At 41.4% G+C, this 72,089-nt stretch overlaps 1 protein-coding gene, 1 long non-coding RNA gene, 1 other non-coding gene and 1 pseudogene across 4 annotated transcripts; 3 read left to right on the top strand and 1 right to left on the bottom strand.

The window, feature by feature from the left end:
- Nucleotides 1-33,047: 33,047 nt before the first annotated feature.
- Nucleotides 33,048-33,154, top strand: LOC148848900 (small nucleolar RNA R71). The gene has a single exon (XR_016101531.1). It is a non-coding gene; the product is annotated as a small nucleolar RNA R71 (small nucleolar RNA).
- A 15,602-nt stretch (nucleotides 33,155-48,756) lies between these two features.
- Nucleotides 48,757-49,944, top strand: LOC148848899 (uncharacterized). The gene has a single exon (XM_088951375.1). The coding sequence runs from the start codon at nucleotides 48,757-48,759 to the stop codon at nucleotides 49,942-49,944; it is 1,188 nt and encodes a 395-aa protein (XP_088807501.1).
- Nucleotides 49,945-51,798: 1,854 nt separating this feature from the next.
- On the top strand, nucleotides 51,799-51,887 carry LOC148848898 (U6 spliceosomal RNA; annotated as a pseudogene).
- A 5,183-nt stretch (nucleotides 51,888-57,070) lies between these two features.
- Nucleotides 57,071-60,840, bottom strand: LOC148848897 (uncharacterized). Of its 2 annotated transcripts, none has more exons than XR_016101229.1 (4): nucleotides 58,643-60,840; nucleotides 58,449-58,550; nucleotides 58,292-58,372; nucleotides 57,071-58,201 (listed from the first exon to the last, which is right to left on the bottom strand). It is a non-coding gene; the product is annotated as an uncharacterized LOC148848897 (long non-coding RNA). The 2 variants fall into 2 exon arrangements; XR_016101230.1 differs by having other exon boundaries at nucleotides 58,292-58,358; nucleotides 58,643-60,096.
- Between the last annotated feature and the right edge of the window lie 11,249 nt (nucleotides 60,841-72,089).

Below are 72,089 nucleotides of genomic sequence, written 5' to 3'. Positions count from 1 at the left end.
CGCATGCATTGCATTAGGTTGTCCAGCTGGTTCTGGCGGGTCGCCAGTGGGACAACAGTTGGTTCAGTGAAGGTTGTTTTGACAGGGAGTGGAAGAGGGGTGTTCAAGGCAGGAAGGTTCAGGGGCACCACTGCTTGTGGCGCATTCAAGTTGGGGATCCCATGCACTGAAAGAGGGATGGTGAACTGCCCGATGCACACCACGGGAACTTGGAGTTGCTCCCCGGTGGTGGTCGTTTCTGTTCCACGTCCGACATTGTTGGAGGAAGCCATGGGTGTTGGAGTTTTTTGGAAGAAGAGTAGGTAAGAGAGATTTAGAGGGAGGCTTTTAGAAGCGTTCCCACAAACGACGCCAATTGATGGTGTGCAATCTGGCCGGTCCTAGCTATCAACGATCTTGTCTCTGACTGGTGCAACGGGGAGCCTGAAACGGAGAAGATGAGGGAACTCCAGGGGGAACTCGGTGAGATAACTCCGAAGCTCAAGTTAGTATTCTCTCAAAGGCAAGATAAAGACCAGATGGCGCAAAGTTCAAATACCTTGTTGTTGGGGGTAGGGGGCCTTTTATAACCACTTAGCGCACTCACTCCAAGGCCTTTGTCAGGTCGGGTATGATTACTTCTATGTTTCTGCCAGTTCGGGTGTCATCCTTTCTGTTGGGACAGAACTGCCACTGCTCTTTGTCAGAGCCATCTCTGTAACTAGAGATGGCGGTGTCAGGTGGCAGTGGTAGGTGGTCGTTTGAAGTGTGGTTGTAAAGCGTCAGATCCCAATTCAGTCAGGTGTGCCACCCCTGGATATGAACTTCCTCGGTGTCAGGCATGGTACGGTTTGTTTAGTTTGGCATCCTGGAGGCGAAGTGCTAGAGTGGTGAGCGAGGTGAAGTCTTGAGTTCGGAGGTATGTCCTGAACTGCCATAGGGCAGGCCAGTTCGGTGAGGCATGTCCCGAACTACTATAAGGCAGGCCAGTTCGGTGAGGTGTGTCCCGAACTACTATAAGTCAGGCCAGTTCGGTGAGGTGTGTTCCGAACTGCTATAAGGCAGGCCAGTTCGGTGAGGTGTGTCCCAAACTGCTATAAGGCAGGCCAGTTCGGTGATGTGTGTCCCGAACTGCTATAAGACAGGCCAGTTCGGAGGTGTGTTCCGAACTGCCAAAGGGCAGGCCATTCGGGTTTGGCTCGGGGCCTAAGGGGAGAGTTCGGGTTCCTAGTAGTGAGTTCGGATTGCTGGTAGGTAGTTCGGACCACTGGTTCCTTCGTGCCTTAGGCACGCTGTTGTGTCGAGTTGTTGCCTTTGCCCCGCGTTGCATAATTACGAGGTCGGGCCAAATCTTCCTTCATCACTTTCCTTGAGTGGGAGATACCTTTTCATAGCCAAAGTTCCGTGTCCTAATCGGATTAGGCTTCCAGAGTTGCTGGGATGAGGTTAATCGTTGAGGTCTTTGGGATGAGTCCTAATCCCCAGTGGAGTTGTCCCCACCCATTCTTGTTCTTGGTCATGCTTATCTGCATGACGTGGAATCAATGTGGCTAGGAGAATAAGGTGGGGACTACGGAAGTAGCACAGCACGGTCATGGCCGTGGAATCAATGTCTGCCGCGTGATGGTAGAGAGGTGCTAACATGGTCAAGGTGACTGGGTGGCCACGTGGCGTCTAGAGCCAGTTCAACCATAACCCGAACAATTATATATATATATATATATATATATAGCTAAAAATGCATAAAATGAAAAAAAAATTGCATATTATCTAACATTCGTTGGCGACTAGCAAGAAGGATGTTGAGCAATGGTGTGAATCACCTAATACAGTTGCCATCAACTAACGAGAAGGATGTTGAGTACTAAGTATTTCCAGTGAATCACCCAAAGCCTGGATTCTTACAACCTAGAACCAAAAATGAAAAAAAAAATACTATCGACGTTAAGCACTGGCATCATTGGTAAATGGAGATGGAAAATCCCAAATAACTTGCTGCCCTTCTGCATCTAATCGGCAAGAAGATGTTAAGTACCAGTATCGCTAGTGAATTGCCAAAACCTAGATTTTCAGAACCTAGTGACCAAAAATGAAAAAAATATTGCCAAAGTTAAGCAGTGGCATACCGACAAATGGAGATGGAAAATCCCAAATAACTTGTTGGCCTTCTACGTCTAGCCAAAATTAATCTTCTCTTCATAAACCCTAGAATAAAGAGAAGAAGAGCCAAAGAGATAAAATGAAAAAGGGGGTTGGGCCAACTCTAGGACATGCTAGTAATTTTAAAATTTTTTAAACTTAAAATAAGGGAAAAATCAAGCGAAGTTAAAAGTGAAAACCATTGCCCGCTAACCGGGTCAAATAGTTTAACGGTTCGACTGTCTGGGTTGACGGTTTGTTGACACTATCAATGGTTTTTGGTGGAAGATTGGGTTTTACTAGAACTGGAACCGGAATATCGAGTAGGTGATAATTTAAACGGTTTGATCGTCTGGGCCAATGGCAAGTTGAAAACCTTGGTTTTATCTTTGTTTTCGTTTGGGGAGAAATTGGATTGATTTGGTTTTGATTTTTACAAGTGCACTTACCTAGGTAAATGTTTCCCTAGGTAACATTTACTTGGGTAAGTTCACTTATCCATGTTCTTTTGATTCCAAGATTCCTAGGTAAGTAATAGAATAACACTTTTACCCATAAAAAGCTAATATAAAAAATGGATAAAGTTATATCATTATTCTTTATAAAATTTTCCCCTAGGTGGGAGATATTTACCCACCTAGAAGATGAGTAAGTTTTACCTGGGTTTGGGTTTGACTTTAGGGTATCTAATACTTGATACCTGGTTTTATTTGACACAAGTACCTGTTCTCCATACCCGATTATAAACCCAACTAACATATATATAAATATATATATATAAGAAATAAAATATGTGATATGGTATAATATATAGTATAAAATCATTTATAATATATAATATATTAAGAGAATTTCCTTTTTTGTAAGTTAAGTTCTAATCCTTCAACCTTCATGTTTTTTGTTTACCCATTTACCCTTAAGGTTTAACAATTAAGAACAAGAGTCCAAGACCTATTGACAGGTAGCTTTTGGCTCTGTTTTGGATTTTTGGTTATTTGAAATTACAAACTTATTTGATTACCCTTTCTTTTATGTTACTTAGTTCAATTTATTTTTTGACTTATTCTATCTTGTTTTGCTCTTTTATATGGAAGGGTTCTATGTAATGTTGGTTCTTGTTTAATATTGTTGGTTGATAATAAACTTTGAAGAACATTTTTTATATACTTAATATTGAACCAAGGACTTAAGTATTGGTATCAAATATTGTGTTGGACAACTTGGGTATGGATGCGGATATAGATACACATGGATAATGACAAAAAATATGGAAATGCTTGGATACATTAGGGAAATGCATACAAATTTCATAAATACATTAATAACACTAAATTAAAGGTCAAGTATCCATAAATAATGCATATATATATTGATGATGTACATGAAAAAATATATTATAATTAATATAGCTGGATGCATAAATATCAAACAAAGCATATGAACCTATTATATTTATCCTAATTATTATATCAATTATTTTCTATTTTATCATTTTTACTTTTTAACATTAACAAAAAGGTTAATCAAGTATTAAATTCTCAAATATAAATTAAATTATCATTTAACAATTTATAAAAAATATATAATTTTTACTCAAAATAGATCAAATCTGTTAAATTTTCTAAGATATATCATGCAACATAATTTTTAATTATTAAAATTTGAACTTCTATAAATTTTTTGAAACTAAAAATCATTTTTCCATATAAATGTAAATTAGTGTCTTTGATAGATCCAATTTAATATTATATTCTTGAATATTTTATTTGTATAAATTTATTGGGATTAAAATCATCTTTTAATGTAAATTTGGATTTTATAGATTATTTATTCTATTTATTTATAAAATGATAATTATAAATATTATTTCTTTTAATTTTTAGTTAGAATTGTTAATCATAAACATGTATTGTTTGTTTAGATGAACACAAATAAAAATTGTTTTATTTCATTTAATCACACAAAAGGCGAGATGGCTTAGTGGCTTATAGTAGTGTTAAGAGTTTCGACGCTATCATTAATTCATTTCCGTTCAAATCACACTTTAAGTGTTAATAAACATGTTTTAGTAGAAAATGCTAATTAACTTTTCAAATCGGGTGGGATGGGTTTAACAGGTTTGGGACGAGATGACTTTGGAAAATTGAGAGGAAAAATTAGACGAATTTGAGATCAAAGGTACATAGGAAACTTTGGAAATGGATAGGGCAATTTGCACGAATACCCTACCCATTGATCAACTTTCCTAAGCTTTTTTTTTAACCCCATTCTTTACACCTAGTGGAGAGGGGCCACTAATAATTTTATACCTTCATAGAAAGCAATGGGGGGACTTAAATACCTTACCTCAATAATTTGTACAATGCAAAAATAATAACTCATAAAGTAACATCTATCCTTTGCAGAACTACTGTAATCTAAAGTGTGGAATAAATAAACTATCATTGAATAAACAAAATCTACAGGAGACTAGGAGTCCTAATTTAAAAGAAAAGATATAGCTGTTTTGTTGATAACAAGTATAATTGGCCAGTGAATCTGCTATTGAGTTACCTTCCCGGAGGGTGTGAACGAATTGTATCTGCATGTAATCCAAATTACTAAGAATTCCATTTAATGTAACCGCCAAGATACCTTGCACTTATGATTCAGTATGTCAATAGCAAGTTAGCAACCTTAGAATCACACTCTATGACCCACATTTTCAATATTCATCTCCCTAGCTAGCTGGAGTGCCTATCTATCTATCTATATATCTATCTATCTATCTACATATATATATATATATATATATATGTATATATATATATGTCAGCATAGCTCTCCTTGCAGGAAATCCCCTTCCTAATTTTCTGTTTTTTTGAATTTTTTATTTTTTTAATTCCACATAATTACCCATTAAACCAATAAGGAAATCAAATATACTTAACCATTTCTAACAACCATAAAGCTTTTCAAATGTTCAGCCAATTGGCACCACTTTCCCCCACTTCCTCCTAAATTGTCTCTAATTCCTATTTATCTCCTAAATTATCTCTAACTCCTATTTATCTCTTAAATTATCTCTAATTTAGTAGAGAGATTCTCTCTTAAACTATTTCTAATTCCTATTTATCCTCTCCCTACTTCTTATCTATATCTATTTAAATGTTATAACGAAATTATATACTAAATTTAAAATATTTATTCAAAACACAAAAAAATAATATATTTAATAAAATTCATATTATTAATAATTCAATATTTTTACAAAATTCATCATGAAATTATGTAGTAACAATATAAATTATAATTTTACAAATTCTTCAGTAATAAAAATTTAACATTAAAAAATAAAACATTATTTAAATATTTCAATAACTAAAAATATTAAATAAAAACATAAAAAATATCTAAATAATATAATGAAATATTCAATATCACGTAATAAAATTAAAATAAATAAAATTCAAATAATGAAAATTTTTAAATATTTTACATATCATTTAAATATACATATATATACATATATATTTACATATCATTTAAATAGCTCTCCTTGCAGGAAATCCCCTTCCTAATTTTCTGTTTTTTTGATTTTTTTATTTTTTTAATTCCACATAATTACCCATTAAACCAATAAGGAAATCAAATATACTTAACCATTTCTAACAACCATAAATCTTTTCAAATGTTCAGCCAATTGGCACCACTTTCCCCCACTTCCTCCTAAATTGTCTCTAATTCCTATTTATCTCCTAAATTATCTCTAACTCCTATTTATCTCTTAAATTATCTCTAATTTAGTAGAGAGATTCTCTCTTAAACTATTTCTAATTCCTATTTATCCTCTCCCCACTTCTTATCTATATCTATTTAAATGTTATAACGAAATTATATACTAAATTTAAAATATTTATTCAAAACACAAAAAAATAATATATTTAATAAAATTCATATTATTAATAATTCAATATTTTTACAAAATTCATCATGAAATTATGTAGTAACAATATAAATTATAATTTTACAAATTCTTCAGTAATAAAAATTTAACATTAAAAAATAAAACATTATTTAAATATTTCAATAACTAAAAATATTAAATAAAAACATAAAAAATATCTAAATAATATAATGAAATATTCAATATCACGTAATAAAATTAAAATAAATAAAATTAAAATAATGAAAATTTTTAAATATTTTACATATCATTTAAATATTTAAATAAAAAATATATTTAACATGACAAAATTTTAAATACTTAAAATAACGAAATTATGTAATAAATTTAAGAAAAATCCTAAAAGTAGAAAAATAATTATAGTATAATTCATAATATTCATATTAATAATAATTTAATATTTTACAAAATTAATAACGAAATATGTAATAATATTATAATTATAATTTTATGGATTATTAAATTAAATAAATTATTAACATTTTAAGAACTTAAATAACAATATTATTTCAATAACTAGATAATATTGTAAATAACTAATTTCACTTATATCAATTAATAATTATAGAAAATAACTATCAAGAACTTATATTTATTAGTAATAATTTTACAATAGTAGTGTATATTCATTATATATTTATATATACTATAATTAATATTTATTTTATTTTCAGTAATTATTTATTGTCTTTTATAAATATGCTTTCAATAGTTATTTATAAATCTATTTTTTATTTTTTATTTAATAGAAAATTATCAATAACTATTGGAGATTAAACAACTATTATTTAACTTTTGAAATTTAATTTATCATATTTATTGTATTTTTGTTATAAATTTATTTTTAGTAATTATATATTTTTGTAATTTATAGATTAATACTTATTGGAGATTAAACTATTATTTGGGATTACACTTTTTATTGACTAATTTAGTATATCTTTAGTATTTTTTATTGTTGAAGGGTGATTTGACCCGATCTATGAAATAGTAACACGTGGACACTGGCCCGATGTAAGCGACAGCTCAGCATCGTGGTCCGGTATAGCTAAGTAACAAGCCCCTAAAGCAGCTCGCCATGACGCAAGCTCCCGGCTCCCCGAGCTACCCCTAAAGGAATATTTCGAGGCAACTTCAGCTCGCAAACTAAGAAAACCAACTTGCCCGAACTCCCAAGCGAACAAGAAGTCCTGAAGAATAGTTTACTAATGGCACTCCTGAAGCATTCCTAACTCGATACAAAGCAGCTCGCGAATGGATCACACGAGCATTCCGCAGGAAGCTTCTATCTGACAGGCCGTACCAGTCAGACAGCGTCATATCACCTACTGACGGCGTAGTCCCTATCTTTTCAGTAGTCTGCACCCACGTCTCTCAGTAGGTGGAGGCGTGCCTGCCACCTTGGAGACGTGTCACTTGCCCAGGTAAGGAGTACGCCCCAACGACCACCTGCGCAGCCCTGACAGATAACGGCTGTGGCAGGAGATCTGGTGGCGGTTATGCCCAATCCCCCAAGGAGCGCCCCTATAAAAGCCCTTAGAGCAGAGGAGAAACTTCTTCTGAAAATATAGACTAAAACATCTCTTGAGTACAGGAACACTGTGCGACCTACACTCTTAGCCCTTGTTTTTCCTTTCATTTCCCCTACATAGTACTAACTTAAGCATCGGAGTATTCCCACCGGTAAAACCCCCGGGAATCCTTCCTTTCATTTTCTCAAGTCTCGCCCGTTGCTAGCAAGGAGCCAGTCAGCGGTAAGCTAGGAGTGCCTGGATCACGCTACATCATTTGGCGTCGTCTGTGGGAAACGCTTCAAAAGGACTTTCTCTCTAAGCTTCTTCAGTCCTTTCTTCTTCCTTGAAATAGTCCAACGCTCATGGCCTCCTCGAGCAACGTAGGATGAAGCACGAAGATGGATAACTCCAGGGAATACTCCCAGCTTCCTATTGTCTGTATCGGACAGTTCACCGTCCCCCTCTCAGCGGATGGAATCCCCAGCTTAAGCGTACCTCTCACAATAGCACCTGTCATCGCCTCACTTCCTGCTATAGTCGGGACAACCTTCACTGAACCTTCGGTCGTGCCCCCAGCGGCCAACCCGAACCAGCTGGAGGACCTGGTGCAGTGCATGAGGGCCATGTAGGCTCAAATGCAATAGTTCCAACAACTTCAACTCTACCAACAGCACGTACTGCATCAGGTCTCCTAGTACCAATACCAGCAGCATTTCCCCCAGCTGCCCCAACCTCAGCTTCAGTAGCCTTAGCTCTTGCCTCAGCACCAAGCTTTGCAGCAAGCCAGATCTCGCCACCAGAACGAGCACTCCGGCCGAGGAGAGGCCCCCCAAAACCTCCCAAAATGCCAGGCCTCCCCCACGGCAGACGGGAGAGACCGGCTACCCTGATCTCGTCGCGGGTGGACAGGTTAGGAGGACCTCGGTCGGGTAGGTCTATGTTGCCCCAGCAGTCGAAGCTTGGAACCCCAATCCTAGAGAACCGGTTCGAAATCCTAGCAACAGACTCTAGGCAGGCTCCTTCTATCCACAGCCAACACTAGCGGACCGAGCTACCCCCGGCACAAATAGTCTTGGATAGCATGGAAGTGAGCAGCACAAATGCCGAGCCCGTCAGGAAGCAGAAGCGCCGACGTCGAGCTCACCAGTCTGTCACCCACAATTTGCCCGAGCCCATGGGCAAAGAAGAGGTATGCTCGGCCGGAGCCAAAGCTCCCCTTCTTTCAGTTCCGTCCCTCACGTCTTCCAAACTTTTGGCAGTCCCGATGCCCAAGGATTTCAAACTCCCTCCTCTTGATAAGTACAACGGGTCATTCGACCCGAATGATCACGTAGATGCCTTTCAATCACAGATGCAGCTAGCGCGAGCCAGCGAGTCGTGCATGTGCGTGGCCTTCTCTACTACTTTTAAGGGAGCAGCCCGCGCGTGGTACCGATACTTGGCACCTAGGTCAATCAGAAGTTGGGCGCAATTCGCACAAGCCTTCACGTCGCACTTCGTCACCAGCAAGCGGTGCCTGCGAACTGAAGAAAGCATCTTCAACGTAACACAAAGGGAGGGAGAGTCCATCAGGAGTTATATCAAGCGGTTTAATGACGCTTGTATGTAGATACCATGTCGGGATCCCGCTGTACACCTGGCAACGGCCAAGAAGGGCGTGAAGCATAAGGAGTTCAAGTGCTACATGGTCGTCAACCAACCCGCGACCACAACCGAGTTTCTAAAGCTGGCGAATAAATTCATAGCCACTGAAGAAGATATCAACCAGAAGGGGGAGGGCACATCAGAAAAAAGGAAAAGGGAAGAGCCATCCCTTCAAGCAGACACCGGAAGAAAGAAGGGATTGCGAAGCCGGGTTAATTGTTTTGAGCTCTTGCACCAGATCGAGCTTATTACACCCCACTGAACGCAAAGAGGGCTAAAATCCTGATGGCAATGAAGGATGCCCTGTATGTGAAGTGGCCACCCCATTTGAAGGGGAACCCCAATGAAAGAAATAAGAGTTTGTATTGTAGTTTTCACAAAGACCATGGTCACAACACCAAAAGCTAGAAAAACCTCTATGACAATAATAATAATAATGACAATAATAGTAGAGCAGGTCGGCACGGGGAGCACAGTAGAGACACTCCGGAATCCAGCAGCAGGCCGGCCGAACAACCGTAGAGGCAGCCTTCGGAGGAGAGGCCAGTTCGAGGAACCGTCCACATGATAGTGGGAGGCTCGATTGTTGCCGGTGTTAGACAGTTTTGTATGCCCATAGCTTCAATCAAAATTGATGATCTTTATGAGTTTATTGTAAATGAATAAAATTGCATATTTGATTCATGTTCCCTTGGTATGTTTCTATGTAATACCCTTAAACTGGACACTTATTGAGACTTGTGTTAGTTTAGAATGTTCACAGCTAGTGGGTCGGTCTGGGGAGACCTATCCTGACAAGAAGAGAGAATTCTGCAGCCTGCGAATACTCTCGTGCCGCCTCCCTGCTCTTGTCGCCCTGTTTGCCAGTTCGATCTCCAGTTGTCGGAGAAGTCAAGATTGGATCTTGACATCAGTTCTTTGAGAAAGGATTGAAAAGGAAGCTGTGCTCACGTACCATTCTACTGATTCTTGCGAAGGACAGAGTTCTTGGGGAAGAACACTGCTGATTCTACTCCATCCTGCACTGTGCCATCTTAAGTGGGAGCAGTCTTTGGATCCTTCCTTGGGCGTGAACATCTTTGTTGGGAGATTTTACTTCTTCGTATCAGGTATTATTCTCTCCCATTCCTTTTGGTTCAGATCTGGTTCAGTTTAAGGTTCAAGATTTATCATTGAAAATATGATTTTCTAAATAGGGAATGTGATTCCCAGTTGAAGGGAGAGGAAAAATTTTTGAAATTCGCCCCTTATTCCGCAATCTGTGGGCGTCCATGTGATGGATCTCTCATCCTTTTAGTGGTATTAGAGCCCAGGTTCAAATCTTGAACCATTCTGTTTCAGATCTGAACCTGCGCAATTAGGGAGAAGGCGTTCTACCCAATTTGCGCATATTTCATTTTTGGGAAATTTGCTCCCAAAACAAATGGGCAAATAATCTAAAATTAATTTTAAATAAATCTGATTGTTATTTAGAACTGTTCTTTATATTTTTCTTGATTTATGGGTTGTTCGTACAAGAGGACATCGAATTCTTGGTTTGCGCAGGGAACCTGCGATTTTGCAGTTCTTGATTTATTTTGGGTCTGTAAATATTTTTTTATTTTCTAGACTCAATGTATAGGTATTCGATCTGATGTAATTATTAATAGAAATAGGATTTCTATTTATTTTTATTTTGGATCGAAGTTGGCGGCGCAGAAAAGGAGATTTCGCAGATGAGAGAAATGATATATGCGATTTGCAGTTTGTGAAACTGCATTCTGTGATCTAACCTCTGTTTTGCAGGAAGGATTGTGCGAACAGCCCTGTTTGACTGATTCTTGTTTTTCCTTTTATCAGTATTTAATTTCAGATTATTTTCTTGAATTAAGGATTTAATTAAAAATCAAACTCTAGACCCATTCGAACCAAGATTGGTTCAAAACTGTTTGGACCAATTCTAGGGTTTAATCAAGGCTGAAAGTCAGCCCTAATTTCCCACTAATGGGCCTAAGGATTGATATTTAATTAAATAGCTAATTCGGCTCAGCCTGTAAAGGCCCAGTTTTAAATAGTTAAAACTGCAAAAGCCCATTTTAAAGGATAAAGCTATATGGGCCGAACTGGGTAACCCTAATTCAGCCCATATACCTAGATAATATTAATGGTTAATATTATGGAATTTTAACGGGCTTCCAATGTGCCTTATAGATAATTAATTGATTGGATCAATTTATCCCTGCATGTGATGTATGGATGTGTGATGTGCTGCGTACATGGGCCATAAGTACTTGGCCCATGCTCATTCGACAGTGGCTCTTGCGCACACCATGGCTGAATGCACATCATTGCCATGGTATCCCTTTTGGTCATTGGATGACTTCCCTCAGTGGTGGGCCCCACACCTCATCAAGACGTTACGTGCGGAACCCTAGCCGATTCAAGGCCCACCGAAATTTGGCTTTATGAAAGTCAGTGGGAGCCACTTTGGTTTGACCTAAATCAAACTAAGGCGTAATTTTGTTCCCTCCAGCTAATATGAGTGCATGTGATAGGGAGATTCATATGATGATCTAAAGGCCTTCCATCATTAGCATGAGGATGGGTCTTTCAGTAATGAGGAAACGCACCAGAAAATGGGCTATCCATTTGCTGTTGGGCTTGTCTGAGTGTTTCATAAGATGATAGGGGCGTCATAGACCGATGTGGGAGGGGCTTCACCAGAAAATGGGAACTCTCTCACGGTACCTTGGCGTTCACGAATATGATGGGTAAGCCCTCACTGGACAGAAAGGTTTACCTGAAAACGGCTCTGAACTTTGTCTGACAGAGGCCAAAGGGAAAACTCATATGATGAGTGGATGTGATCCTTCACAGAAAGGTGGTGGGGTTATGCAGCTAAAATAGTTGGCTCCATGCACCCTATGTGATTTCCCACATTTCCAGGGACAACCCGTAGTCTCCGTCACTAAGAGAGGAGGGAAATCTCAGAGACGAATAAATGGAAATGGATCGTAGATTAAAATCCATATCTATGAAATGAACATAAATCAAATTAGGTTGTGGACTGATGTTTGCTCTTTTATCAGAAAATGGCAAACGGATCTTTTGCAAAACTGTTGATGACAACAAGTTGAAGGGCCCAAACTATGCTGACTGGTACAGGAACCTTATGTTGGTCCTAACTTCTGAAAAGCTGGACAAAGTGGCAAAGAATCCTGTCCCGGAGCGTCCAGGTGATAGGGCTTCTGAGGCCCGAAGGAGAGACTATCAAGAATGGGAGGAGAAAAAACTCCCTAGCCCGGTGTTACATCATTGCCTCCTTAGACAACCCGATACAGAGGCAGTTCGATCATATCGGCAGTTCGATCAGATCAAACTTGCCAAAGACATATTGGACAGTCTCAGGACAATGTATGAAGAGCAGAATCGTTCTACTCGACAAAAGGTCTTGAAACAGTTCATTACCGCACAAATGTCCAAGGGTCAACAAGTTCACGACCATTGTCTTTTGATGATGGGATACATCAACGAACTGGAGGCTCTTGGATCCGGGCTGAACCTTGCAACCCAAATAGATGCTATCCTTAACTCTTTGCCTCCTTCCTTTAATCCGTTCATCATGAACTATAACATGAACAAGCTGAATGTCAGCTTACAAGAGCTCAGCAATATGTTGCAAAGAGCTGAAGAACTGATTAGAAAGGATGAGCCTGTAGCCATGATTGTTGAAGCTGGCAAGACAGGCAAGAGAAAGAGGAAGGCAAAGAAGCCTCAGAAGAAAGCCGCTAAGAGCAAGAAGTAGAAGAAAGACAAAGCATCGGATGCCTCACTTCTGCAAGAAGACCGGCCATTGGAAAAGGAACTGTCATGCCTACCTGGAATCCAAGAAAAGTAACTTCGAAACTTGTGTTATAGAAACCAATTTGTTGGTAGCTTCTGCATCCTGGTCTATTGAATCCGGGGCTTCAACTCATGCTTGTAACTCACTGCAGGGGTTCAAGGTAAGCAAAAGGCTGAGTGAAGGAGAAGTCACACTCTTCTTGGGGACTACTGCAACTGTTGCAGCCGCGGCCATAGGAACCGTGGAATTAATTTTTAGAGAATGAACAATTGTACTGAAAGACTGTCTTTATGTGCAAAATTTAAGGAGAAATTTGATTTCTGTCTCAAAACTATGTGTAGATGGTTATTTTGTCTTCTTTAGTAGTACGATTACTATTAAAAGAAACAACAGATTCATCGCATACGGGGAACTGGAGAACGGTCTCTATGTTCTACATCCTTCTCTAGAAACTAACATAACCGAAACTACGTCGGCTGAAATCCCTAAGAAGAGAGCTCGTGATATAGTTAATCCCACGTGTCTGTGGCATTATCGACTTGGCCACATCGGTGTTGACCGAATCACAAGGTTGGTAAAGGATGGTCCTTTGGATTTTCTGACTGCTGAAGATCTTCCCACTTGTGAGCCTTGCCTACAAGGCAAGATGATGAAACGACCATTTAACGGTAAGCATGAAAGATGTACGGGCACACTTGACCTAATACATACTGATGTATGTGGTCCCCTGAGTGTTAGGACATGAAATCGACACGTGTATTTCATCACCTTCACAGATGATTTTTCACGATACGGTTACGTGTACCTAATGAGACACAAGTCTGAATCCTTTGAAAAGTTCAAAGAGTTTAGACAAGAGGTCGAGAAACAGTTAGGGAGAGAAATTAAGGCCCTTTGATCAGATTGAGGTGGCGAGCATCTCTCTGACGAATTCAGAGACTACTTAAAGTACAATGGGATAGTATCACAATTAGCTCCTCCAGCTACACCACAACTTAATGGTGTTTCGGAGAGGAGGAATAGGACCTTATTGGATATGGTCCAGTCGCTTCTCATACACTCAGAGTTACCCACATCCTTTTGGGGTTACGCATTAGAGACTGCGATTTATGTGCTGAATCGGGTTCCAACCAAATCGGTTCCGAATACTCCATATGAACTTTGGACCGGAAAGAAACCAAGTGTCAGACACTTGAAGATTTGGGGTTGTCTAGCACATGTTAAAAGAACGAGTGCAGACAAGTTGGAATCCAAGACCAGCCGTTGCCTATTTGTAGGCTACCCAAAAGGCTCTGTAGGTTACCTATTCTATGACCCAAGTGAGCAGAAAGTGTTCTGCAGTCGTAATGCGCAATTCTTGAAAACCCACTATATCTTGGACACCCATCGTCAGGAAGTTGTTCTTAATGAGGAGAGCTCAGGAGTAGTGGGAGATGTCCCACAAGTTCCAGGTAGTGACCAACCTAGAAGATCTACTCAGGTATCCAGGCCACCAGTCCGTTATGGTTATGACCAGGATAGTTACCTGGTGGAAACCTTGACTAGTGAGGAGGATCCCGTGACTTACACGGAAGCTATGTTTTGACTCTGGAGGCCATGAGAGCAGAGATGGACTCAATGGAGACCAATGGAGTCTGGACTCTAGTAGATCCGCCCTCTGGGGTAAAAGCAATCGGTTGCAAATGGATTTACAAGAGGAAGAAGGGCCCGATGGTAAGGTTGAGACATTCAAGGTTCGTCTGGTGGCGAAAGGGTACACTCAGAAAGAGGGCATCGATTATGAAGAAACCTTTTTGCCTGTGGCCATGCTTAAATCCATTAGGATCCTGTTAGCTGTAGCAACATACCATGATTATGAGATTTGGCAAATGGATGTCAAAACTGCATTCCTGAATGGAGATCTTACTGAAGATATCTATATGCAGCAGCCGCAAGGCTTCATTGCTGCAGGTCAGGAAAACATGGTATGTAAACTTAATAGATCCATTTATGGACTTAAGCAAGCTTCTAGAAGTTGGAACATCTGTTTTGACTCTGCCGTCAAATCGTTTGACTTCGAGCAGAATCCGGATGAACCCTGTGTCTACAGGAAGTACAGTGGAGATAAGGTTGCCTTCTTGGTTCTGTATGTAGATGACATTCTACTCATTGGGAATGATGTAGGTATGTTAACTACGATGAAAGTATGGTTATCACAACATATCTCCATGAAAGATCTTGGATAAGCCTCCTATATACTGGGTCTTCGACTCTATAGAGATAGATCGAAGCAAATGTTCCTTTCAGGCACGGAGTCACTCTCTCCAAGAAAATGTCTCCCAAGACTTCTGAGGAGATTGATGGCATGAAAGACGTTCCCTGTGCACTCGTCCTGACATAGCTCAGGCAGTGAGTGTAGTAAGCAGATTTCAGGCCAACCCAGGGCAGGAGCATTGGATTGCTGTGAAAAACATACTTAAGTACCTCCGAAGGACAAAAGAGTTTTGTCTAGTATTCGACGGTAGCTCACTACAGATCCAAGGGTATACAGATGTCGATTTCCAGTCAGACCCAGATGATAGAAAATCTACATCTAGATATGTTTTTACGATAGGATCGTGTGCTGTTTGCTAGAAAAGCAGCAAACAGGGGTCCACTACAGACTCCACAACCCAAGCCGAGCGCATCGCCGTAAGTGAGGTTGCCTTATGAATGAAGGTGTTCATTCATGAATTTGGAATTCAGCACATCACCCATTCCATTGTTGTATGACAACAATGGACCTACGGGAGGATGATAATAAGAGGTAGCATCAGCGGAGAATGTGGTAGACCCATTGACTAAGCCACTGACACAGAAAGTGTTTATGAAACACGTGGAAAGTATGGGACTCCGGCTAGTACCTGATTGGACCTAAGTGCAAGTGGGTGCTGTTAAACAGTTTTGTATGCCCTTAGCTTCAATCAAAATTGATGTACTTTATGAGTTTATTGTAAATGAATAAAAGTGCATATTTGATTCATGTTCCCTTGGTATGTTTTTGTGTAATACCCTTAAACTGGACACTTATTGAGACTCGTGTTAGTTTAGAATGTTCACAGCCAATGGGTCGGTCTGGGGAGACCTATCCTGACAAGGCTGACACTGTGGTGCCATCAAGTTGGTTGAGGTGGCTTGTCTCAGCTACTGGGGTGAGACCCTAGGCACATACAGTGTGAGATTAATTGAATCTTTGAACTGGACCAAATTTCCAGTATTGCCCTGGACCTTGGAGATTGATGGGCAAAACTGGAAAGTTACACCCGACCCCTAGACTTGATTATGAAACTATACTAGGTGTCGGATCGGGGTGTCTTTGATGTACCAATCAGTGAGATCCTTAGCGGGGCTCAAAACCTGGGTATGTTGGGACAATCCAAGAATTCATCTGAGTGGGTGATCATAGTGACAGGATCAGCCCCTTTGTCGGACAAAGGTAATGATCGGGGATGCGCTCTCATTGTTGGAAACCAAGACTGCCAGTAGCCGATTTCAACCGTTGATATTTGTTTTGCAAAGTATATTTTATATGAGATATAAAAGTATATATATATTATGGTTTCTAAAATGTTTGCAAAAGGTTTTAATTCCTGGGATCCATATAAGTGGAGAGTGCAACACTGTTCCTTGCAGCCGAGGGAGAGGTCCTCTCTTGTCGGGCAGTGTATGATCATTAAGGGCTGAGAGGTTAAGTGTAAGACCATTGAGGATAATATCTGATGGGCTAATCTTGCATCTGCCCACAGTCCCTGGGTGTTGCAAGGTGGCTTGGCCCACGGACCACTTAGGGTAAGTGTTGGGCCCATAGAGCCAATTTGATGGGTTTCACGGGGTGCACTGTCTTTAACAGTGTATTCGACCAAGCCTTGTAACAAAGGCTGGGCCGAACCCATGTGGCTGATGTGTAGATCAATGCTTGGGTCCCACGCCATACAAGGAAGCCCAACTGGGCATCAGTTAGGAAGGTTGAATGAGCACATAAGCTTAATGGGCCTAAAGCCCATTTCGAACTGGGCTATTTATTTAGTTATTTAAAGGGGCGAATTCTGAGATGGATTAGCAGATAGGATAGGGTCTTAATCCTATCCACTCAGGGAGTCCAGATCTGAATGTGATTCAGATCTAGAAACCTCCTAATGGAATTAGGATATAGTTAATTTAATATGCAGATAAGATAAGGGTTTATCCTTATCACTAGAAGAGAAGGCTGATCCAAATATGATTTGGATAAGCACCTCCTAATGGTATGAGGAGCTGATCTTTTAAGTTAACAAAAAGAAGGAGGAGGCGGCAGCCTTGAGAGAGACCAACAAGAAACACATCAGATGCTCTTTAGTGCTGAAATCAAGAAGAGAGAATTCTGCAGCCTGCGAATACTCTCTTGCCGCCTCCCTGCTCTTGTCGCTCTGTTTGCCAGTTCGATCTCCAGCTGTGGGAGAAGTCAAGATTGGATCTTGACATCAGTCCTTTGAGAAAGGATTGAAAAGGAAGTTGTGCTCACGTACCATTCTACTATTTCTTGCGAAGGACAGAGTTCTTGGGGAAGAACACTACTGATTCTGCTCCATCCTGCACTGCGCCATCTTTAGTGGGAGCAGTCTTTGGATCCTTCCTTGGGCGTGAACACCTTTGTTGGGAGATATTATTCTCCGTATCATGTATTATTCTCTCCCATTCCTTTTGGTTCAGATCTGGTTCAGTTTAAGGTTCAAGATTTATCCTTGAAAATATGATTTTCTAAATAGGGAATGTGATTCCCAGTTGAAGGGAGAGGAAAAATTTTTGAAATTCGCCCCTTATTCCGCAATCTTTGGGCATCCATGTGATGGATCTCTCATCCTTTCAGCGGGTTGCACCTCAGTAGCAGCTCGGACGTTAGTTCGTGAGGCCGCTCGGGAAGAGCAGAACCCCCCAAAGCGGCCGAAGACGGGAAACCCCATTTTCTTCACAGAAGATGATGCGCGAGGGGTCCATTATCCCCATGATGACACACTCGTGATAAAGCTAAGGATTAACGACTTCGAGGTCAGGCGTGTACTCATGGACTCAGGCAGCTCGGTCGACATCCTCTTTAAAGCTGCGTTCGACCAGCTTCAGTTGTAGAGAAGTGATTTGAGGCCTACGAACATCCCTTTAGTGGGCTTCAGCGGAGAGGAAGTCCGCCCCCTTGGGAAGATAACAGTACCTGTAGAGATCGTCACGTGGCCTTGTGTGGTCATACTCGAACACAACTTCCTGGTGGTAGCGACCCCCTCTCCCTACAATGCCATTATAGGTCGACCGATCACCCATGTTCTACGGGTGGTGGTCTCCACTTACCACTTGGCTATGAAATTCCCAACAGATTTCGGCGTGGGAGTAGCACGGAGTGACCAGCTCGAGTCCCGCAAGTGCTACATTGCTGCCCTAAAGGGAAAAACCAAGGTGGCCGATGACATCGAACTGGAACGACCCATGGAGCAAGGCGAAGAGTGAGCTGCGCCCACGGAGGAAACAGTCGCAGTCCCGACCTCAACAACAGACCCAGCTCGGATGCTCCAGATTGGTGCTTCCATCCAGGAGCCCCTACGATCCGAACTGGTAAGTCTTTTACTTTAAAATTTAGATATTTTTGCATGGTCCGCGGCAGAAATGCTCGGTATAGACCCTGGACTCATAACTCACAAGCTGAACACTGATCCTATAGTTAGGCCCATTAGACAGAAGAAACGCAACCTAGCCCCGGAACAATGGAAATTGGTCGACGAGGAAGTCGAGAAGCTCCTCGTGGTGGATTTTAGAACCGTACCTCTCGGCGAGCGACGAAGTGGTCAGTTCGGTACTAATAAAGGAAGTAGATCGGATCCAATGATCAATCTATTATGTTAGTAAGGTATTGCAGGGAGTAGAAACGAGATACCCGAAGATGGAGAAGCTAGCATTCGCATTGATAATTGCAGCTCGGAAGCTTCACCCATACTTCCAAGCTCATACTGTTATCATCCTTACCGACAAACCTCTGAGACAAGTCTTTCTTAAGCCCGAGGTCTCTAGCCGATTAATGAAGTGGGCCATTGAGCTCAGTGAGTACGACCTCCAGTACAAGCCACGAACTGCCATTAAGGCCCAAGCCTTGGCAGATTCAGCTCAAACCTGTATAGCTGATGCATATCAAACACTTGCTAAGACCTGAAAATTGGGTCTGCAATGTTTGGTATTGCAAGCTATTCGGCCCATACAACTTTTGTAGAAATCTGAAATCAGGTCTGCTAACTGTTGCACTATAGCAGCCCTGCTACAGATCTGAATGCTAAAAGAAATACTTAGAAAGTGCTAATTTTTCTTAAATATCTGAGGCATAACAATTATTCAATCCAAACATACACCTCCTTAGCTAATGTAGCTCGGTTACAAGTGGGTAAAGCCAAGAATTCAGTCCACCCAGAATTCATAGTATGCTCTGTATCAGTTCAGTCCACACATCATATCAACTACATTTCAGATTTGAATTTCTCTCATTCCTTGCTATCCATTCACCCTTGAGGCAGGTTGGATGTATCATAGGGTGGATTGGGGTAGTGATGGCACCCAATTCACCTTAAACTTGCATCGGTTCAGATCTGAGTTCAGAGGAATTCAGATATGAACTGAGCAGATCTGTAATAGCAGAATTCAGATCTGAACTCAAGTCTGAGTTTGGATCTGAATTCTCAATTGCCTTACCTTCAGTTATTGCTACCAAATTGTTTTTGGGGAATAGCAGAAGTGCCCTAGGGTGAATTGGGGTGGTGATGACACCCAATTCCCCTCAAAATTTCATCAGTTCAGATCTGAGTTCCTCTGAACTCAGATCTGAACTGTTGCAGATCTGCAATAGCAGAATTCAGATCTGAACTCAGATCTGAGTTTTGATCCGAATTCTCAATTGCTCCTTTGGTTGTTCAAAAGATCTCCCCCTTTTTTCTTTCATTTGTTTTTTTTTTTTGTTTTTGTAACGAAAGAAAAGAATAATAAAATCTGAAACACAAGCAACTCTTTTCGGCTGAGGGCTGCAGATCTGAAATCTACTGATCTGAGTGCCGAATGCAACTCAGATCTGCAACACTCATGTTTATGTGAATTTTTTTTCTTTTTCTTTATTCTTTTTGAAAGGAACAACACCAAGATTGAATAGAAATCAAATATGCCTTTATTAAAATGAAACCGAAACCAGAAAAAGAAAGTAATCTACTTAAGAAAGAAGAAACATAACTACAGTAGTACAGCAGTTGCAGTCCAAGCTGAAATGAAAAAGTTAGCAAATTAACCAAACTATGAATGCAATGCTGAATGAGATCAGATTAAGAATGCTCAATGTTTCCTAATATTGTTTCTCTAAATCCCCGGCAACGGCGCCAAAAACTTGATGTGTGGCTCATTGTGACACTAGCAAGTGCACTAGCCGTTCAAGTAATAAAGTAGTGAGTGAAGTATCGTTCCCACGAGGATTTAGGAAACAATTACCAATACTAAATTGAACATTTCTTATCTGATCAACAAATAAATCAAAACTCTAATGAAAGCTAAGAAATCCTAAATTAAAATCTATCTAAATCATTGGCCCAATTGCCTTCAATTCAGGTTAGAAGAGTAAGCAGTAAATGTCAATCTCAGAATTCAGCAATCTATCAATTTGGATCATTCGAATGAATCATGATTGAGCCTTGGTTTGGTGAAACCCCAAGGTCATGAACAGCCTCTCTCAAGCGCATGTTCATCCTATGCATGAGTGACGGTTCTTCTATCTCTAGCAAGAATCTAATCCCCATGCATGCATTTCTTCAAACACTTCTAAGGCATCAATTCAAATCTGAATTGATCACCAACTGAATTGTGCAAGTTATCTCTAACCTTGCACTCAATTCAGTTCTTGAATAGTAGATCTGAATTCTTAGAGTCTCTCTCAAGCACTCTAGGAATTCCAAGCTGTATATTAATTCGCCCAATCTGAAATTTGCAGATCTGAATTCTCTTTCAAGCAATTCAGATCTTGCAATCTCAGATCTGAGAATTCAGATCTGAGTTTTGAAGGTTAGTTGGCCGAATTGATCTGCAATCACACCCTTATTCAAGAAACTTCAAGTACAATGCATGACCATTTGAATGAATCAAAAAGAATTAGATTGCTGAACTGAAATTTTACAAGCTGAAATACATCAAGGAAGAATGGAAACAAGGAGAAAGAAGAAAGAACATATAACTAAGTAACTGAATTCAAATCAAAAGAGAATGAAACTACAAATGATTTATTACAAAAAATCTTTGAATCACAATCCCTCAATTCGAACTCACCTTCTTCTTCTAGCTTGCTTGTCTTGAACTTCCTTCAGCCCTTCTTCTTCTTCTTCCTTGCGCCTAGCCTTCTTCTCTTCTCTTCTCTCAAGGTGGCCGAACCTCTAAGAGTGGGAGAGCCTTTCTCTCAAGCAATTGAACAACTTTCTCCCCTCCTAGAGGCCTCCTTATATAGTTTTTCAAGGGGGCTCTTGCCCCTTCTTGAAGCCTCTAGAATGGGGTGTATTACACCCCTCATGAACCTTCTAGAGTGCTCCCTCCTTCTCTTCAAGAAACTCCTAGAAGTTGCCGCCCCTAGCTCCCTTTGGGCTGCTATTTGGGCTACAACTTAGCTTGCTTTTGAGCTCATGTGGGCTACACTCTAGGCTGTTATTTGGGCTAAAAATGGGCCTTCCTTGCTGGGCCGAATTCTCCTCATAGCTAGGCTTTATTTTCTTGGGTTTTCTCAAGGAATTCACTTGCTCTTTTTGGGCCGAAGTGCTCTCTCTTGCTTCCATGACCGGGCTGGACTGAAATTGGTCTTTTTGAACCTTCTTTTCTTGCCTTTTTCCTTCCTTTTCTTGGATTGATTATCCCTGAACTTATTCTTAGCATTAAGCTAAATTAAGGCAAAAATTAATAAAACCGGCATAAAAATCCATGCTAAAGTCCTCAAAAATTATAGATAAATTGTAAGTTCATCAATTCCGACAGAGATCGAAGTACCCACGTTGTGCCTGGAAGCATACAACAATCAAACAAACGAAGATGAGCTACGCACCAACATCGACCTACTCGACGAGGTGAGGGACCTTGCGTACATTAGGACCACAACCTACCAGCAGAGAGTAGCTTGGTACTATAACACCAGGGTCAAGAGGCGAAACCTCCGTGTTGGCAACTTGGCCCTTCGTAAAGTTATGGTGCCTAAGCTCGGTGCTGGTAAGCTTGGTCCAACTGGGAAGGTCCTTACAGAGTGAAACGAGTGCTCGGGGAAGGAACATATGAACTCGAGACCCTCGAAGGGAAACAAGTACCTCAGGCATGGAATATTGTCAACTTGAGGCAATATTACTTGTAAAAATCCAGGAGCGGACTACGGTCCCTCTCAAAGCCTAAGGGCCAGAATACGAAGCTAACATGACCTCGGCACAAGAAGACCCCAATTGCCACTTCAGCCTTGGTGAAATTCAGGAGCAGACAACGGTCCCTCCCAAAGCCTAAGGGCCAGAACACTGAGCTGACAAAGACCTCGGCGTGAAACGACAGTGGCAAAGGCATGAAAACATTAAAAGCGTAAGTAGTTCGGGTATAAACCCCGTGAAACATAGTTTATCCCGATACATTGGTCAAACTGAGAAAAATCCAACCAATACTTAGTTCGAGTATACGTTGCAACCACTCCGTGATATAGCACACGGGCCTTAAACGTGACAAATCGAGATAACGCCTACCAAAGAGCCCTACTTCAGGTATGTAACTTCAACAGTTCAAGTGATGAGATTGCTTTAGTAAAAGTAAAGTCCATCATACTCAAAAGGAAGAAACTTTCACATTCATTCAAAAAAAATGAAAAATGAATGACAAGTGCAATAACCGAGCTAAACAAGCTCGGACAAGGTTCCATCACCATAGGTCACAACCGCCCAACTGAAAGACTTGTGAAAGACCGGGTTTATGGCACCCGGAAGCCACAGAAGACCAGAGAAACACCACCTCAAGAATCCGCCTCCTCTTCCTCCGGAGAATTGAGCTCCTCTTCATCTGCCTGGTCCACTATCTCAGGAGACATACCCTTCATAGTAATGCCGTCGAGGTTGAGCCCAGAAAACTTCTTCCGAACTAGCCACCGGCAGAGCTTAAACCCTGAGCGGTATGAACCCGAACCGTACTCCGCCTGGAGGTCATGAAATTCCTGGGAGTCTTTAAAATCCCAAACTGCTTTCTCTTGCTCAACCTCCACCATCTGATCAAAGTTTTGGGTCCGGTTCAGAAGAGTGGACTCCAAGTCCCGCACCTGTTGCCTGAGAAGCTCCCTCTCTCCCGCCATCCTCGATGACTCCTCCCTGTAGCGTGCGCTCTCTTCGATAAGCCGAGCGACTTGATTTTCCTGGTCATGGACAAGTAGCTCCTGAGATTCGCTCCCCTTGCGGGTGTGCTGGAGCTCACCCCGGACCCAGTCGAGCTCGCCTTGGAGACTCTGGTTGGTGGCACATTGGTCGAGAGCATCGATGCGATGGATGTGCGTCTAGAGAGCCATGGCATGAATGGCAGAATTCACCTGTCAGCACGAAAGAAAGATAAGAAGACAGCAGGAAAGGGTAAAACAAGAGAAGAGGAAAGGTCACTGACCACCATACAGTGAGAAGAGGCGAACGCGGATAAATCCCCGGGCTCCATGTTCCCCCACTGAGTGATTTCCTCATTGGTAATCGCTTTTCGGCTCCTCCGACGGGCCACTAGATAGTCATTTACCCCTTCCTAGTTCCCCACTGGGAATCGGGGGTGAGGACGGGGCTGAAGGAGGTTGCAGGATGACTCCCCCGACTGAGGGAGTTCGCTCCCCCCAGGGTTAGCCCCACTAGTCCCCTCAAGGGGGCATCGGAACCTTGGGCGAAGGAGAGGGAAGGACTGATACGGTGGACCTGAACTCAATGCTCTCCGAGGGTAGGGTCGGTCAAGGCCCGTCCTCTTTGCTTGGCGTCTCTGGCTACTCGAGAGAAGGCGGTGCGAATCAGCACTAGACATAATGGCTGCCACAAGACCACAAGGTATTAGTCCGATAATAGGCAATGCATGTGTACACAAGTCGTAAGGCACTACGTGACCTAAAAGACCGACCTACCCGGGCTCAAGCCTGCCTGCACGAGCTTCTCCTCCGCTAAGTAGTCTGAGCAATGGAAGCCTACCAACGCCCAGGACAGCATCATTTTTCGAATCTCAGGGTCCAGCTCAGCCCCGGGGTCTTGGACAGCGCCCCTCCAAGCAGTAGGAAAGGGCCACCCCTCGGGTTTACGGACAACAAAATAGTCCCGCTTCCAGGCAGGAATCTTATTCGGCAGCTCGTATAAGAGCTTATAGCCACGATGGGGGGAGAGGTAATAAAAATGCCTCTCTGGAGGAACCCTAGGAGCAGCATTCTTTATACAGAGGATAGATGCAAAAATATCAAGATCTAAAGGGAGACAGTACTCATAACACAAAGATATAGTCCCAACCATGTTTCGAATGGTGTTGGGATGAAGTTGGTCAATAGTGACGTTAAAGTGATTTAGCACCTCCACTATCAAGGGGTGTAGGGGGAGACACAAATCGGCCTCGAGCTGTTCCTGAAAAATTACTATGTCATTGGGACCATGCTCCCAAGGGAAGTTGCCAATAGGGAGGCTATAAACCAGGTCCCTAGGGAGACGAAAATAGCGGATCAGAGACCTGAGTCTCTCCACTGTCATTAAAGAAGGGCCAAAGGTATCAGGCTTCCTTCCCCTAAAAGTAGATGCAGTATCGCCAGAGGCTTCCTGAGCCTCCAGATTACGCTCCCAGGCTCCCCCCGAGCTCGAGGGAGCATCGTCATCCTGGCTATCACCCCTGCGATAAGCATGATGTGGGTACCCGGACATGGCCGACGGCGATTGGGACTCACTAGAGTAAGATGGAACGGAGCTGACTGAAGAACTAGAGAAAGCTAGGTGAAGTATGGGACCTCAGAATCCAAAGGATGGCGTGGAAGAAGGTAGGGCCTGAGGTGGGCCCCTATTTATATCCCCCGCCCTTTCAAACTAATGGCCCAGATCGAAGCAGATCCAACGGTCCGCATATTTCCTGACTGCATGCCTCCTGAAAACCGAAGGTGATTGGCAGCACGTCTTCCACGATCGAGGTAGTCGCAGCTGCACGAAGTTCGGAATTAAAGGCCACCTCAGCACGTTTTCGAAATTTGAAAAGTCAGGGAAGATAGAAGATCTCTTGATTCCCGTGAACGGATTTAATTGGGTAGTCAATCAAGTTTGAATTTCGGTCAAATTAGCCCATCGTGCTTCATAAACTCCCCGCGCTAAGGCGATACTCTTAGCCTGAGGAGTGCGGGGCAATTGATGAAGGGTGACTTGACCTGATCTATGAAACAGCGACACATGGACACTGGCCCGACATAAGAGACAGCTCAGCATCGTGGTCCGGTATAGCTAAGTAACAGGCCCCTAAAGCAGCTCGCCACGATGCGAGCTCCCAGCTCCCCGAGCTATCCCAAAGGAATAATCCGAGGAAACTTTGATATGTGGCTCATTGTGACACTAGCAAGTGCACTAGCCGTTCAAGTAATAAAGTAGTGAGTGAAGTATCGTTCCCACGAGGATTTAGGAAACAATTACCAATACTAAATTGAGCACTTCTTATCTGATCAACAAATAAATCAAAACTCTAATGAAAGCTAAGAAATCCTAAATTAAAATCTATCTAAATCATTGGCCCAATTGCCTTCAAATCAGGTTAGAAGAGTAAGCAGTAAATATCAATCTCAGAATTCAGCAATCTATCAATTTGGATCATTCGAATAAATCATGATTGAGCCTTGGTTTGGTGAAACCCCAAGGTCATGAACAGCCTCTCTCAAGCGCATGTTCATCCTATGCATGAGTGACGGTTCTTCTATCTCTAACAAGAATCTAATCCCCATGCATGCATTTCTTCAAACACTTCTAAGGCATCAATTCAAATCTGAATTGATCACCAACTGAATTGTGCAAGTTATCTCTAACCTTGCACTCAATTCAGTTCTTGAATAGTAGATCTGAATTCCTAGAGTCTCTCTCAAGCACTCTAGGAATTCCAAGCTGTAGATTAATTCGGCCAATCTGAAAATTTCAGATCTGAATTCTTTTTCAAGCAATTCAGATCTTGCAATCTCAGATCTGAGAATTCAGATATGAGTTTTGAAGGTTAGTTGGCCGGATTACTCTACAATAACACCCTTATTCAAGAAACTTCAAGTATAATTCATGACCATTTGAATGAATAAAAAAGAATTAGATTGCTGAACTGAAATTTTACAAGCTGAAATGCATCAAGGAAGAATGGAAACAAGGAGAAAGAAGAAAGAACATATAACTAAGAAACTGAATTCAAATCAAAAGAGAATGAAACTACAAATGATTTATTACAAAAGATCTTTGAATCACAAACCCTCAATTCGAACTCACCTTCTCCTTCTAGCTTTCTTGTCTTGAACTTCCTTCAGCCCTTCTTCTTTTTCTTCCTTGCGCCTAGCCTTCTTCTCTTCTCTTCTCTCAAGGTGGCCGAACCTCTAAGAGTGGGAGAGCCTTCCTCTCAAGCAATTGAACAACTCTCCCCTCCTAGAGGCCTCCTTATATAGTTTTTCAAGGGGGCTCTTGCCCCTTCTTGAAGTCTCTAGAATTGGGTGTATTACACCCCTCATGAACCTTCTAGAGTGCTCCCTCCTTCTTTTCAAGAAACATCTAGGAGTTGCCGCCCCTAGCTCCCTTTGGGCTGCTATTTGGGCTACAACTTAGCTTGCTTTTGAGCTCATGTGGGCTACACTCTAGGCTGTTATTTGGGCTGAAAATGGGCTGGGCCGAAATTTCCTTCTTGCTAGGCTTCTTCCCTTGGGTTTTCCAAAGAGTTAGTTTCCACTACTTGGGCCGAATGAAACTCCCTTGCTCTCATGGCTAGGCCGGACTGAACTTGATAAATTTTGGGCTTTCTTTTCTTGCTTTTGCCTTCTTTTTGTTGAATTGGCTCCCCCTGAAATCTTTCTTGCAATCAAGCTAAAATAGGGCAAAATCTAATTAAACCAGCATAAAATTTCATGCAAAAACCTCATAAAATATAGATAAATTGTAGGTTCATCAAATACCCCCACACTTAAGCTTTTGCTTGTCCTCAAGCAAAGACATCAGCCATAAACTTAACATTCCCCCTTTCTGTTCTCACCATTTACTTGGTGAACTTTTTAAGATAGAAATGCATTGAGTAGTCGGGGAACTTTTGTAAGTGCTCAACTCTTATTCTTGTAAATTACCATTTAAGATATGTATCACATCCAAGGAAAGGAGAATATGAATTTCATCACAGTCTAGCCTTCACTCCTAATTCATATATAAATCAGCTCCTTAATTGTCAAGGTTAATAATCAAATTTCACTAAGTTTCACATATGTAACTAAATCTCAAGGAGAGTTCAACTTTAGAGTGCCCCTTTGAACCTCGGTTGTCACCACAATTACTTATTTCTAAGGGTGAGTGCATCTTATGCTCCATCTCACCCTTTTCTTTTTCTTTTTTTTTCCGGTGTGAGTGCATTTTATGCTCCATCTCACACACTTTTCTCTCTCTCTTTTTTTTTTTTTTGGTGTGAGTGCATCTTATGCTCCATCTCACACTGGTCACTTACTTGAGGTAGGACTCATGTTCTGAACTGCTAGTTTTACTATTCATCTCAAAATAGCGGAGTCAATTTGGGCTTTTGAACCTCAAGAATCAGCACTTCAGATGTGCACTAGCTCTCTTGACCATTAACCATAAAATCAAGGGCTTCCATACACATGAAGATAGTTAGGGCTAGTCATGCTGAAAAGCATATTCAGCTCCCCTTTTCTCATGCATATATCAAATTGGGTCATTCACAAGAATAAAAACTTAACAAGTACATCAGTCTCCCTCAACTCATTGAATTCCTTCTTAAAAAAAAAAATCATCAAATAAATAGTAATGAACTTGAGGGGTTCCAGTCTTTTTTGGTTATGTCATTGCTTGCATATGTGTGTTGGGGTGAATGAGGTGCATGGTTTCAGCCCCCATACCCTAGCCTCGGGCTCACTCCCCCACACTTAAGATGAACATTGTCCTCAATGTTCGTAGTGTTAGGGGATCACACTTGCTAGAGCAAACTGAAGAAAAGAAAATGATGAACTGAGTCCTTAAAGAATTGGAATTTTGAGAAAAAAGATCTTTATTTTACTAACTAATATTCTAAAAAGATAAATGACAAAAAGATTCCTTAACTTATTCATGAGCAAGCATAAGAGATTATTGGTTATCAAGATAAACAGTGGATGGAGGGGGTACAGTACCGCCCATTAAATATGGTTTCAGGCGCTGACCATTTACTTTAAACGTGCCCTAAACCGGGTGGGTGAGTTCTATAGCCCCATGGGGAAAAACCTTTGAAATGGTAAAGGGTCCAGACCACCTGGATCTCAGCTTACCTGGAAACAAGCGGAGACGGGAATTATATAACAATACCTGTTGGCCTACATAAAAATCCCATCTCAGCAAGTTCTTATCATGCCAGTTTTTTATTCTTTCTTTATAAACTTTGGCATTCTCATAGGTGGTAAGTCTGAATTCATCCAATTCATTCAATTGCAATCACCTTTTAGCCCCTGTGGCCTGAATGTCAAAATTTAAGAATTTAAGAGCCCAATAGGCCTTGTGTTCCAATTCAACTGGTAAATGGCATGCTTTACCAAAGACCAATCTGTAGGGGGACATGCCAATGGGTGTCTTAAATGCAGTTCTGTATGCCCATAATGCATCATCTAATTTGATGGACCAATCTTTTCTGGCGGATGCTACGGTCTTTTCCAGAATTCTTTTGAGTTTCCTGTTAGCCAACTCCACTTGGCCACTGGTTTGAGGGTGATAAGGGGTAGCTAATTTATGTGTAATTCCATATTTCTGCATTAACCTCTCAAATTGGCTATTGCAGAAGTGAGTTCCCCTATCACTAATTATAGCTCGCGGAGTGCCAAATCGGGAGAATAGCTTCTTTAGGAAGTGTACCACCCTTCTTGAGTCATTTGTGGGTAAAGCCATGGCTTTTACCCATTTGGATACATAGTCAACTGCAACGAGGATGTACTTATTCCCAAAAGAATTCGGGAAAGGTCCCATGAAATCTATACCCCAAACATCAAAGATTTCACAGATTAAAATATTGGAAAGGGGCATTTCATTCCGTCGGGAAATGTTTCCCGATCTTTGGCATTTGTCACATGTGGACACATACCGATGGGCATCTTTGAAAAGTGTGGGCCAATAAAAACCTGATTGCAAAACCTTGGCTGCAGTGCGACTAGCTCCAAAATGACCTCCTGCTTCTTTATCATGGCAAAATTGGAGTACCGACTCCATCTCCTCCTCGGGGACACATCTCCTTATGATCTGATCTGCACACAATTTATACAAAAAGGGTTCCTCCCACAGATAGTATTTTACATCAGAAAGGAATTTCTTTTTCTGTTGATATGAAAGGTTAGGAGGAAGGACTTGTGCAGCTAGATAATTAGCAAAATCAGCATACCAAGGATATGAGTATTTCTGTATTGAGTACAACTACTCATCCGGAAATTCTTCTCGAATGTTGCTGGTTATCTCCTCTTTTGAGCTTACCGTGTCCAACCGGGAGAGATGGTCAGCAGACAGGTTTGTAGCACCCTTCAAGTCTCTAATCTCAATGTCAAACTCTTGCAATAAAATGATCCACCTGATCAGTCTTGGTTTTGAGTTTTGCTTGGTAAGCAAGTGTCTTAATGTCGAGTGATCTGTGTGGACAACAACCTTGGATAATATCAGATATGAATGAAACTTATCAAGTGCAAATATTACTGCTATCAGCTCATTTTCTGTGGTGGTGTAATTGAGTTGGGGTCCAGTCAAGGTTCTGCTAGCATAGTAAATTGGCTGAAAATGTTTGTTCATTCTTTGTCCTAAAACAACTCCTATAGCAAAATCACTCGCATCACACATTAATTCAAATGGGAGGGTCCAATCTGGTGCTACCATGATAGGTGCATGGATCAATTTGTCTTTCAAGATGTTGAAAGCATGAAGGCATTCAGTTGAAAATTCAAAAGGCACTTCTTTCTGAAGCAAGGTAGATAATGGCTTGGAAATTTTTGAGAAATCTTTAATAAACCTTCTATAGAATCCGACATGTCCTAAGAAACTTCTCAAAGAATGAACAGATGTTGGGGTTGGCAATTTTTCAATTGCCTCCACCTTGGCCTTGTCGACTTATATACCTCTTTGAGAGATCTTGTGTCCAAGCACTATGCCTTCTTGCACCATAAAATGACATTTCTCCCAATTCAACACAAGATGTGTTTCTTTACATCTAGTAAGCACCTGTTCCAGATTATTCAAACATGCATCAAACGAAGAGCCAAAAACTGAAAAATCATCCATGAAGATCTCAATAAATTTTTCAACCATATCAGAAAATATAGACATCACACATCGCTGAAAGGTTGCTGGGGCATTGCATAACCCAAAGGGCATCCTTCGGTATGCAAAGGTTCCATATGGGCAAGTAAAAGTGGTCTTTTCTTGATCTTCTGGTGCAATTGGGTATCTGGTTATACCCTGAATATCCATCCAAGAAACAATAATACTCATGCCCGGCTAGCCTCTCCAACATTTGATCCATAAATGGGAGAGGGAAATGGTCCTTCCGGGTGGCTTCATTTAATTTTCTATAGTCAATACACACACGCCATCCGGTAACGGTTCTAGTAGGGATGAGTTCATTTTTCTCATTTGGAACAACAGTCGTACCCCCTTTTTTGGGCACAACTTGCACAGGGCTTACCCAAGAACTATCAGAAATAGGATAAATGATCCCAGCATCTAACAACTTAATTATTTTAGCCTTTACTACTTCTTTCATGTTGGGGTTCAGGCACCTTTGGGGTTGAACGGAAGGCTTGCTGTCCTCTTCCATCAAAATTCTGTGAGTGCAGATTGATGGATTAATGCTTTTGATATCTTCTACCTTCCAAGCTATAGCATTTTTGTGTTCCCGCAGCACTCTTAATAATTTTTCTCTTTGTAAGGGATTCAGCGCTGCGGAAATTATCACGGGGAGATCTGATGGTTCCTCAAGGAAAGCATACTCTAAATGGGATGGTAATTGCTTCAGTTCAAGGGTGGGGGGTTCTTGGGGTGATGGCTTACCTGATGGTCCAGGCAATTTGCCTAAGTTCTCTAATTTAAGAAACCCCTTTCCCTTGAATTGAGGCTTATCGTTCAGGTATGCTATCATGAGGTTTATTTTTTCATTTTCTCCCTCTTCAAGTTCTTCCTGCTGGAGGCAGAGTTCAAGAGGATCAGTTATTCTACTTACCTGGAAGCATTCATCAATTGTCAATTCAATGGCATCAATCATAAAACAAGAATCATCACTAGAGGGTGCATGTTTCATAGCATCAGACATTTTAAAAATTATCTCCTCATCTTGTATCCTAAGGCTGAGTTGTCCTTGTTGGACATCAATCATTGCTTTCCCGGTAGCCAGGAAAGGTCTCCCTAGGATAAGCGGGACCTCCACATCTTCTTGCATGTCTAACACAATGAAATCAACTGGAAAAATGAATTTGTCAACTTTAACTAACACATATTCTATGATCCCCCTAGGATGTCTAATGGATCTATCAGCCAATTGTAATGCCACTCTAGTGGGTTGGGGTTCATTCATCCCCAATTTCTTGAAGATAGAATATGGCATTAAATTGATGCTAGCTCCCAGGTCACATAAAGCCTTTTCAATTTTTAAACTACCAATGGTACAAGGAATAGTGAAACTCCCTGGATCTTTGAGTTTCTGAGGCAGCTTGTTCAGAAGGATAGCAGAACATTCCTCATTTAATGCAACTATAGCCACATCTCCCAGTTTCCTTTTGTTTGCCAATAATTCCTTCAAAAACCTTGCATAGTGTGGCATCTGGGCTAAAGCATCAGCAAAAGGAATATTAATATGTAAACTTTTAAATATTTCAAGAAACTTACCAAATTCCTTCTCCAATTTTTGTTGCTTCAGCCTGTTAGGGAATGGAACTTGTGGTTATTGGTGCATCCCTTGTTGTGCTTCTGGTTGTTCCGTCTTCTGTTGTCAGGTCCCAGAGCTTGTTTCTGCCTTGGGTTCAGCCCAATCCTTCTTTTCTACCTCAGGCAACTATTTTCCACTTCTTAAGGTAATAGCTTGCACCTGCTCTCGTGGATTCACTTCCGTGTTGCTTGGAAGTGTTCCCGACAGTCTGGAAGAGATTAATTGTGCCAATTGCCCCACTTGGTTTTCTAGGTTTTTGATTGAGGCTTCCCGGTTCTGGAACCTAGTTTCTGCACCTGCTATAAATTTTGTCATCAGTTCCTCCAAATTGGATTTTGGTTCAGGCTGATGATAAGTCTGGTGGAACGGCTTGGAAATATGCTGATTTAGCCAGGACTGGTTTGAATGTCCCCTCCATCCTGGATGAAAAGTATGGTGACTCTGGTAACCCTGCTGTCTTGACGAATTGCTGACATAGTCAACTTGTTCAGTAGATGGTCTGACCTGATTGCCAACTTGGCAGTCTGTACTGATGTGGCCTCCCCCACACAATTCACAATTAAGAGGCTGCACATGCATGGCAGCTATCTGCATTTCATCTATTTTCTTACTGAGTGCTCCTATTTGTGCAGATAGTGCTGTATAAGTGTCAACATTATGCAAGCCTTGCTGCTTCCTATTTTGAGTTCTTTCCGAATGCCATTGATAGTTGTTGGCTGCCATTTCCTCAATAAGTGCATGGGCAACCTCAGGAGTTTTATTATTTATGGATCCTCCGGCTGCAGCACCTAATATGGTCTTATTTGAGTCAGTAAGACCATTATAGAAAGTCTGCACTTGCAGCCAAATGGGGAGGCCATGGTGAGGAACTCTCCTTAACAGCTCCTTGTATCGTTCCCATGACTCATATAAAGATTCCCCCTCTTGCTGGAAAAAAGTAGTGATGTCATTCCTCATTTTAGCAGTTTTAGAAGGGGGAAAATATTTAGAGAGAAAACGGCTAGCCATTTCGTCCCATGTGGCTATAGATCCTGCCGGTAATGAGTTCAACCAAGCTTTGGCTTTATCCTTCAAAGAAAATGGGAATAACCTCAGCCGGATGGCATCATCACTTACCCCATTGTGTTTGAAGGTGTCACAGATTTCCAAGAAGTTAGCAATATGGGCATTCGGATCCTCATGGGCCATACCACAAAACTGAACCATATTTTGTATCATTTGGATTATGGCCGGTTTAATTTCAAAGTTATTGGCAGCAATAGTTGGCCTGATAATGCTAGAGACAGTCCCGGTGAGGGTGGGCTTGGCATAATCCTTCATAGTTCTTTGTTCAGCCATTTCTTGTGCTTCTTGTCTGACTTGCCTAGCAGCTCTCAAACGGACACGGAGAGTCCGTTCAATCTCCGGGTCGTAAAGGATCTCTTCCAGTTCAGGTCTGCTTGTCATAAACTGTTAAAGTCAAAGCAATAAAAATGCCAATATTCACAAAAGAAAATAAATAACTAATCCTATCACATTGAAAATGTAAAGTGAATTATTGGAATACAAAAACCTACATCCTATCATGAATAAATGAAGCCGATTATACTAAAAGCAGATTTAAACCAATCATCTTATTCAAGGTTCCTTTATCTACATCCATCGATTGCAACATCTGAATTCAGACCCAATTTAGTTGAGTTCAGATCTACAAGTCTTTGGTATTGTTAGTCCAGAGAAATTAACAAATAATAATTCAGATTTGAGCTGGATATCTCATACACACTCATTTGTATACACTACAATATACATCCATTGAGGTTGGAATCAAGTCTGTGATGCTTTAGGGCTGAAATCAGATCTGATCTGAAAAATAATTTAAAAGGATCTGAAATAAACTAAAACCAGTCCTGAGTTAGGCTTGGGTTAAGGATTTTAAACTCTACAATTGAAGCTCAAACCTGTATAGCTGATGCATATCAAACACTTGCTAAGACCTGAAAATTGGGTCTGCAACGTTTGGTATTGCAAGCTATTCGGTCCATACAACTTTTGTAGAAATCTGAAATCAGGTCTACTAACTGTTGCACTATAGCAGCCCTGCTGCTATAGATCTGAATGCTAATAGAAAAATGGTGTGGAAGTGCCACTTTTGCATGAAATCTCTTGAGGCATAAAAAAAAATTCTCAGATTAAATATACTTTTCTTCAACCAAATCAGCTCAGATAGATCGGAGTACAAGTTATTTAATACAGCAAAGTATGCCCTGTATCCTGCTCTGTTCACAACCCCAGTTCAGATCTAGGTGATTGCAGATCCAAATTTCTTCAACCATGACTATCCAATTGTTTTTGGGAGATAGCAGATTTTTTTTTTGTAGGGTGTATTGGGGTGACGATAACCCCCAATTATCCTTTAAATTTACATCAGTTCAGGTCTGAGTTCAAGAGAACTCAGATCTGAACTGTTGCAGATCTGCTACAGCAGAACTCAGATCTGAACTCAGATCTGAGTTCTGATCTGAATCCTTGGTTTCCATTCTTTCGGTTATATGGTTCTTTCTCTCTCTTTTTTTTTCACTATCTAAATATATATATATTTTTTCTTTTTGTAATGAAAGAAAAGAATAATAAAGGGCTGAGAACAGATTTTTTTTTCTGAGTATTGCAGTTCTGCTATAGCAGAGTTCAGGTCTGAACTCAAGTCTGAGTTCGGATCTGAAATCTCAATTGCCTTACCTTCAGTTATTTCTACCAAATTGCCTTTGAGGAGTAGCAGAAGTGTCCTAGGGTAAATTGGGGTGGTTATGACACCCAATTCCCCTCAAAATTGCATCAGTTCAGGTCTGAGTTCAGAGGAACTCAGATCTGAACTGTTGCAAATCTGCTGTAGCAGAATTCAGATCTGAACTCAAATCTGAATTCTGATCCGAATTCTCAATTGCTCCTCTGGTTGTTCAAAAGATCTCCCTTTTTTTTTCATTTTATATATATATATATATATATATATATATATATATATTTTATGGAAAAAGAAATAAAATTCTGAAACACAAGCAATTCTTTTCGACTGAGTGTTGCAGATCTGAAATCTGCTGATCTCAGTGTCGAATGCAACTCAGATCTGCAACACTCATGTTTATGTGAATTTTTTTCTTTTTTTTTTCTTTTTCTTTTTTTTTGAAGGGAACAACACCAAGATTGAATATAAATCAAATATGTCTTTATTAAAATGAAACTGAGACCAGAAAAAGAAAGTAATCTACTTAAGAAAGAAGAAACATAACTACAGTAGTACAGCAGTTGCAGTCCAAGCTGAAATGAAAAAGTTAGCAAATTAACCCAACTATGAATGCAATGCTGAATGAGATCAGATTAAGAATGCTCAATGTTTCCTAATATTGCTTCTATAAATCCCCGGCAGCGGCGCCAAAATCTTGATATGTAGCTCATTGTAACACTAGCAAGTGCACTAGCCGTTCAAGTAATAAAGTAGTGAGTGAAGTATCGTTCCCACGAGGATTTAGGAAACAATTACCAATACTAAATTGAGCACTTCTTATCTGATCAACAAATAAATCAAAACTCTAATGAAAGCTAAGAAATCCTAAATTAAAATCTATCTAAATCATTGGCCCAATTGCCTTCAAATCAGGTTAGAAGAGTAAGCAGTAAATATCAATCTCAGAATTCAGCAATCTATCAATTTGGATCATTCGAATAAATCATGATTGAGCCTTGTTTTGGTGAAACCCCAAGGTCATGAACAGCCTCTCTCAAGCGCATGTTCATCCTATGCATGAGTGACGGTTCTTCTATCTCTAGCAAGAATCTAATCCCCATGCATGCATTTCTTCAAACACTTCTAAGGCATCAATTCAAATCTGAATTGATCACCAACTGAATTGTGCAAGTTATCTCTAACCTTGCACTCAATTCAGTTCTTGAATAGTAGATCTGAATTCCTAGAGTCTCTCTCAAGCACTCTAGGAATTCCAAGCTGTAGATTAATTCGGCCAATCTGAAAATTGCAGATCTGAATTCTCTTTCAAGCAATTCAGATCTTGCAATCTCAGATCTGAGAATTCAGATCTGAGTTTTGAAGGTTAGTTGGCCGGATTACTCTACAATAACACCCTTATTCAAGAAACTTCAAGTACAATTCATGACCATTTGAATGAATAAAAAAGAATTAGATTGTTGAACTGAAATTTTACAAGCTGAAATACATCAAGGAAGAATGGAAACAAGGAGAAAGAAGAAAGAAAATATAACAAAGAAACTGAATTCAAATCAAAAGAGAATGAAACTACAAATGATTTATTACAAAAGATCTTTGAATCACAAACCCTCAATTCGAACTCACCTTCTTCTTCTAGCTTGCTTGTCTTGAACTTCCTTCAGTCCTTCTTCTTCTTCTTCCTTGCGCCTAGCCTTCTTCTCTTCTCTTCTCTCAAGGTGGCCGAACCTATAAGAGTGGGAGAGCCTTCCTCTCAAGCAATTGAACAACTCTCCCCTCCTAGAGGCCTCCTTATATAGTTTTTCAAGGGGGCTCTTGCCCCTTCTTGAAGTCTCTAGAATTGGGTGTATTACACCCCTCATGAACCTTCTAGAGTGCTCCCTCCTTCTCTTTAAGAAACATCTAGGAGTTGCCGCCCCTAGCTCCCTTTGGGCTGCTATTTGGGCTACAACTTAGCTTGCTTTTGAGCTCATGTGGGCTACACTCTAGGCTGTTATTTGGGCTGAAAATGGGCTGGGCCGAAATTTCCTTCTTGCTAGGCTTCTTCCCTTGGGTTTTCCAAAGAGTTAGTTTCCACTACTTGGGCCGAATGAAACTCCCTTGCTCTCATGGCTGGGCCGGACTGAACTTGATAAATTTTGGGCTTTCTTTTCTTGCTTTTGCCTTCTTTTTGTTGAATTGGCTCCCCCTGAAATCTTTCTTGCAATCAAGCTAAAATAGGGCAAAATCTAATTAAACCAGCATAAAATTTCATGCAAAAACCTCATAAAATATAGATAAATTGTAGGTTCATCAAACTTCAGTTTGCAAACTAAGAAAACCAACTCGCCCAAACTCCCAAGCAGACAAGAAGTCCCAAAGAATAGTTTACTAATGACACTCCTGAAGCATTCGTAACTCGCTACAAAGTAGCTCGTGAATGGATCGCACGATCATTCCCCAGGAAGCTTCTATCTGACAGGTCGTACCAGTCTGATTGTGCCATATCACCTGACGGCGTAGTCTCTGTCCTTTCAGCAGTCTGCACCCATGTCTCTCAGTAGGTGGAGGCATGCCTGCCACCTTGGAGACGTGTCACTCGCCCAGGTAAGGAGTACGCCCCAACGGCCACCTGCGTAGCCCTGGCAGATAACGACTGTGGCAGGAGATTCGGTGGCGGTTACGTCCAATCCCCTAAGGAGCCCCTCAATAAAAGCCCTCAGAGCAGAGGAGAAACTTCTTCTGAAAATATAGACTAAAACATCTCTTGAGTACAGGAACACTACGCGACCTACACTCGTAGCCCTCGTTTTTCCTTTCATTTCCCCTACAAAGTACTAACTTAAGCATTGGAGTATTCCCACCGGGAAAACCCCCGGGAATCCTTCCTTTCATCTTCTCAGGTCTTGCCCGTTGCCAGCAAGGAGCCAGTCAGTGGTCAGCTATGAGTGCCCAGATCGCGCTACATCAATTATTTTTTTTAATTTTTGTATTTTATTATATATCTATTATATTTTCATTATAAACTTATTTTCAATGATTGTATACATTTTCTATAAATTTTCGATAATTATTGGAGATTAAACTATTGTTGTTTATTAGAGATTACACTATAAATTTAGTTGAAATTAGGAGTGTTCAATGATTGGTTCCGTTCAGTTGTAGGTTGTTTCGCCAACCAAATCGATCTGGTCAAGTTCGTAGTTTGTCACTTGAAATTGATTGACCATTATTGAAAACCCACCAACTCGGGTTGTATCAGTTTGGGTCTATTTTTGGTTTAGTTTGTTTGTTCAAAATATATAAACTTAAAAATTAACTTTAAATTTCATAAATTACAATGATATTATTAAAAAAATTACAAAAATTAATTCTATGATATAAAATATTTTAGACTAAGAAATATGGGAATTTTCCTAATTTCCAGTATTAAGAAATTAAATTTAAAATATAAAATATTAATATATATTTATTAAACCATAGCCGATTTGAAATACTATAACGCATTCTGCCCATTTGCACAATTTTAGATCTGGCCAATTTCGATTCAAGATTTGAACTTGGCTCTGATACCACTGAAGGTATGAGAGATCCATCATATGGTTGGTCGAACCCTGCAGAAAAGTTGGGCAAATTTTCAAAAATTTCTCTCTCTCCCACGTGGGAATCACATTCCCTATTTTAGAAAACTGCATTTTCAAGGATCAATCTTGAACCTAAACCGGACTAGATCTGAAACCATAAGATAGGAGAGGGAAATACCTGATACGGAGTAACAGTAACTCCCAATGAAGGTGTTCATGCCGAAGGAGATTACCAAAGACTGCTCCCACTAAAAATGACACAACGTAGGGTGGAGCAAAATCAGCAGGATGGCTCTTCAGCAAGAACCTGATTATTCCCCAAGAATCTGATGGAGGGCGAATGAGCACGACTTTAGACTACCTTTTTTGCCAAAAGGTGATATCAAGAACCCTTCTTGATTGCTCCTACATGTGGAGATCAAATTGGTAATGGCGACAATAGCAGGAGAAGGCAAGATCAGAAGATGGCGTCAGTTTAACTATATGTCGTCTTCTCTTTTGTATCAGTAAGACTGAAGGATAATTTGGGGTTCGCCCTCCTCCTCTATTTATAGCCTTAAAGAGGTTTTCCTAATCCCATTAGGAGTTTCCTAATCCCAATCTTGTATTTGGATCTGGACTCTCTTTAAGAGATAAGGATAATCCCTTATCTTATCTACAAATAAATAGCAGCCCTCCTAATCTAATTAAGAGTTTCCTGATCCAAATCTTTATTTGTATTTGGACTCTCTGAGTGGATAGGGACAATCCCTTATCCTATCTGCTGACCTAAATCCCAGAACCACCTCTCTTTAATTAATCTAATTATGCCAGTTCGAAATGGGCTTTAGGCCCATTAAGTCCATGTGCTCACCTATTCTCCAAACTGCTGCCTAGTTGGATATCTTTGTCTGGCATGGGACCCAAACATTGATCTACACATCAGCCACATGGGTTCAGCCCAACCTCTGTTACATGGCCTGGCTGAATTCACTATAAGAGACAGTGAACCCTGAAGGGATAGGAAATCCATCACATGGACGCCCAAAGATTGCAGAATAAGGGGGTGAATTCCATGAATTTTTCCCTCCCTTCATCTGGGAATCGAATTCCCCATTTAGAAAATCATATTTTCAATGATCATTCTTGAACCATAAACTGAACCATAAAGTACATCATTTTGATTAAAGCGAAGGGCATACAAAACTGTCTAACAAACCCCTGAGTCCATCACCATGGGCTCTTAATGGGCCCAACATTTACACTAAATGATCCTTGGGTCAAACCACCTTATAAAAACACAAGGACTATGGGCAGATGCAAGATTAGCCTATTAGACATTACCCTCAATGGTTTTACACTTAACCTCTCAGCCCATAATGATCAAACACTACCCGACAAGAGAGGACCCCTCCCTCGGCTGCAAGGTACAGTGTTGCACTCTCTACTCACATGGATCCCGGGAATTAAAACCTTTTGCAAACATTTTGAAACCATAATATATATATATATATATATATATATGTATGTATATATTTCTATATAAATATATTTTGCAAAACAAATTTCAATGGTTGAAATTGGTTGCCGGTAGCTTTGGTTTCCATCAGAAAGAGTGCATCCCTGATCATTCACTTTGTTTGACAAAGGGGCTGATCCTATCACTATGATCTTCCAATCAGATGAATTCTCAAACTGTCCCAACATACCCAGGTTTTGACCCCCTCTAAGGATCTCACTGATTGGCACATCAAAGACAGTCCAATCCGACACCTAGTGCAATATCATAATGGAGTCTAGGGGTCAGGTGTAACATTCCAGTTTTTCCCATCTATCTCCAAGGTCCAGGGCAATACTGGAATACTGGTCCATTTCAAGGTTTCAAGAAAACCCACAGTGCATGTACCTCAAGTCTCACCTTGGCATCTGAGACAAGCCACCCCAACCAACTTGGCGGCACATCAGTGTCAGCCTTGGTAGGATAAATCTCCCCAGATCTATCCAATGGTTGTGAAGATTCTTAATTAACATGAGTCTCATATGTGTCAAGTTTAAGGGTATTACACAGAAATACACCATAATAACATGAATCAAATATGTACTTTATTCATTTACATTAAATGTCATAAGGTACATCATTCTGATTGGAGCTAAGGGCATGCACTGTCTAATAGAATGTGGATCATTAGTATTTTAAGTTTCCTTTTATGTCGTTAGTTTAATAGTTACATGGCTCTTCCTTATCTTCGCAAGTAAGGTTTGTTTTTTTCTTCACCGTTAAAGAAAAGAAACCTTGTAATAGTCTTGCATCATGTAGTCAAGCACCCAAATAGAACCCACTTCCATTTAACAACCACCATTATGCTTCTTTTTCTTTCCTATTCATTTAGGTTTTAGTCCATTTTATTTATTTACTTTTTAATCTTTGCATTTGCATCAAATTAGAATTAAATCAGTCCTGCCATATTTGTTTTAGTTAGAATGTTAAACTATTTAGGACATCTTAATTATCTATTAGTATTTTTTTTTTGTCTTAATCCTCATTAACAACCCATTTAAGAATCGGTCCCACTATATTCATCTATGATCTTGTCTCTTTATTAGTTTTATTCTAAACCATTTGCTTTCATTAGGGATTTAAATAAAAAAAGTTTTATCTTCATTTTTCTTGCATTAGAAACTAGGGTGTTACTCTAATCCTCCTTTAACAGTTCTATCCTTAATACTTTAGATATACCAATCCAACCTATATTTTCAATTAATTTAGTCTTCTTTTATAAATAGCTGCATCAATTTTTGTTTTAATGTTTTTTTAGTTCTTAGTGAATTAATAGAGTGGTTCATTTCACTCATATAGTTCTTTTAAAAAAAATGTCACTTGTTCACTAGTTTGCATAGATCGATTTTTGTCCCTTCTTGTCCTAGTTCAGCTCATCATCACTTAGCTAGTCCATCATTTCTATAGTTTTTTTAGTTGTTTTTCTGGATGCAGGAAAAGGGGAGAACTCGGGGTGTACTCGAGGGGTATTGAGTGACAAATTGATTAGGATCCGATGACTTCTGATACGAGGAGGATTTCTATTTATGGTGGGGATCCTGAGATCCTAAAAGGTAGGAGATGAGGATATTCGCTCTGCATCCGGGAAGGGAATATTTGATTTGCTGTCAATTATTGGGTGCGCTACTAGGGTATCGCCACGTGTCTCATGAGGATCTTCTTAGGGATTGGCTTTCCTTTTCCTTGAGATCTCTCATTACTCACGTGTAGTACTACCTTTTTGCACGTTATAGCTAATCCTATGTGGCGACGATGACATCACTGTTTGGCGGTTAGTGCTTTTGATGATTCCATGTGGTGGCTTGTAAGGTCCTTTGCTGTCGTGGGTCTGTGTGCGTCTGGGAAAATGCAGGCCTCATTGTGGGCTCGGCCTACTGTCCCTTCTAATATGTCGTCAAGAGCGGGCTCATGGGCCATGAATTCATCGCATGTCATAGCTGGTGTAGCTTCATCACACACTTAGGTGGGCTTGGGTCCCTTGAACGGGTCCCTCTAGGGTTTCTTTAGCTTCAGGCACTGACTATACTCGGTAGACCATGGGTTTATCACGGTTTTGCTTCATGTATTGCGAGTTCAGCGTAGAGGTGACAGTGTTCCACAAGTTCATCGTAGCATAGGGGTTGATTGCGAGTATATATATATATATATGATTCCAAAGCCCTAGCAACCCCGAGCACTCTATACCGCATGCTCCATGTGAAGGCCCTAGCAACCCCAGGCGCAGCTCAAAGCCCTGGCAACCCTGAGCACTTTATGCCACATGTTCCATGCGAAGGCCCCAGAAACCCCAAGCACAACTCAAAGCTCTGGCAACGTCGGACACTCTATACCGCATGCTCTATGGGAAGGCCTTGGCAACCCCAAGCGCAACTCAAAGCCCTAGCAACCCTGGACACTCTATACCGCATGCTCCATGCGAAGGCCCTGACAACCCAAAGCCCAACTCAAAGCCCCAACAACCCCAGGCACTCTATACCACATGCTCCATGTGAAGGCCCTAGCAACCCCAAGGGCAGCTCAAAGCCCCGGAAACCCCCGACACTCTATAACGCATGCTCCATTAGAAGGCCCTGGCAACCCCAGGCACAACTCAAAGCTCTGAAAACCTCGGGCACTCTATGTCACATGCTCCATGTGAAAGTCATGGCAACCGTAGGCACAAACAAAGCCCTGGAGACCCTAGGCACAAGCAAAGCCCTAGCAACCCCAGGCATAGATAAAGCGCTAGCAACCCCAGGCATAGACAAAGCCCTAATAACCCCAGGCACAAACAAAGCCTTATCAACCCTAGACACAATCAAAGCCCAGGCAACCCCAGGCACAGATAAAGCCCTGGAAACTCCAGGCACCACCAAAGCCCTGGTAATTCTAGGTACAACCATACCTCCATGTAACCATTGGGAGGCTACGTTGATAACATGTATGCCTCCTATCCAATTTATAAATACAGATACTCTGTCTAATTGTGATGAACTAAGGGAAGACAAACTTCACATGCCCCTACATTGACGATAAAACTCCACTAAAGAACATCACTCCACTTCCCCAAACATGGTTGCGATGAAACTCTAACCTATGCTACTTATTTGAACTATGACTAAACCCAAACTGTATTGCCCATAAAGGGCATCACCTTCTTAAGGCACAACAACCATTGATCCTTGTGTGTGTAGAAAAACTGCATTCCCCTACAAAGAAAATCAAACTTCCCTTTCTATGAAAACATTAATTTATTATTTACATAATGTTATTTGGGATAACTCCTTCGCATCCGATAGTATCTCAGAGTGACAAAATAACACTGTTTGATTTATCTAACGGTTTGTGATAAAGTTTACTGTTCCTGTGTTAATACTTGATTGCGATAAAGTCCAACGGGCACTCGACTCTAGAAATACTCAAATTTTATTATTGATGTTACCTAAACACCTGCAAAGTCACTTCCAATGTCAGTGTACACTTGCAACTTTCTTTTCAATGACATTTAACACTTGCGCTGAGCCTCCAAACCAAGGGGCACACACGATTTCCTTTTCTATAGTTGTTCGTAGTTAAAAGCTAATTACACTCGCAATGGTGCTCGATTGCGATTAACTCTAGAATTCTTATGAAAAATACTTATTTGTGACGGGGTGCACAAAATGACCATCTTTAAATGATTTGATTACGATTCAACATTTACGCTGATACAAGTTGCGATAAAAATTCACATGTGACATCCAAGCCGCATTACCTACAACTTTGATTCAAGAACTTTCTTACAAGTTAATATGTGATAAAGTTTTATTGCAAGATCAAAAATTTTGGGTGAGTGACAAAGTTCTCTAGGAAGTCATTATGAAGGTTCTCTCTTCTAGAAGCTCTAATACAATGAGAAAGATTTCCTCTACGTTTAAACTTGCTATGTATTAGAAACCGAACATAATACGCTAAGGCCAATAGTCCACTGACACTGTGATAAAAGCATTAGCGCAAAAGCACTTAGAAACTGGCACGTTTATTAAAATTGTTTACATCTATAGGATGTACAGGTCACCCAGACCCTCAAAGAACACTCAAACAATAAAAGTAACACCACAAAAGCACTTACGAGTAGCTTGCAATCAACCCCCACGCTACGATGAACTTATGGTACACCTCCACCTTTGTGATGAACCCGCAACACATTAAGAAAAACCGCGATAAACCCACAGTCCACCAAGTCCAATCAATGCTCGGACCTAAATAAACCTTAGAAATACCCGTCCAAGAGAACCAAGCACACATGAGCGTGGGATGAAGCCACATCTGCTATGACGTGCGATGAACTCACAACTTGCGAGCCCAATCTGTATGACAAGTTAGAAAGGACAGTAGGCCGAGCCCACTATGAGGCCCGTGTGTGCTCGGACATACGCGAACCCACGACAAGAAGGGACTTTGCGAACCACCACGTGGAATTGACAAGGTACCAACCCCCAAACAGTGACATCACTGTTGCTGCATAGGATTATTTATGATGCACACAAATATAGTAGCACACATGAGTAATGTGGGATCTCAAGGATAAGGATGAGCAATCCTTGAGAAGATCCTCATGAGACACGTAGCGATACCCTAGTAGTGCATCCAATAATTGACAACGAATTCCCTTTCCCAATACAGAGTGAATATCCTCATCTCCTACCTTTTAGGATCTTGTGACCTCTTCCATAAATAGAGATCCTCCTCACATTACAACTCATCTAATCCTAAGATTTTACCATCTAGTACTCTTGAGTATGCTCTAACTCTTCTATCGTGTAACCCATACCTAAAAGCCCCGTTCTTCCTTTCTTATGGGCCTTCATTTGTCTTTTAAAGAGACCGCTCCCCAACTAAGCCTTGCCCCACCTATAGTAGAATCTTTGGTTCATCTTTGATCACAGAGAATGGCCTCAAGGAGAATCAACCTCACCACCATCCCTAAGGAGCAGAACACCAACCTCGGAGCTGAAAACCAGCCCAAAATGCAAATGCCCATCTAAGCGGATATTGAGATCTTGTCAAACAAGGTCTATGGATTTTAGGCGTTCTTTGAAGAATGGTTCAGAAAACTCGAAGAGAGCCAGGAGGAGACAAGGATCGCTCTCCAGATCCTACTCAACTATTCGGACCTAGCTGAATAGACCCCTGCCGCTACTATTCCCAGTGTCCTGAATTCCATCCCCAACCCCAGTCGCCATGCCTCTAACCCTACACCCACCATTCCAAAACAGCCCAACAGAGCCAACCTGACTCCAACTCAAATAGGTCACCAGACTGCCCACCAATTTCACACCTTCCCCCATACCGACCTGATAATAGAAGCCCCTCTAAGCCAGGATGAGCTGAGGGAATATGTCTAGGGGCTGATAGTCAAAAGCCACAACCGGGTCTAGGATCGACCATCTTAGAAGCCCTACTCCGATTGCATCCTATACAATTCCTACCCTATCAGTACACCCCTCCCCAACAATGACCTCAGTACAATGGACAGATAGGTAGAACATAGGAGCACATCAGCAAGTTTGAGGACATCCTCATATCCTTCATTCTTGATGGAGACCTCAAAGTGCAAGAGTTTTCGAAGTCGCTAACCGGCCCAGCGTTCACAAGGTTCGTAAGTCTCACTCTTGGAGCATCGATTCATGGGGTGAATTATCCAAGAATTTCAAGTCAAAATGGTTCACCTTAGAAAGGAAACTGACAATGGCTGATTTACGGAATATAGAGCAAGGACCAGGAGAAGATCTCCTGGCCTACATCATAAGATTCTATAAACTTAGCCATTCTATCTTTAATGAGCATGCCACTAAAAGAAGTTTTGTGGAATAGTGCGTTCAGAGTATGCGCCCTACCTATAGAATCGACATTGAAAACATCGAAGTCAAAACCTTTAGCCAACTCTGGAAGTGTGCGGAGAGAACAACGTGAACTGTCAAAGACACCTCCCCCGTACAACAGAAACGAGGCGTATGTAGTCAACAGGAGACCCAAGAACAACGAAGGAGCCAGACAGGGGTCGTATCAGCGAGACAGTGCCCAAGGGAAGAGAAACCCACTGCCACCCCCTCTCTTCTCCTGCACAAGGGAGGAGGTGGTCATGATCATGAACAAGCTAGTAGAAGATAGGGTCATCAGCCTATCACTGCCACTACCAAGAGTAGACCCAGAGAAAGACAAGCGTGGAGGAAGGTGGTGTAACTACCGTCAGACACCACACCATGACTTAATGGATTGTTTCACCCTAAGGAGGATATTCACGCAGAATGTAAAGTTAGACCAATTCGTAAAGAAAGACCCAGCCTGCGTGAAAACAAATCCCCTCCCAGCCCATACCCAGGGAGGTAGCATCAACATGGTCGGGGCATTCTGGCACCCTCTATAACCCTACAGTCACGACCACAGCAGCGTAGAGTTCACAATGGAGGACATGTTGGCCGTTGGCCCTCATCACAACAGACCCCTATACATCATGGTGAAGATAGGGGGTTTCTACATGAGAAGATCAATGGTCAACCCAGGAAGTTCTGTTAACCTCATTTTTATCCATACACTAGAATTAATGAATGTTCAAAAGGAGGACATCAAAGGATTGCCTTTAGAAGTAATAGACTTCAACGGGAATTCATCTATCACCGAAGGCCCATTGAGCTGCAAGTTGTGATCATGCCATTTACCATAATGCAAGTGTTCCAGGTAATCCCGGGAAGGACTTGCTATCACGCCCTCTTGGGGTGAGGGAGATCAATGCATCAAAGCCAGATACTGAGGGAGATCAATAAGGATCCTAACCACTAGGGCCATGTTCAATAAGTCCGAGACACACCTCCAAGATGCCATCTACTTTACGGATTTAGTAGAAGACGACAAAACAAGGATAGCCAAAGTCAAGGGAATAAAGTTGCCACACCCACCTGAGGGAAAACCTGTAGGAACATTGGAACGATGAAAGAGAAATAGATGCATCCGGATGACAGGAGACGACAGGAAGGAATACTACACCATCGTCAAGGACCACAAGGATGACGAACCACCCATAGCCAAGGAAGCAATTTCCAATATGATCTTATAACTTATTCAACATAGCCTTATCGTAGCATGTACTAAAAAATGTTGAAGGGGGGTTCAGCCCCAATCTATTATCGATGTTTTTCAAATCAAATACATATTTTAATTGCCACAAAAATTCATTGCATTTCTCTAACGGAAGACTCTAAGTAATGTCTCAACCAGTACCATTTCACCACATCGCAAATCGATGTTGCCATAGTCATACCATCAAGCAATAATCCAACCATTGAACATGGCATAAAGGTATAACATTTGAAACACATGCCCATATAGACATGAAATTCCCAAAATTTGAGACAAATAATAACTTGAACAACCTTAGGAGTCGAAAGAAGATATATTGGAATACTGCGATGAGGTCAAAGTACCTCCAAGGTGCATGATGGATTCCATCAATATGGTCGAGGAACTGTTGGAGGAGATCAACCTAGCAACTGACAGAACAAATAAAATACCTTTATACATATCCGCTAAGCTAGCAGCCGAGGGCAGAGGAAAACTCATTGCACTTTTAAAAGGTAAAGATGTACCTTATCGCAGAAACTTTAAAGTCCAAAACCAGCCTAACCCACGTCTCTCTCTCGCAGAATTTCAGGATGTATTCTCCTAGTCATACAACTAGATGTCGGGACTAGATTTAGAACTTGTTCACCAGTCCTTATGCATAGATCCCAAATTCTGGCCAGTGAAGCAGCCACAAAGGATCTTTAAGCTAGAAATGACTCTAAAGATCAAAGAGGGAGTCGAACAGCTTTTGAAAGTAGGCTTCATCAAACCTATAGCACATCCTCAGTGGCTCGCCAAGAGCTCTTCTCCTTCTTAGATGCCTACAGTGGATACAACCAAATCTTCATGGATCCCGTAGAAGTACCCCACACATCCTTCATGACACCCATAGGAAACTTATATTACAAGATGATGCCCTTCGGCTTGAAGAATACCAAAGCCATATAGAAGAGAGCAATGACTAGTGTCTTCCATGACATGATCCACAAGGAAATGGAGTATTATGTGGATGACATAGTTGTCAAAGCAAGGAGAAGAGAAGAGCACTCAGAGGTTTTGAGAAAGGTGTTCACAAGATGCAAAGAATTCAAGTTAATATTGAACCCACTAAAGTTAGCATTTGGGGTACAGTCCAAAAAGTTCCTAGGCTACCAGGTAGATCAGACCGGGATACACCCAGACGAAAGCAAGCTCAAAGCCATCTTAGATCTTCCGCCACCAACGAACGAGTCCTAGTTAAAAACATTCCTAGGAAAGGTCTCATATTTAAGAAGGTTCATCCCCCTTGCGCACGTAGCTCTGCCATTGATGAAATTAGCCAAGAAATTTAGTGAATTCAGATGGACTCAGGAGCATCAAAATACTTTTGAGCAACTAAAGGCAACACTGGATAGGGTACCAACAATGTTACTTCCCAAAGACGGGCATAATTCAAAATATGCATTGCAACAGGGATAGAGGCCATTGGATGCCTACTAGCATAGGAGGATGAGGGCAAAGTGGAAGTCACCATATATTACACTAGTAGGACCCTCAAACTAACAGAAAAGAACTATTCCCACATTAAGCAATAGTGCCTGGCCCTGGTTTTTGCTACACAGAAATTTAGGCACTACATCCTAGGGCAAAAGGTGAGTATGCGACAGACCCAATCAAGTTCTTCATGGATAGACCTCCTCTTTTTGGCAAACTCGTCAAATGGATGATGCAACTCAATGAGCATGCGATAGAGTACACACATCCTAGAGCCGTTAAGTGTCAGGCTACAACGGATCTACTAGCCACCTTCCCATTGAGCCTTGGCTTTCCCATATTAGAAGAGGTCCCTGTAGTCACACCCATGATTTCCCTAGTTGAAAGTAGAGAGTGGATCTTAACCTTTGACGGGAGTAGCATGAGCACATTGGCCAACGTTGGAGTAACCTTAACGTCCCCTGACGGACAAATCTCTGCTTACTCATTTAAACTTCAATTCCCCTATTCCTACAATATAACAAAACATGAAGAATTGGTCATCGTCCTGATAAAAGCAATTGAGGCCGGCACAAAGAAGGTAAAGGTAATTGGTGATGCCAAGTTGGTGATTGGACAGCTCGACGGAAGCACAACGGTGAAGGAGCTAACCATCCTACCATATAGGACCCTAATCCATATGCTAGTCCACAACCTAGACGTAGACTTCAAACATCAAAATAGAGACAAAAACATGTTTGCTGATGCATTAGCTACCTTAGGGTCCAAGATGCAAGCTAGTCTAGAACCAATATGGATTACCATCCAATTAGTTGACAAGAAATCAACTTACACCCTGAGGGACCGAGTGGAAGATGAGGAACAAATAGTAGTTGGCGATTGGAGGTACGAAGTAATACAGAAGCTAAAAAGTCAGGCCATAGGGACACAAGACATCAGGTTAATCCCAAAGTTTCGACTGGGGAATGGGGTGTTGTATCCCAGAGAATTAGACAATGTAAGGACAAGGTGCCTAGGCAAGTCAGAGGCGGAATCAATGCTGAATGAAGTTCATAAGGCTAGTTGTGGGGATGTCACAAGTACCCTATTCTGTAAACTGCAAAGTTTAGGGTATTATTGGCCCACAATGAAGTGGGGCTCTGCTAAGGTACAAAGTGAATGCGACAAATGCATCCCACAGATAGATGACAAAGAATGTTTAGTAGTCCACGATGAGGATTGGAGGAGGATGTACATGGAATACCTGCACGAACACACACTCCCATCGATATCCAGTTGTGGAGGAAGCTACTATTTAAAGTCAAGAGGTTCTACCTCCAAGACGGAGTGTTGTCAGGAAATCGCATGCAAGAAAACCTTTGTGATGCTTAGCCGGTGAAGAGATCAATGATGTACTAGAAGCAGTTCATAGTTTTGAACCTACAACCCAACAGGGCCAGGTTGCTCTACATAACCACATCCTACACCTCGGTTTCTATTGGCCGAATATAATGGAAGACATGCAATGGCATGTGCGCCGATGTCCTAAGTGCCAAATCCACAACGAAAAATCCACAAGTCTTCCAATAGCCTACATCTAGTCATTACACCCTAGCCCTTTTACACTTGGGAGGTAGACCTCATAGGAAAGATACACCCACCCTCTAGGGGGAACTGTTTCATCATCATAGCCATAGTCTACTTCACTAAGTGGGCAAAAGCCATTCCCCTACGACAAATCTGTGCTGATATTGACCGATAACAACCTGCCCCTAAAAAATCAAGTAGTAACCTCCTAGGGCAGTACGGAGCAAGATTGGGAACATCTATGACATATTACCCCCAGGGAAACGGTCAGTCAGAGGCCACAAATAAGACACTACTAAGAATGTTGAGCAAAACAGTGGTCGATAATCAATGGGATTGGGCAGACAAGCTATCAGAAACACTTTGGGCTTATCACACATTTATCAAAAGTACATAGGCAACACCCTACTCCTTAGTTTATGGTCAAGAAATAGTACTCCCAACAGTGATAAAAGTTATATCTACCATGGTAGCCTTCGCAATGGGTAAGAAGATTAGGCCAGAAGACTTAGATGCACTACTTATAGATAGACTCAAGGTAGTAGATGAAATTAGAGATACAGCCTCGTAGAAGCAAAGCAAATACAAATAGGCCCTAGCTAACAACTTTAATAGACGCTTAAGGCCCAAAAGCTTCAAAGAGGGAGATAAAGTATTGAAGATAACTCTCAATGTCAGACAAGGCAAGTCTGCGAGAAAGTTTGCACCAACATGGGAAGGGCCCTGCTTGATAAAAAAAGCCCACCGTTTGGGCTATTATGTACTAAAAACTGTAAGTACAAGCGAAGATGATTAAACCATAAATGGTTACTGGTTGAAACCTCACTTTGATTAGCTATGTACTTCTATAACCACACAAGCCAATGTACATGTTTTATGAATAAATCTACAATGTTTTACATGACCTTTCTTCAATCACTCTTTGCTTAAGGCGAAGTCTAGCATTATCATTATGATAAAGTTGCCCTACCCTTCAATTAAGAATACATGCATTTGTGACAAAGTGAATTACTCTTTTACTTGCTTATGTACATGTCTTGTTCATAACCCTAATCTGTCAAAATGAATGATCACTCTTTTATTTGCTTACATACATATCTTATAACCATACAAGATGTTTTGTTTTACTCTTAAAGCCCTGGCAATCCCAGTTACTACATGCTACATGCTTCATGCAAAAGCCTTGGACACCTCAAGCACCTCAGTAAGCCCTGGCACCCCAGGCACACTACAAAGCCCTGGACACCCCGGGCACCTCAGTAAGCCTTGACACCCCAGGCACACTCCGAAGCCTTGGAACACCCCAAGCACATTAGTAAGACCCAGCACCCCAGGCACAGACAAGCCCTGGCAACCCCAGGCACAGACAAAGCCCTAGCAACCCCAAGCATGAGACAAAGCTCTGGCAACCCTTGGCACACCTAAAGTCTTGGCAAACCCAAGCACAGCCCCACCCCCATGTAACCACTAGGGGGCTTTCTCGATGGCAGAAGTGATTCTTGCTCAATTCATACAAACACTCTATCTAATTGCAATGAACTAATGGAAGATAAACTTCATCTATCTCTTCTTTACATTGACAATAAAACTTCGCAAACAAATAGCACTTCGTTCCTCCATACATTGTTGTGATGAAAACCCAACCTATGCTACCTACTTATACCATGATTCAACCCAGCTAACAATAAAATTGGAATGATACAGGGAGATTGGCATGACCCCTGCACAAGGATGGCACACGTCCATTAAATCATTAGGGGGATCCATTGACAGAACGCATGACCCCCCACTGAAATTCATAAACACAGATACCCACTCCCATAGCAAAATCTGGGAGACCAAATTTCACCCATGCAACATTGACAATAATATGTCACTTGCACTAACGATCGCAATAGACTTAGCGTCCATTGCACAACTCATCAATAGTTTGCGATAAGGTGACAGCCCACACCACTTGGCTTTTCTAAATAACCCGCGATAAAGCGACATTATGTTTGCCTTCAATTACGATAAAGCCGACTTGGGAATTCGTTAACTTACGCCCACCGCTACATCTCTAATGATTGATGATAACTCTGTAGTTTGATGTCTTAAGGGCATCATTTTAAGGGTATTTTGGGCCTTAGAATAGTCAAAATGTCCCATTTTCCTAGTTAAATTCAATATTGTGACCTTAGAAGGTTTCTGTGCAAATCTTGTGAAAAAATGGGAAGTTTCATGGCTGAAATGCAGTTTTTGGGAAGCTGGTGTGAAGTCCAGCTAAGAGAGGGGGTGTTTTTGTGAAAAACTCAGCATAGGAGGGCGCCTCCTATCTGCTAAATCTAGAATGGTGCCCCTCCTACTGTATTAGAATGCTCCCCTCTCCTTAGAAAATCGTAGGACGCCTTTCCACTCCTTTTCATCCTTATCAAACCCTAGCTGCCCCTATCTTCTTAATCTTCACCTTCCATCCCTTCTAATCTCCACCATTCATTCTAGGGCACTTTCATTTTAGATTTTTTGTGTATTTACTATAGTAGCAAGTGCACTAGCCGCTCAAGTAATAGAGTGATGAATAGAGTATCGTTTCCCACGATGACTTATGCATCAACTACTAGTAATATATCAGCATTCTATTATCTGATAAACCGAATTGTATATCTAACCTAAAACTGAATTCCTAACTAGCAAACTATCTCTAACACATTGGATAAAACACCTTGCATGGAAGTTGAGAAAATAAGCTAAGTATGCACAGAATTGGTTCAGCAATTAGCTCTCTAGGTCATTCGATTGGATTGGGATTCAGCCTTGGTTTGGTGAAACCCCAAGGCAATGAACAGCCTCTCTCAAGCACATGTTCATTCTATGCAAGAGTGATGATTCTTATATCTCTATCAAGAATCTAATCCCCATGCATGCATTAAGATCTAGATATTCTAGGGCATCATTTCAGATTGAATGAACACCAACCGAATTGTGTAAGTTATCTCTAACCTTGCACTCAATTCGGTTCTTGATCAGCAGATTTGGATTTTTAGAGTTTTTCTCAAGCACTCTAGAACTTCCAAGAATCAAGAACAGTTCAGCCAAACAGAATTAAGGTTGCCTAAATTCTTTCTCAAGCAATTCAGACATTACCAAAAATCAAGATCAATTCGGCTAGCAGTTCTAACAATTAAATTTCTAATGAAGAAATATCAAGCTTGCATCTAATCCATTTGAATGAACCTAAAAAGCTAACTACAAATCTAAATTTACAGAAACCATGCTTCAATTACAGCAAGAAAAAAATTAATGGAGAATTGAACATGAAACCCTAGTTGATTTCAATTACCAATGGCGCAGAATTCAAGGAAGAAGACAACCTAAATTGATATCCTCCAATGAATTCTTCTCCCAAATTCGAATTCAGTTTCTTCTCCTCTTGAAGTTGGTTGAATCTCCTTTCTCCTTTCTTGCACCTATCTCTCTCTTCTCCCTCCAAGAATTTGAACAAAGGAGTTTTGTCCCCCAAGTGTTTGAACCAGCCAAGGAGAGCTAGAATTAAGGTCTTTGAACCCCAAGGTTTATGAATCACAAGGTGTTGAACCCCCTCTCCAAGATTTCTCCTTATATAGTTTTCCCCTCAGCCCTCTCTTGAATCTTCTAGAAGTTGCCACCCTTAGCCTCTCTTGAATCCCCTAGAAGCTGTCGCCCCTAGCCTCCTTGGGCTGCACTTTGGGCAGCTCTTGAGCTGCAAATGAGCCTCCTCCTTGCTGGGCCGAATAAGCTCCCTTGGAAGGATGTGGCTGGGCTCTCTCTTTGGGTTCTCCCATAGAGTGCAGCATGGGCTTCATGGGCCGAATGGCCCTCCTTTGATCTCTCAGTCGGGCGACTGTTCCAGCTAGGCTGAATTACCTCCAATTTGGCTCCTTTTTCTTGGTTTTGTGCTTTATTTTCACTAAGCTGGTCTCCTTGGATAAATTCTTGAAATTAAGTTGAATTAGGGTAAAACTTTACACAAATCAGCACAAAAACCATGCATAAACACCAGAATTTTATGAGTAATTTGCACACACATCAATTTTTAACCCTAGGACGCCACCTAACCTATAATCCTCACCATTCAGCCCCTAGCCACTAGATCTTAGCCCTCTACTCCATTCTCTATTTCAGCCATCCACTCTAGGGTGCCACCCACTCTTTTTAATCTCCACCTTTCAACCCTAGGCACCTAAATCTCCACCATTCAATTCTGGGCACCCAAATCTCAGCCCTACATAATATTGGGCACCCTCTCCTTCTCTTCTCAGCGTTAGGATCACCTTAGAACCATCCTAACCCTTTATTCTAAATCTTAGGGCACCCATATTTTTGCTAAATCCCAGGTGTCGCACCCCTCTTTCTCTCTAATCCCAGTTTTATCCACCATTCTCTATAAAAAGGACCCAAGGGATCCTAAGAAATGGTTGGATTCTGCCCTAGGTAAGATGGAAGGCTGATCTTGAAAAGTTCAAGGGTAGAGGAAGAGGAGAATGCCCAGGCAAAAGGAGGGTTTCCTACTTGCATTTCACCAAAGCAACTACTGCCACCTTTGGAATCAGATCCCAACCATTTTAATTCAGTTTTAGATTTAACTTTTGTTCTTTAATTTCTAGTCTGATTTTTCCTTCCTGCAAATTTACTTTTATTTAGTTTAATTTTTGCTTTGTTTCTTTATTGCAAATCTGGAATTCGACCAAGTAAGATGAAAGGCCTAGCTCGAGAAGTTCGAGGGTCAAAGGAGATATCCAGAGACTACTACCTCTGATCGGATTACAAACATTTTTATTTAATTTCTTTTATTTATTTATTTCTATTAGTTATTTATTTTTATGCACTTTTCACTTTCAGTAGTGTTCAAATTTTATTTTTAATGAATTCCAATTTAATTAATTAAAGTTTTGTGATTCTACAACTCCCCTTTGTGTTATTTTATTTGGATTAAAGTTTGTAATGATTTTTCCCTCGCTTCCCTATGGATACGACTTGTTCTCACCATTTACTGCGTTTGTAATTGTTATGAGAAATTGTGAAACTTACAAATATTAAAACCGGTGTTCCAAAGTGGTTAACAACATGCGTCTGGACACACCACATGACAAGTACAAACACGAGAGTAGAATACCACGATTGTTATGTGATTTATGCACAGTTAATTCAGGCAAGTGTACCTTAGTAAAATGTGTGTATAATGATGAGAAAAGTGTCAATCCCATAGAGACTAGATCATAGTACCAAATCAATTTTAAACTAACCTAAGTTGAACTTGTGAATCAATTGAATGAATAAAAACTAAAAGAATTAATGCAAATCCAAGAACTTAATAAAAATTGAATTGATGGATGAATGCAGGTAGGGTTTAGATTTCATTCAATCAAGGTTATATAATTACCTATTTAATCCAACTCAAGACCGAAATTACCCTAAGGTATATTAAAGTTACTTGCATGTGATGGTGGATTTTCCTAAATTAATTAATAAGTTTTCTCAAGTCATATTAATCCTTTATTAATCCAATTCTACTATCAAATTTTTAAGTGGTTTTCAAAAGGAAAAATAAGCATTAATTTCTTTGGAAACCTCTAAGCATTGAAGGGGATTTGACTCACTAAGCTTCCCTGATTCCCACACATGAGCTAATCATCTTTCGATATCATAGTCTATCATGCGATTTTTATTGCCTAGGAATTTAATTCATAACAATCCCTTGGTCAATCGTGCATGAATCATCAAATCATTAAAAGATTGGCCAATTCTTTTAAAGCATTAAGCATCGCAATAAAAACTTCTCATGCAAATAATAAAGGTTTTGAATTGAATTAAACAAATAACTATATAATCTTAAGATCAAAATCCATCTAAACCTTAGCTAAGAGAATTTAGCTAGACATCATTAAATTCAACATACTCAAGAAAATTAAAGGGGAAACACAGCAAGAACACATCAAAGAATGAATAGAATAACAAGAAAATTTTAGCCTTTAGAGGTCAAAGACAAGTGCAGCAACTAAGCCTTCCTCTCTCTTGAATTCGGATTCTTCCTGTCCTTCTCTGGCGTGCTGAAATTGCTTCATCTTCTCTTCTAATGTGTTGAGACAGCTTCCTCTTCCTTTCTCTACTGAATTCTCTCTAAGGATGTGCCCCTTTGCCTTGAGTCTATGGTCCTTTTTATAGTGCAGTTTCCCTCAATTGCTTCTCAATGCAGACTCATAATTCAACACAAATTAGGTCTTTTAGTCTTTCATTTGAATTCCTATCTCTTCTGCACTGCCAACTGCCAGATTCGAAACTTATAACTCGAATTGCATTTGCTTGTTAGCAGAATTAGGTTGAGGGATAAATACAAGAGTTGTAGCCCTATCTCTTAGCTTTAATTAGCCGTTTGAATCACCTAATCCAAGTTGTAGGCAGAAAGTTATGCCCAAAATACGAGAACTATATCAACAGAGGAAATTTCCTGATTTTTGTGCATACATATCAGATCCGATTTCAATGGATTCTCTCCTTCATGGCTACATCATGGAGCATCATTGTTGCTTGGTCCTTCCTCTATGATTATCTTGATCAATTAAATCAAATTCATCCTTAAAATTGTACAATTAAGCTCCACATCATCTTGCAAGACAATTTCATCATAATTAGTACAAAATCATGTTAATTCTAAAAACATTATTACCAAAATCATCAAGTTAGAGGTATGAAAATATGTAGAAATATAGGCTTATCAGCGATCAAGTTTTGTACATATCCAAACTACGGATTATCGCTCACGAAGTCCAGCTAGAAGACTCAGTCATAACAAATGACACACTTAATAATCCTATAAGCCCACTAGTAACCTCGTTCAATTACCTTAAAACACTGTGATAAGTGTTACCACGTAAGACAAGAAACACACAATGTGATTGACAAGGTTAAACACAATCCAGTTCTTTACTGAACACAATCGAATTCTGCACTATTCAACAAAATTATCATCATACAATAACGGGACAACCCCAAAACAGTCCATTATAGCACAACACGACCAGTGGTCATTTGGCCCACTCCTTCCGAATGGCAGATATAGCATCCAATACCCCACTAGTGTCTTCAAATTTCTTTAAGTTCTCTAACTCTGCCTGGTAGTCTTCAAGGATCTACTTTTGCTGTGCACATTCTTCCCTTAAATCCTCAAGCTTCTTCGTGACTCTGACGACTACAGCCTCAACTACCCTCCGGCGCCCATGAACATCCTTCATGGAATGAAACAAATCCATTTGCGGTATGTCCCGACCAGCCTTCCAAAAAGCATGCACTTTCACCATGACACGATCCTTTATCTAGTCCATGAAGAAGCCCATCGACGAAAAAAGCTCGACACGCTTGCAGCCAGCAAGCGAAATCAGCCCATGACAAATCCTCTGATGAATGGCCATTACACGATTCATTAGCGTGGCAACAGTGTTTAGAGCAGGACCTACGACCTCGAGGTGTAGTCTTCCTTCTAGTAACCACCCCGTACGAATCGTAGTTGACGCGAACTCGGCAACTGCACTAGAAATGTTGTACTGCACGCTTTTGCCTTGAACCAGAACCGGATCCACCACCGGAAAATGCAGAAATGGGAGGTTATGGTTATCACAGTACTCTAGTAATTCCCGCCGTATCTAGGCCAGCCTCTCCTCATATGACAATTCCTCGAGGGGGAAAAGTAAACTCAGGCTCTATGTTTCCATCTCCCGAGTGGTGTTCCAGAAGCCTCAGGTGCTACAACGTTGTCGACCTTAGGCTGTGGAGGGGCATTCCCGGAAGCACCGCTAATCGCAACGGGGGACCTAGAGGCATCAGCATCATCAACAGCAATAGCAAATTCTACACGATTTGTTGCTGCCTCTAACCCCACAGCTGACTGACTGGCCTGGTGTACCTCCTGGACAAAAGAGCCACAGACATTATGGCCACCTTCAACATCTTCAACAACCACGGGTTCAATCCTGGGGGGCTGCGTTGCCCTCAATTCCTTGGCTAGACGCCTAAAGAAAGCATGTCTGGTGCCCCAGAAGGATATTCAGAGAAGAGAGCTGTGATAAAGTCAGATACAAGCAGTCAGCCTAACGAGACTGGTCACAGGCCAAGTAACGAACAGACAACGAAATACAACCATGACTTACCTCTTGACCTGCCTCATCAACTCCTGAAACACCTTCATTTGGTTGAGCTTTATTTCGGTCAACCCGCCTTAGAACAAAAGACTGTTTCACAGTTAGTCCTTGCAACATATAATAAAAAAGAACAAACTAAAAGTATGTCACGGGCATAAGTACTCACCAAACCTGCCCTAACAGAGGAGGCTACTGAGGCCTCCGCTGTATGCTCCGGAGGGACCACTGGAGCATCTGTGACAGCCTGATCGCCATCACTCCGAATATGCTGCAAAAAACACAAAAATAAACAAGCTTAGCACAGCTTCGTTTCAACACAAACCAAAAAGAAAAATACAGCACAAGTTATAAGAAGCTTACCGAATCATCATTTTGGGTGAAGGGGAGCCTTCCTCTTCATTCGCCCACTCGATAATCGAATGATAGCTCCCCCGGGAGAGGATACCACAACTGCTAGCTCCGCCGGCTTCAAAACTGGAGAAGCCCGTTCTGTAGGAGTTGTTGTTGGAGCCCCCTGGCCATCTACAGGTGCATGCAATGAGGCGATAGTTGGAGGTTTTGTCACAACATTGGACTGTGGAGGGCGGGGCACCCACGTAGACCTTACCCTCTTTGCAACAGGGGGACGATTGCTCCCCCCCCCCTCTAAGACCAAAGGCCCCTTCTTGCGCTTGGCCCCAACCCTCTTCGATGACTGTAGCACGACAGGGGTAAGGATTGCACCACGGTTGGCGACGTGACCCTCCGGAGGGACTAAGGAATGACGAAGCCTAGAGGTCTTTCTGACTACCTCCTGGAAACCTACGAATAGTGCACAAAGATATGATAACTGTAGAGCCCTATACCTCGGCACCCTGAATAAACCCACAATCGGAAAATGTGAGCATCCCGAAAAAGCACGATTGTGCCGCCGAGTCCAAAAAACGTCCTCTGTCGAGGACTACAGAAACTGGCCACCTAGATCATCATACCCAAACTGATGCATCACCCGATCTGGATGGTAGATTGCCAGTTGCACCTCACCATTGCGGTCAAGGTAGGCCACCACCTTGAGTCGTGCGACTAACTTCACTATACCCGTGGCAAGACTGTCGACATCTATAGCACATTGTTGATTTGTGACTCTAGAACAGGCATGCCAACACAAAACGGGATGGCATTGTGAATTGGGTGAACATAAGGCCTCCATTCAAACCCGTCCAATGAAGCCTACTTCACACCGATTTCATCCATCTTGAAGTTCTTATAACGAGCGGCCTGCAACTACCTCTTCCCTCTGCAAACTTCAAAAATTTTATTTTTGAATTCTTCCCTGTGCAAGGTTGCTATAGGGACCCAGAAATGGTGGAGCGAGCGCGGGATGACGGCAAGACCGAACCGCTCGCACAAATACATCCATAGAAATGGCACAGATATGTAACTAACACGACTCTTGCAGCTTAGATCCACTAATTGCTGCACAGTGTCATCCAACTGCTCATAGAGATACCCCATGAACATCGAAGCCAGGGGAAGTTGATGCTCAGATGCAGCGATAGCAAGTAACACCAGTGAAGTACGCAAACCATAGTCCGGAGGACCGGGGAAGAGGAACTGAGAGACGATGTACAAAATGAAAGCCGCGAGATGGCACAGACTATCCACGCTTCTCACCATTAAGTCTCGTCCGCCACGGGATTCAAACCAGAACTCCAACCAATGGTTTAACAACATCTTTCCACGAGAGGTAGTCTGATCTTCTTGTGCCTTAAACACCGCGATCTCACGGTGAAGCTCGTTGCACAACTCCCTGTAATCTACCGGAACAGATTCAACATGCTGGAGATGGTGGGTAGATAGAGCACCGCCAGCAAGGCAGCCGCGTCTTCAACTGTCACCGTGAACTCCCCAAAGGCCTCGACGAACATGTGGGTGCGGCAGCACCGGTGCTCCCACAAAGGCTCCACATACTTCACACCTTCCCTACCAAATAGACCCGTGTAACAGTCTACAAGCCTAAGTAGGCTGGAATCCTGCAACATCTGACAATACATCGGGTTTTCGAAAATAAACTCCGCCCACACAATGTAGCTATTGGGAGATTTCGAACTATCAATCCTAGGTTCCTAACACTTGTAAAACATAGATTGGTTGGACTGACCACACAAGCACAACAGTTCATCTCCCCAAATGGGATTGAATATGCCCTTTACGCCTCTAGTTACTGGAACCGGAGGCCAAAAACCCTGCTCCCCCATGATGGCTAGAACGGCCTCCTTCTCCGACAGCAACTCCACCATATCAACCTCCCTAATGAAGTCAATAAAGGGTCATTCAACCTTTTTCTCAACCTTCTTCCCCACCTGCTCCTCGAACACCCTAACAACTTGGCGACGACGTGGAGCCATAGACGGAGAGCGGAACAAGAGAGGAAAACAAATAGTCTAAAATAACGAAAAGGCATTGGGAGATGAAAACACAAACTGAATGTGAAAGGAAAACTATCGAGGACCCTTTCTCTAGTTTTATAGAGATTGTCCGATACTCGCACGCGTAGCAAACTAAATGGCGCCGCGCCGGCGAAGATGAACGGATGCCTGTCCAATACCCAAAATGATCCTTAGTGGAAAAGTAACTACATGAAATTACTCAAACACCCCTAGAGAGGCGGGATCAGAGACTCGCATTAATTCAAACGAAATGCCACATCCGTAACTGCCACCGAATCATATTGGATATCGAATTCACCCCACACGTGGGACTGAACTGCAATGATTTCGAAGCGACAATTGAAAGGCCACTACCAACGAGCATCACGTGGCTGCCCCAAATACACCCCTCAGCCCTAATCAATTACAGAACGCCGATAGGAAACTAAATCGAATGTCTTCGACAAGAGGTAGACACGAAATCGATTCAGCTGTCACACAGAGAACGTCCCTCGTACAAGTCATTCCTTCCTTGAATGGTTAACAGTCCGAGAAGGACCGACAACATAATCGCTATATCCAGATCAACCAGCGAGGCCCAAGCACATAGAAGGGGGGAGCAAGATTACCAACACCCAAGGGGAGGGTAACAATGTAGCTGAACTGTGGAACCGAAATGAGCATTGCTTAAATTAGGATAAACATCACCACACGATGGGTGTAATCCGGTTGCAAACGATTAAACCAGACTAAAGCTACTCACAATTCGTTCTCAGAAATACAATATAATGTGAAAGATAGTAAATTAAGTGCACTACAATGCGGAGAAACACATTGAATTCATTCAAAATTAATTCACATAATTACAAACATATGAAATAATACAGATTTCATAGAGTGGCCCACTCATCCCTCATTGCTTCTATGCTCTTGAGCAGAGGCCTTTGAGCTTCAAACGCCTCAAGGTCTGCGAGCTTCTTAGAAGCTTCAACCAGCCTTGCCTCAGCTGCCTCAACGCGATGACGCACGTCCCTCAGCGACTACCCATAAACCAACGACGACTCTCCAAGACCGGCTTTCCAGAATACATGCACCAGTCGAATGACGCATTCTTCAAAATACTCGACGTAAAAGCCGATGGAAGAAAAACTCCCACAAGTCCTCAACCACTACGTGGGGACAGACCAAGATATCTGGTCAAAAGGGAGATTCATATTTCGGACATTATCGTCGCAAGGGTGTTTAACGTCGGACCGACGACAACGAAAGTAAGTTTGAAGGGTGGTAACCAACCACCTCAAATGATCTCTTCTGCGAATTTCACCACTGCCCCTGTCACCCAAACGAACACCTTGGACAGGAACTCCTTCCACGGCTTCGTACCCCAAAGGGGCTATGAAATTTTCCTCATAATATTGCACAAGCAGCTGACGGACCAATGCCAGTTCCGAATTGTCACCTACCCTACTAGGTGTCGACCCCGCCAGAAACGATGAATTAGAACCCACAAACTTGCTGATAGCCATCTACGCACTGTTGTGATCACTAAACACAAATCGCAAGGGAGTATAGGAGACACTGCACCCTTTTAATAAAAAACCCATGGCCCGGCGACGGGGAACCGAACAGACACACCTAGATGAATCATCATGAAAGGCAATATAAAACAACTCACAAATCTACCCCTAACAAAATGGGACACACCAGAAACCGAACAGACACACCAGAAACCAATCGACGCACGTGACACCTCTTATACTGGAATAAGCGAAATGATGACTACGGCCGTAACTTAGTCATCAACCACCTCTTACACCGATTGTGAAAAGGCTGCACTCATTATTAGAGTTCACATTGTCATTATTAGAGTCAACCGTCGAGGGGTTATAGCACACAATTAACGTGCAACACTGACTGTTTCGAGAAAATAAATCACCAAAAGACTGGGGATTAAGCCAAAGAGTGCATGCGATCGATACAAAACTACAAATCAAGCAAAAACACCAAACCCACCACACACAGGCGAAACTACTGCGAAACCCGAAGATGAAAAGGCAATATATTTATCGATAATCTTCCATTTACCAATAAGCAGGGGGTTAATGTAGGTATGTACAGCTCACCCAGACACTCAAAGAACACTCAAACACCTAGAGTAACACCATAAAAGCACTTACGAGCAGCTTGCAATCAACCCCCATGCTGCAATGAAATTGTGGTACATCGCCACCTTTTCGATGAACCACAACACATTAAGCAAAACCACGATAAACATGTGGTCCACCAAGTCCAGTCAACGCCTAAACCTAAATAAACTTTAAAAAGACCCGTCCAAGAGAACCAAGCACACCTGAGCGTGCGATGAACTCATAACTCACAACTTGCGTGATGAACTCGCCATGGGCTCGGCTTACATGTGCCTGGACACATGCGAATCCACGACAGCAAGGGACTCTGTGAACCACCACGTGGAATTAATGAAGTACCAACCACCGAACGGTGACGTCACTGTTGTCGAATAGGATTAGTTATGATGTGCAAAAAGGTAGTAGCACACGTGAGTAATGAGGGATCTCAAGGATAAGGATAACCAATTCTTGAAAATATCCTCATGAGACATGTGGTGATACTCCAGTAGCGCATCCAATAATTGATAGCAAATCAAATATTCCCTTCCCCGATATGGAGCGAATGTCCTCATCTCCTACATTTTAAGATCTCAGGACCTCCATAAATAGAGATCCTCCTCACATTAGAACTCATTTGATCCTATGCATTTACCATCTAGTACTCCCGAGTACGCCCTAACTCTCCTGTCGTGCAACCCTGACCCAAAAGCCTCGTTCTTCCTTTCTTACAAGCCTTCCTCTGTCTTTCAAATAGGCCGCTCCCCAACCAAGCCTTTCCCTGCGTACAACAACCTTATGGCACCTAGCAAAATTTTGAGAAATGTAACAATAGCCGATTTCTCTCTCCTCTTTAACAAATTGTGATTAGAGGCTAGTTATGACGGTCGATCACCATGAAACATACAGACGTGTTCACTCATGATAAATATGAGGCAGTTTGCAATAAAACTTGAGACTCCGAATACCCATACCATGTTGCTCAACAAATCGCGTCGGCCCTTTAAACTTGAAAGCGCGCCTAGTACGTTTTGATAAGTACCTATGGTGTGATGATGTTAATCCTTGATTTTAGAATGGTATGGCTCAACGGTATATCTTGGGAATCAGTATGACACTCGATTTCTCCCTCTAGCAGTCTACGATTAAAGTTTGAGTTGTACATATGCCAACACCCTCACAGTCCAATCGTAGCAACACTCGAGTTATAAAAGTTCGCAAAACACCCAATTTTAAATCTTATTTCAATAGTTGCACTAAATTTCCAAACTAAGGAATATGCACGATCTGCTTTACCAAAACAAGAGTTGCGATAATGTTTTCCTTCAGAGCTTCACATCACTTCTAAATATCGAGTGAACATAGGATCACTATTAACATGAATGCATGAACCTGGACATTGCCAAAAAAAGGCAACACAAATTGCAACGGCCATGGGGGTTTGAAATACAGAAACTCAGCACTAGCTTGCCCATTGCTAGGAAGGAGTATCACACACAATAATTTCCAATGTCTTTTGCTAATGTCCTTCTCGTCAATAGTCAAGGTGGCTAAAACACACAAACAAGGCGTAGCATTGACCATTGACAAGAAGGAAATCACCAAAAGAGAAGGGGATAAACCGTGGAACATAGGGAGTCCCCATCGTAGACACAAGATGCATCCCACCTACACAAAATCACAAAAATAAGGTAAATTCCCAGACGTAACGCATGCAAACCAAATCACCCCAAAATCTAAAAACAAATACGAAGGCAAGTTCTTATCGATAAGCTCCCACTTATCGATAAGCATTGGAGCTAATGTACGTACATGGTGGTCACTAAGACCATCAGAGTACAGAGGGTGCCAAACCAATGCTACGTGGATTCCTGTGATGAATCCGTAACCCATCGCGCATTTGCGATAAGCTCATCGTAGATCTGCGATTGTGATGAATTCATACCCAGTACAAGTTGCGATGAACTTCAACTATTGAAAATCTACGATAAAGCTAAAACATGTGCGTGTTTACAATGAACCCAAACACACACAGATTTGCGATGAATCCCAAACACACACGGAGTTGCGATGAACTCAACACCATTATGAGAACTGTGGAATCACGGTAGATCGGGAATAAAAGCCGGATACACGTGTGTCTTTTAATATCATACGCAAAGATGGAACTTCAACCTCTGTTGGTAGGATGGCCTCCATGCCATACACCAAAGAATATGGCGTAGCCCCAGTCGATGTCCTGACTGATGTGCAATAAGCCAAGAGAGCACATGGTAACATATCTTGCCAAGACTTGTAGGTAAGAGACATCTTCTTCAGAATTTTTGTTTGCAGCCTCTACTGCTCCATTCATTTGAGGTCAATAAGGGGATGAACGCAACTGTATAAAAAAATGAATATAAATGAAACATCTATTTTATTAATAGAATAGAAATAAATAATAGAATAGAGATAGATTTAGATAATTTTTAGATAATTTAGATAATATAATATTAATATATATTAATTTATATAAATTTAATTAATATAAATATAAATATATATATATAATTTAATTAATATAAATAGAAAGTATAAACAAATTAAATCCTATTTCGGTTGGATCCAAAATGAATTAGAATTAAGAAATAGAAATGATTGCAAAGGGTAGTGATTTCCTTTCCAATGAAATTCTTTCCATTATTTGAGATGATCTCACAAGGTGCTCCATATCTGGCAATGATGTTGCTCTTGATGAATTGAACTATCTTGGTCATTGTCGGATGGGTTATGGGCATTGCTTCTACCCACTTAGTGAAATAATCAATAGTGACTAATATAAACTTATGTCCATTAGTTGCAAGTTGCAGTAGACCGACCATGTCAATTCCCACACTGAGAAAGGCCAAGGTGTAGTGAAACAATATAGCTCTGAAGAAGGTGTATTTATCTTTCAATCAAAGACTTGACAACCATGACATCTCTACACATGTCGACAACAATCCTCATCCATTGTCATCCAATAAAATCCCATTCAGAGCAACTTTTTGGCCAACATATGCCCATTCATGTGAGGGACACATATGCCACCATGTACCTCTTCCATCTTTCTTTGCACTTCTTCTTCATCTAAACATCTCAACCAAGGAAATCACGAGGACTTTTGATACAATATCCCTCTTGCTATGATGAAATGCCTTGCCAGCCTGGTTATAGTTCTTCTCACCTTGGGATTTGCCCCCTCTGAAAATGCTTGATGCTCCAAGAAATTCTTGACGTCATAAAATCACAGTTTACCATCTATCTCATCATCTTCTATTGTGATTGCTAATATGCTACTCATGTAGGCAGGCTCACTATCCCAACTTAAATCAATTGGTTCTACTACCATGTTGGGAGGTAAGCGTATGGCTGATCCGAGGGAGGCTAAAGCATCCGCAAAGTGGTTGTCTTCTCTAAGCAGGTAATTGAAGGAAATGCACTCAAACTTTTTTATCAACTCCTTGAGACAATTATAATACAATGTTGGTCGCTCATCCTGCAATTCCTAGTCACCCTTGGCATGGCTAATGACCAAGAAAAAGTCCCCAAAAATCTCCAATTCACTGATGCCCCAGTCCAGTGCCATTTGGACCACTCTTAGGCATGCTTCCCATTCACATGTGTTATTGGTGTTGGGAAAGTCTAACAGATAGATAAAGGAAAGTGAGTGCCTCGGGGGTCCACAGGGACCATTCCCGCTCCCCATCCATTTTGATTTGATGCTCTATCAAAGTATGCCTTCCACCTTGTCCCCACTTGTATTTCCAAAATGGTTTCGTCTAGGAAACTTGTTGGGATTGGCTCATACTCTGAGGTGGGGTTATCAAATAAATGGTCTGCAATGGCTTGCCCTTTGCTTGCCTTTTGTGTCACATACTTGATGTCATATTTAGAAAAGAGCATGATCCAACAGGAAACTTGACTGGTGACTACTTGTCTCTCAAACAAATACTTGATGGGGTCCATTCTAGAAATGAGCAACACCGGATGAGCTAATAGGTAATGGTGAAGCTTCTAACAGTCCCAAATGAGAGCTAGACATGTTTTTTCTAGCATAGTGCACCTTGTTTCATAGTCATAGAACTTCCGACTTAGGTAGTAAATGGCTATTTCCTTTTTACCTATCTCATCATGCTGTCCCAGTATGCATCCAACAACATCTTCCTGTACTAACAAATACATATTTAAGGGTTCCCCAATCCTAAGGGGAGCTAATATTGGTGGATTGGTTATGCACTCCTTAATTTTGTTAAACGCTTTTTGGCAGTCTTCATTCCATTTCACTGGGGTATTCTTCCTTAACAACTTGAAAATTGGTTTGCATATTGGCATAAGTTGCACTATGAATCTATAGATATATTGCAACCTTCCCAAAAAACTTATGACTTCCTTTTCTATTTGGAGATGAGGCATACCAACAATGGCCTTGACCTTAGTAGGGTTGATCTCAATCCCCTTTTGGCTAATGATAAAGCCCAATAGCTTTCTTGATGATGCCCCATATATGCATTTCTGGGGATTTAACCTGAGGCGGAATTTCCTAAGTCTTCAAAGAACTTTCTAAGGTCCTTTAAATGATTCTCTGCCTTTTTGGACTTGGCAATCATGTCATCCACGTATACCTTCAATTCTCTGTGTATCATGTCATGAAAAAGCACTATCATTACTCCCTAATAAGTTGCCCTAGCATTCTAAAGCCCAAACGGCATGACCTTGTAGCAAAAGGTTCCCCATGGTGTTATGAAGGCCATCTTTTCTTTTTCCTCCTCTACCATTTTGATCTAGTTAAATCCTGAAAATCCATCCATGAAAGAACATTTCATGTCCGACTCTATCGTCAACAAGAATATCAATGTTTGGTAGGGAAAAATCATCATTCGGACTAGCTTTATTTAAATCCCAAAAATCCACACACATCCTAACCTTCCCATCCTTTTTAGGCATTAGTACAATGTTGGCTAACCATTCAGGGTAGGATGCCACTTCTAGAAATCCTGCTTTGAAATGTTTCATAACCTCATCACTTGAATTTTTAGAGACCACTTTGCATTGGGATATATGGGAATCTTATGTACCACCAAGTCTATATCCAATCCTGGCATGTCTTTGTAGGAACATGCCAACACATCCTTAAATTCTTTCAACAACTTTATTATGTCAAGCTTCTGCTTTGGGATTAAAGGGCTCCTAGTTTTTACCAACTTTGGGTCATCATTAGTTTCAATATTAACTTCTAAGTCATTTTTTAATCTTCTTTCCTCTTGTCGCTCAATCTAATCAAGGAAACGTTGAAGGATCTCCTCCTCAGGAGGTTCCTCCTCTATCCCCATGAGAGCAAAGTATAACTCAAGGTCGAAGTCATAGGCTTGTAAGATGGGTTTGGGTTCCTATACGATCAAGAGGAGGAATAAACATGGGAACTAGAATTGGACAAAAAGGAGATTTTTCCAAAAAAGCGATTGGGCCCAGGCTGTAAACCAAGGCTGCCTATTTACCCTTTTGAGGGGGATTAGGCATTCGTAGTTCAACAAAAGAATTTTCATTTCATTTAGATCAATGGAGTACAAAAACTACTTTCGGGGTTGAGACACAGGGTAGAAAGCATTGATCCCCTGGTCTGAGATTTACAGCTTAATGAACCTCAAGAGAATGAGTCTTTAGGCCCAAGGTAGTTAGAAAAGACATCCAGATACGAATCGGCTCCCGCAAAGGAACAATTGATTGGGCAGGGTCTTCCATGAATTTGCCTCCTATCACACATGCATCTGCATCCAAGGATTCCCAAATGGCATGATCCTAGAGATTGCCAATTACCTCTAGTCCGATTGGGATTTCCACCTTTCCCCAATTGATGGGACAATAGGGCATGCAGATTACCTCAGTATCCTTTTCCTCCAAGACCTTTGATGATGAGCCGATGTCCTTTCGATCATCTTGGCCTTCAAGAAAAAGCAATGAAATATTTGGAATGTCAAGAGGGTTTCAGGGATGACTTGAGGGGTTGGTGTTGGCTTAGGCATGGTTGCTGGGTTATTGGGGTTGACAAAATGGAGTGGTGTTGAAAGAGGTATACCTTTCTTCTCCCCACCTCGTGGGCCAAATAGATCATGTTCATCAGGTTTATAGCCCACTCCAAAATGAGGGAGAGATCCCTTAGCCTTAACAGGGTTCAATCTCCCTTGTTGCTTAATACCTAATCCTTTGCTAGGGTCGAACTTCATATGAGCCATCAATCGGAGGGGTGGTGCTATTCTCCTTTGAACTTTCCTTGCCTCTCGAACCTTCTCAATGGAATTCACTTCTTCAAACTGATAAAAGAAGAAACCTAGACCTTCCTCTAGGTGTTGAACTGAGGATTCAGTAGCTGGTGCAATCTGACTGTCCCCAAAGATTGTGATGATTTCATTATCATGGACCAAGTTTAATCTTTGGTGGAGGGAAGATGGTATGGCTCCAGCTGAATGAAGCCAATGTCTCCCTAGTAGCAGGGTAAAAGATGCTTGCATGTCTAGAACTTGGAACTAAATCTCATAAGTAACCTTTCCAAAAGTCACATTAAGTGTTACATCTCCCAAATTTGGCCTAACTAAATTATCAAAGGCCCTTATCGCAATGGGTCTCTTCTTCATATCGTGTATACCCATTCCAAGCGCTTGTAATGTTCTGAGAGTGCAAACATTGAGACCAGACCCATTATCCACCAAGAAAATAGGGACCCTCATTCCCCTTCAAGTCACTGTGATATACAACGGAAGATTGTGAGTAACACCATCTATTGGGATCTCATCATCTGAAAAAGGTTATTGACTTGGGGAGCCAAAATCATGCTAACCATCTGTGCTAGCATTTTTGGTTCTATACTTGGGAGGACAAGAGCCCTCTTGAAAACTTCCATAACTTGATTATGTGATGTTCTGAAGATAATAACAACCCAAGTATTAAAATCTGCTAGCTGATCCACTACGTTGTATCGAGACTTTTCGGCGGGCTTTAGGAAATCATCCTTCTCCTTCTTCTTGCTCTCTTCATCTGGCACCTCCCCTATCTTTGCCTTCCCTTTATCCACTGCCCTAGTCACCTATCTTGGGGGCAAAAATCTTCCAAATCTTAATAAGGCTCCACGTTCTGGATCAATTTGATCTACTTTTGCCACCACTAGCTCAATGTAATACTTCCAAGGAATCTTAGATGAATTTTCTCCGTAGAGTTCTGGGTAGAGAATGACAAAGGGTTTTCGAGGGAGGTCATTATTTGATATAGTGGAAGGGGTGAAAGGGGTATTGGCAGACTGTGTAGAAGGGACTAGGATGCAGAAAGGAGGTCTAATAGTGCAAATGGTGTCAAAAGGTGAGTGAATGTATGGCACTAGTACTGTAGGTAGGGTCCCTATCAGAACAATCAACATTGTGGGGTCCATGAACTACCTCTCTTCATTGATGCAATGAATGCTATTGCTTGGTCCTGCTCCGTGTGGTGGCATGGGATTTCTAGTGATCCCCATTGGTTGCTTCTTTGGTCGCTCCACTTGAAAGGTGATGTGTCCATCATCTATCAACCTCTGAATTGCATACTTAAGTTGCCAACACCTATCGGTCACATGCCCTGAGCCGTGGTGGTAGGCGCAGTGGGCATTCTCATCGTACCCTCTTGGCTTGGGTTCCAATGGCAGCTTCCATGTCAACAAACTCAAGTACCCTTCTTTGATCAATGCAGGCAATAACTGAGAGTGAGGGTATGGTAGGGAGTAAACTCTATCCTCTTCTCTTTCTAGATACAGGGGATTTGGTCAGCTACCAATGGTGGCTGCTAGAGAGTGGGTGGCTGGTATGGTCATGGAGCTAGCACTGGATGAAATGGTTGGGGTGTGACAAGTGCTAGTGTTGATGGTGTAGGTAAGTAAAACGGTGGTCAGGGACTACTAGAATAAGTGGCTGCAAAAAAAAATTAGGCTGAACTTATTGGTGAGGGGATGGGGAAATAGCATGCACTTCATTTTTCGACTTCTTCTTGATGGGGGGTTTTCTGACAAAGGTTTGGGATAAGCCAACTCCCCCAATTGAGGGATTAATTCTTCCTTGCCTTACGGCTTCCTCGATCCTACTGCCCCCACTGACAACCTCATTAAAATCCTTAAGAGGCTAGGCAATCAATATTGAATAGTATGGCTCGTCTAATGTTTTTATGAACATCCTTACCATTTACTCCTTGGGCATCGGATATCTCAGTTTTAATGTCATTTCCCTCCACCGGTATGCATACTCAAGAAAATTTTCTCCTTTCTTTTATGACAAGGCTTCTAAGTCAGCTCGATCGGGAATTAGTTCCATGTTAAAGAAGTAATGGTCCAAAAAAGGCTTCCGAAACTTGCTTCCAGGACTTCTTTGTAGGGTCCAACATGGTGAACCAGGTTCGTGCATCTACTATCAAACTATTTTGGAATACTTGGATAAGGAGCCTCTCATCCAATCCGTATTGGAACATATCTCCACAGAAGATCTTAAGGTGGGTTTGTAGGCAACCTTTTCCATCATACTTTTCCAATTCAGGCAACTTAAATTTTTCTGGGAGTACTGCATCTAGGTATAAGCACAATTCTTTAAAGTCTGTGGTTCCCAGGTTATGAACCCTTTTCAATTTCCGGATTTCTTCTTTCATTTTCTCCATTTATTCCTTCATAGGATCATTTGCAAGCGAGGCTGGCTTGAGTGGAAGGATAGACTGGGGGACACGAGGGTCTTCTTCTTTAAAGTAATCAACTTGGTTGACTATTGGAGTTGCAGGTTGCTTGGTGAAGATGGTTGATTGTGGCCTTGGAGTCAATAATGTGATACTTGCAGTGAATACGAATGGGGTAGGAATCCCAGTAATGGTGGGGATGGCAAAGCTTTGAGCTTGGGCAGTGGTTTGGGGGTTGGTGTAATTTCTTTATGAGAGTGAATCCACCCGAGCAGACATTTCTGAAAGCTTTTATTGAAGATGGAGAAATTCGTTGTATGAAACTGTAGCGGGTGTAGTAGTCTCCACATTAGTTGTGTCCTGCTGCCTTGAGCCTTTCAAGGTCATGCCTTTGGTTGCCATGGTGTGGGCGAAGGATAGGGTTACAATTCTATTGGTCCTCATGTTGGCCTGGAGTAGGTCAAAAGTTATTCACTGATTTCATTAGAGAAGACAAAGAAGTCAATTTTCAACAATTGATGAGATGATTTGATTTTTTTTGTTTGTTTTTTTTGTCTTTTTCTTTTTATTTTTGAA

The sequence above is a fragment of the Nelumbo lutea genome, chromosome 6 (assembly GCF_056320005.1).
Source record: "Nelumbo lutea isolate HS-2025 chromosome 6, American lotus-T2T, whole genome shotgun sequence".
In the NCBI taxonomy this organism is placed as follows: Eukaryota; Viridiplantae; Streptophyta; class Magnoliopsida; order Proteales; family Nelumbonaceae; genus Nelumbo; species Nelumbo lutea.
The sequence above is the reverse complement of the archived record's forward strand: the minus strand, read 5'-3'. Positions and strand labels throughout refer to the sequence as shown.

Coding starts and splice junctions, on each gene's coding strand:
- LOC148848899 (XM_088951375.1), top strand. CDS start 48,757: ATGGATAGACCTCCTCTTTTTGGCAAACTCGTCAAATGGATGATGCAA.